Below are 72,089 nucleotides of genomic sequence, written 5' to 3'. Positions count from 1 at the left end.
AGCCTTTCGAACTAGAAGAACCCGATTTTAATTAATGATCTCAACCACGTGAACCATTTAAATTAGATCACTTAACCCCATGTTGTCACCCAACTGCACTCCCAATCGAACCACGCCGACTTGTTCTTCGATAAAATAATTTGACGTCAAATTAATTGTACCAATTGTGTATCGTTACCATACCACAAGAGATCTTTCATGAAATGACACTAAAAGTAATACAATGAGACGATCTTATCTAACTCTTGAACAGGAGAAAAAGTGAATACCCAAATGAAAATGGTTAAATATGGTTTCAAATCTTACAACTCAAACATCAAGATTTGATCAACTTTGGGCTAGAATATAGTTTAGTTAATCGTAATAATTAACTAAAGAAAAAGAAAATAAAAATAAAAATGATAAAACAAAAGGGATAGAAACAAAGAGTGGTGTAAAAGCCAAAAAAAGAAAAAGAAAAGCTATTATCTTACTCAATGGCAAAAGAATAGCTGAAAATCAATACTTAGGATTTTATTTCTACTCAAATTCTTAAAGATAAAATTAAATATTTATCTAAATAAAATATAAGGGATAAAACTTAATCTTAATTAAAATATTAATAAATATATTTACAAATAATATTAAAAATTAAAAATAAAATAATCGTAATTTCTAAAAAGCTTTGACGTCATATTATTACTCTGACACCTAAATCTTTCATATGACTTCATATTTCACTTGTTTTTTACATCTGTGAACTTCCATCGCATCTACATAAAAATAGACAATAAACACCAAAATTATTAGTATCGTACCTAAAAGTATATCAAAATAAAGCACATAAATATGCTCATTTGGCACAATATTAGAAGAGGAGGAAGTTGTGTGATTCTGGGTTCTAAGGTAGAGTGCTTAAGGGAGAATAAGATCCCTTGTTCTTCGTGTGTTAGGGTATATATAGGAGAAGGTCCCCTTGTTTGGTAGTGACATGTCATTGATAATGCGGATGGTGGTTGATTCATGTGGTCGGCTAGGTGGCATATTCATTATATGTTAGTCGTCATCAAGCATAGTAATATAGGTCTTGCTTTAACATTTTCTTTGCTGAAGTAGTATGAGGTTGTTATACCTCAACAGTCTTTCAGTGGTCCTTATGGACAATCTGTAGTGGGTGGCCAAAAATGGGTGGCCTTTCCTATGGTTTGAGTGAGGAAAGCATGTGGTTGGTCATAAATGACCCACCAGATTCATGACAAGCCGAACAACCACCACTGATGGAATAAAACAAATCTTTCACGGATTTCTTTTAAGTTGCCTCTTGTACTGCCATATGTCTTGTAACACCCAACTTAGGCAAGTCCTGAATTTGACAAGCAAACCGAAAGTAATCAGAGTGGCATAGTGTTATTCGCCCAATTGATACTTTTGGCGTATAGATCGGGCGTATAGTAGGAGTTAGAATATTAAAAGAATTGTTTTCAACATGTGTTGAGTCATTAAGAGGAGGAGATTGGTAAGAGTATTGAGGATTTATTGTGCGCCAAGTTTGTTTAGTTACAGTGCTAGTTACATTTTAACGAGGTGGTTAGGAATGAAGTGAAGGGATAAACTATAAATATAAAAATGTTGGATTTTCGTGTACGTTTCTCTATAGTTGTAAACTATTTATAAAGGCAGTGGTGAAAGTTGTGACACATGTCAAGCTCCAATAAGGGCTTAGATTAAATATATAGATATTAAGGCTAGAAAAATGGGAAGTTTTTCTTCTTCCATCTTCAATAAGTATTGTTATCTAAATCTTAAAAAGCCTAAACTATTTCTTTCTCCTTCAAGCTGGAGTTGTAGATCTGGATCTTTACTAGTGATTACTCCTTATCAAGGTAAAGTTTATGGCTTTACATGTAATGTTACGAAAGATTAGGTTTATGAGAATGCATAATAGTAAGAGGGCAAAGTAAGGCCTTATATGAGGGTTATCTGGGTTGTGATGTTGGTAAAGGTTATACGAATGAATTTTAATGGTTTATCTATGTTTTATAAGTAGTAGCTGCTACAGTTTCTTGTTAGATGTTGGATCTGGAGTTCAAGTTGTTACTCGTGAGTGTCAGGTGAGTCCTCACTCTAGCTCCTATTTGTGAACAATAGGTAAGATGTACTGAATAATAATAGAGCTAGAGTATTTTGTGGTTGAGTAAAACTTCAGGGAAATGATGTAAGAACAGGGATAGTGTATGTAGAATTTTCATGACTTAACGGTGGAATGATGAGTGTACATGTAGAAAGATACAAACTTTCCAAGCAAACCCTTAAGGCGAACATCTACGATTATCCTAGGTGAATGCATTCTGAGTTATGATTTGGTAATCTGATTGAAGTATTTAGATGATTGTTTGTAGGTTTGAAAAAAAAGGTTAAATGGGTCTGAATACATGGTAAAGTATATATGAGTAATTTTTATGCTGAATTTTATACACACAAGTGTGAAATGGATGGTATATGAGTATTGATGTCTGAGCAGGTTGTATCTAAGTGTTTGGAATGTTTGTGTGTGTCTTAGATGTATGCTTTGATGTATGTTCTACTAAGAGTCCGTGTTTGTCACCGTTACATTGTTTAAAGGGGTCCATCGATACTTTAAACACGAATTCTGAAAGGAAAAGTCCATGACCATGACACTTTTTAAAGAAACTTAAAGGAAGGTTATTACTCAAAAGGGTATTCTGCGTGTCCAATGTGATGATGGGCAAACCTCACATAAGTGAGTTTTGGCAAATTTGTAACACCCCAAAATAGGACCTAGGAGTTTTAGGGATAGTTTAGAAATTTTAGCCTTAGAGTGTTCGAAATTTTATGACATGGTATTATGGTTTTTCAAAAAAATCAAATCAATTTTTGAAAAAGTTTTTAGAAACCTATAATTTTAGGAAAAGGATTGATTTGTAACTAGATCAAAATTTAGAGCATTTATGTTGCAGATGGACCAATTTTTAAAATGCAACCTAAAAACCCACACCTATAGTTTATTTTTCATGATAGCTTTTCCTCAATACATTATTTTGACATCCTTTGTTCTCCCTTTCTCTCCCAATTTATTTTTTATTGAAAAACTATATTACTTTGTTTCCCATCCTTCCCAAAGCATTAATTCTTCATAAATCTTCAAGAAAACATCCTAAAAGTTCATAGATTTCATCATCTTCCCCACGTTGTAACGCTGGGGTTTGTGCAAGTGTACACAGTCGTTATCAAGTAATAAGTAAGTATTGAGTTATCATCTCCACAGGGATTGTATTTGTGCTAAGTCACTTAATTTGTAAAATTATATTAACAATTTGGTAAATAAAAAACACAATATAGTTGAAAAGTGGTGATTAAAATATATTAAACTAAATGCAATGATCCCTAATGCAAATTATCTTAAGTATGCAAACTATATGAATGAAATAGATTTTAGTAAAATTAAACACAATTTGCAACAATTATAACATAAATAAACTAGGTCAAGAAAACATCCTAAAAGTTCATAGATTTCACCATCTTCCCCACGTTGTAACGTTAGGGTTTGTGCAAGTGTACACAGTCGTTATCAAGTAATAAGTAAGTATTGAGTTATCATCTCTACAGGGATTGTATTTGTGCTAAGTCACTTAATTTGTAAAATTATATTAACAATTTGGTAAATAAAAAACACAATATAGTTGAGAAGTGGTGATTAAAATATATTAAACTAAATGCAATGATCCCTAATGCAAATTATCCTAAGTATGCAAACTATATGAATGAAATAGATTTTAGTAAAATTAAATACAATTTGCAACAATTATAACATAAATAAACTAGGACAATTACTTTAATTAAACTCAATTTATTATCAACAGGCTTAATAACATTCGAAAAAACATTCCATGGAAACTTGATCTTTCATGAGTTTGAAACCACATTAGGTCATTTCGGAATCCTTTACTTAGTAAATACGCATTTTACTGATCTTTATTTACTAAGGGTTTCTTAGCATTCGTGTAAGGTAACAGGGACGTGTTAGGTTTGAAACAATTTAATCACACAAATCTAAAAACTATGTAGATAACAGAGCTTGGTTAGAGTTGTTATGCAACCTACAATTTAATCATGTTAGGATCTAAATTGAGCATGCACATTTCAATTATGTGCCCATTAGCCATCATCTGGTTAGGATCACTCAGCTAATTTAGGTGCATTTCAATCACGTATGAACGAAATACAGACTTGATTTTAATTAAAAACATGATCGATTGAGGCACAAACATTATAAGCATGAATCAAATAAATATTATTTAATCAAAATAATCATCCTAGCTTAAATTTAAGCTATCATTGTTGTAAACAAGAACAAAGAACACATAGCAAACATCTTTAAATTAAATTTAAAGAAAAGAAAGATTAAACCCAATTCAGAGTGGTTGTCACCCAAGATTCTGACTGACAAGGCTCCTTCGCTTCTTTGTGTTGCTCTTTTGCTGATGGCTCTCCAAGGTGGCCGACCAAAGGTTCTTTAAGAGGCTTAATTGCTAGCTAAAAAATTTGGGAGAATGATGAATGAGTGAGAAATGATGAGATGAGGGATGATTAAAAAAATGAGAAATGAGCTCTTATTTATAGGTGAGGCAAGAGAGCTAGTTTGCTAAAAATAGGAGTGTCCATTCTTTGAAACTTCCTCCAAGAGTGGCCGGCCTTGAATTGAGGAAAGGTGGCTGATTTTTCCTTGATTCTTGGTTAATTTGAGTCCACAACAACTCAGACTAAGACTCGGACATCAGCAAATCTTCGGGAAAATCTCCGATTTCTTTAACTCTTCAAGGACTTTGTATAATTAAACCAAAAAATGGTTTATGACATCCATGTGTAGCCGAAAATTGGGTTGACTTGGTCCCCAATTTGGACGGTTTTGCAACTAGAATAAAACTCTCAGACCTATCCAAAAATAGTAGATAGTTTAGAGGACCAAATAATATAATTTAACCACTTTAAATAATCAATTTACTTATTTAATTAAAACCAAATTTATTAATGAAATATTAAAAATGAATTATGAAATATAATTTTATATTTTATTATTTAATTTAATCATGCATGACCCACTTTATAGCTTAAAAATATAATATGCTCAAATTAATATAAAATAAGCCATTTTATGCATGAAAACTATATAATAAAGTATAAAATCACATTTTAATAATTTCTATGTCCTAATTTTATAGTTTCGCATAATTCATTAATTTATTAAATAATTACTTGGTTTTAACAACAAATTTAAGTAAAAAAGGTAATGAATTATATAGGAAAAATCCCATATATTTTTCAGTTTACACACATATGGGTGTTCTCGGATTCGCGTCAAAAGTCTATTTTTCTTCCATTAAAGGTAACCATTCATCTATTCATTAGTTTTTAATGTTAATTAGTCTTTGAAATTGAATTTTTAGCCGTTAAATCGCATATTTTGATTAAAAGTCGAAAATTGGGTTGAATGGTGGATTTTGAGATTTTGGATAAAAATGTGGTTTTAAAGTGTTTTTCAATTATTTTTGATGAGATTAAAATGTTTCTAAACTTACTTTAAAGTTTTGTTAAGAATTTCTAAGGATTTAATGAATTTTCAGAAAATTGTCATAAACATGTCAAAAAAGTCGATCCATGAATTGAGTAGTTTAGCATAGATTGAATGTTGAGAATTAGTCGTAGATGAATAATTAGATGAATAGAACTCATTTTAGGCAAAAAGGTTAAGTGTAGATCGATATATTTGGATTTCAAGTTGGACATGTTAAAGGTTTCTGTTCTATGAGAACATAGCTTAGGCTTATGTTTTTTATTGCTTGTCGTGAGTCTTTAGCTGATTTTTGAATGTATTGTTGTGTGAATTGTTGTGTTGAAGTTTCATATTTTCTAGGACCATCTATGAGCTAGGAAAGGCTAGCTTGAGCTTTCAGCATTTCGGCGAAAGCGAATTGGTGAGTGTTTGGAATAATTGCTTGTGGGCATGATTCAATGCGCTAATTGGGAATTTAGAAGTAGCCTAAACCCCTACTCTAAATTACGAGTTTAAGCTTTCTCGTACTCTTAATTTAATATGTGTTTTTTATTGTAAAATGGTGAACTGAGATGAGATGTTATATTATGTGACATGTGCTCATGATTACCTTTGAGAAACTATAAATGTAAGCATGCTATACACGTTAGCTGACAGTGATAATGCTGTGATATAATGTGATATTTGCAGTGAATAAGTGCAGTGAACGATAAGTAAAAGTGTGTTTAATAACATATATTTTTGCCTTGTGAACCTTGAGCCCATTGGATATAGTTGGCATGCTACATTCAATGGGACATGTTTGGTGTGTTGGAGAGTGTTAGCTTTATGCTTCACTTTTGGGACATGTTTGACTCTATGAGTCTGTGTGGTGTGTTAGAGATCCGTGTATCCGATGAGTGGTGATAATGCCCACTTTTATGCTTTCATAGCTCAAGTGCCAAATTATATATAAATATGTTTGTATATTGAGATGTATGCATGAAAGTGTATGCGATGACTTGGTAAATAAACTGTTAAACATGTACAAGTAAGTGAAATATGATAATAAAGTTGAGACTATCCTAATTGTGCTATGTATGTGTTCCACTAATGCTTGATGACGTGTTTGCATGGTAGTTGTTCTAGGCATTCACTAAGTTTGTTAAGCTCACTCACTCTTTTTAAAACCATTGCAGGTTAGTTGTGTGTCGGTGTTGTTCTGAGAGGTGATCCAAGCAAGTCCATTTTTGCTTTTTCATAGGTGTTTATTATTTATTCACTTATGTTTCGGGAATAAGGCAATGTGGTAGACTTTATGCTAGAATCTGATATGATAATTGGGACGTTTCTATGGTTTAATTACTCTTAGGGTTTTGATTTTTGATTCGTATTATGTTGATTACTTCTTGGACTTAAATACGATGTTTGAAGCTATTATTATGGACGATTTGATGTTTAGTTGATATAGTAAAGCAGTATGTTGAATGAACTTGTGTTGGGATGGTTGGAAGGCTTATATGTGTTGTATTTTTTAGGTCTAAAGCAGAGGTATTGATATTCGGGTTGTAAAAACAATACCTCTGTGATTCAGAATCGTAATTTGATATCGATACCATACCACGAGTATCGATACACGGGGCAGAATTATCGATAATTTTTTAAATGTAACGATATTTTTTGGTTTTTTTAATTTTAGGTGAAAAATAGTATGCTGATTTGATACCGATTTTCCACACGTAACAATACCCATGTTCTAGTATTGATACCTACGTATTTGTTTTGGAAATTTTGCTAAATGATCCCAATGCATGTTTGGTTGTTACTTAAGGTACATTTGAAGTATGCTTAGCATGTTTTAAATGATTACTAACATATGGAAGACTTGGAATTCGAATAAATACTAAAATATAATATGGTTTCTTACCAATGTATCGACTCGTGATGTGTACAATGTGAGATGGTGGTATAACGTCCTGTTACTCGAGCTCGGCGACCGGGTTGCATATAGGGTGTTACAAAATCCATATCGCAAAAACACGATAGAAAATAATAGCCTTTGTGGCGAATCGTAAAAAGAATAACCTCTGTGGAGAATTGTAAAAAGAAAAGCCTTTATGGCGGATCATAAAAAGGAAAGCTTTTGCGGCATACACTGAATGGTCTACCTTAGTGGTGTACCATGATAAGGCCTTCATGACGTATTCTATTGAATTTCCCATGTGATAAGTTTTGTATTGCTCACAAACATTATTGGCGTAATGTAAGGACGAAATGTATCTATGGGCTATGTGGTAAGGCATTTCATGAGATTAAGACCCTGTCGAGAATAGTGAATTGAAGAGACATATAGAAGTAATGGGTTAGTATTGAAAATATATTCTAAATAAAGATATGAACTTTGTAAGTTCGGAGGAAGTATCCATCGTCTAAGCATGTGTGTCTTATTGAATCATGATGAGGTGATGGCTCAGAGCTTGAATGATGTAAATGATATATTGAAGACATTCTGTTAAATAAAGGGGAACAGTTTCAAAGTAAGGTATAAGTATTGGACAAGAATCAAGGAATAAAACTTAAGGAAGTACTCGCCAAAGACAAGGTTGAAGGTCAAGAACGACGAGATCGTCTATATAAATTATCAGTTGCAACATGCAAATTTTACTCAGGCAAATAACGTTTTCTTCATTAAGTTCTCATGAACTTATCTATGTATGTCAGGGGGGACAACGCTAGGATTACGCCGTTAAGTGGCTTATCTGGTTATTATGCATACAAAGCAAGTTTGGCAACGAGTTCAAAGACTAAAATGCTACTTGGAAATCCACACTTGGGGGTATCTGTAATAAATTAGGGTTTCAATTTGGATATTGTTGTAATCTAATTACCTCGTGTTGTAATTGTATTTACTCATGGTATTTACTTATGTGACAGCCCTAAAGTGACCCTAGTCGGAAAGCGGTCTCGGGACCGCTAGACCGAGTCACCAAATTATTTGAATGTGATAATTATTGCCTAAAATATGTGAATATAAATGTGTGAAAGTTTTAAGCTTCGATTTAGTTAATTGCATGTGAATTTAGTTGATAGGACTTATGTGAGAAAATTTAGAAATGTGCTAGGCAAATGCAAGTGGCCTAATAGTGCATGTAATCAAAGGGGTGGACTTGCATGTCAATTTCCCCCCATTTAAGTACTAGTGGCCGGCCATGACAAGGGATGATGGGCAAAACATGTCATGAAACATGTTGTGTTAATGGAAAAATAAAATAAGAAGCATGGGCAAAACATGTCATGAAACATGTTGTGTTAATGGAAGAATAAAATAAGAAGCATGGGCAATAAACTAATAAGAAATTGAAGGAAGAAAACAAAGAGAAAAAAAATGTGTTCATCATTCTCATGCATGACCAAAAAAAAAAGAAAAAAAAAAGAGAAAAGCTCTCATGTTGTTCTTGGCCGAATAGGAGAAAGAAAAAGAAGGAAAAAGAGCTTTGAGGAAATCGGCTATGGTGGTTTGATAGACTAAGGTATGTTTGATGATGTTCCATGAGATGCATGCATGTTTTAGTAGTTAGCATGAGTTCTAAATAGCCCATGGTTCAAATCTTTACTATGTCATGGAGATGATATTCGGCCAAGGTGAATTGGTGTTGATATCATTTACATGCTAAAAGTGAAGCTTTGTAATGGTGCATGTGATGGTGGATTGATGATTCTTGAATCTTCTTTTTAGCATTTTTGAGTGAGACATTAAGTTCTTTGTTTAACCATGACCAAAAATTGAAATGGTATGGTGTTGTGATGCAATCGGCCCCAACATAAACATGTATGTTCGGCCACATGAATAAGTACATAAGTTATGTGTATGTTCGGCCATAGGTAGCCTATTGATGGCTTTAGCTTGACTTAGAAAATTCGGCTAAGGGGAAATATTAGCTAGTATGTTGAATTCGATTCGTGATTTCGTACATATGTGACTCTAGTGTCTAATGTATATATGGGCTAAGTACCTTGAGCTTCTCTTTTGATGTTCGAATGAATTGTATTAAATTGCTTGATGTGATTAAAAATGCGTATGACCATTGTGTATTTGAGCTAAAAGGTGGCCATATGACCTATCAAACTCCTTGTCATATTCGGCCATAAGCTAGCAAAATGAGACTTTAATGAGTTAAATTTGTTTGAATTAAGCTCAAGAGCAAAGGGGAACTAAATCCGATAAAGGGAAGGAAAAAGTGGTCGAATAGCCGTCGAAACCGTTCGACAACATCCGAGGTAAGTTCTTGAGTAATAGAGCTTAAATTATGATTTGATTAGATCATGTTTTAAGCAAATCAAAATCATGCTCTTTGTGTGTGGCTATTGAGCCGAAATTGCAAGAGTGATAAGTGTCTTGTGTTTGAGTTTTGCTAATGAAAATGAAATACGAATGTGTCATGATTTATTGTTAAATGTGCATGGTTATTCGAATGATGTCCGGGATAAGTCCCGAAGGCTTTGTGCTAAGTGACCATATCCGGACTAAGATCCGAAGGCATTTGTGCGAGTTACTAATTCCGGGCTAAGCCCGAAGGCATTGGTGTGAGTTACTAAATCCGGTTAAGTCCCGAAGGCATTTGTGCGAGTTACTATAACCGGGCTATGTCCCGAAGGCATTTGAACGAGTAGCTATATCCGGTTAAATTCTGAAGGTACGTGATTTGGGAATGAATGATCTTGCTGTAAAAATTTCAGTTAATACGCTTGTAACATCCCAACATTGAGGTATGTTTCGTATGTGCTTTGAATTAGTTGAGCCCTTACAAATAAGTATTCGCTCAGTTGATAAATGAGCTACCGGCCTTTGGCTAAGTTGATCTTTGTGTATGAATAAAAGGGTTGGTAATGTGAAGTAAGTATGATATTGAAAATTTGTGCATATGAAATTATCCGTTTAGCTACATGAATCTATACTTTGGTTGTGTCTAAATTCTTTGCTCAAAACTTACTAAGCATTTAATGCTTACTCCGTTTCTTTGATTCTTTGTTTTATAGATTTTGGTTCTTCAGCTATCGGACTCGGGATTTTGAAGCCGAAGTCGCCCACACTATCAAAGCCCCCTTTTGGTACAATTTTGGTTGAACTTCGAAATGGCATGTATAGGACTACCCTTTTTGTTGTGGGTCATGGACCCTTTGGATTTGTATAATTTTGGATAGCCATGCGAAAATGGCTTATATATGTTTGAGCATAATCTTATACTCATTTGGTATGGATATGCTTAACAAGGATTGGCCATGGGAATGGTTAATCACTATCATAATTTGTGCTATTTATGCTAAAAGGGCTAGTTGAATCATGGAAACTATGAAATTGGTAAAGTCTACCTTAAAGGCAGATGCTGACAGCAGCAGTGATGTAGATTTGGAAAATCACTAAAAATAGTAGGAATGGAATTAAATAGTGAATAAATTATGAAAACGAACCTTGATGAATCTATTTTCATAGGAAAGTAACGAAATGTTCATATGAACAGTGTATTATGAGATGCTAAAGTTTTCGTGAGACAGGGCCAGAACGGTTTCTGGATTCCCTGTTCCGACTTTGGAAATTCATTATAAATTAACCAGAGATAATTAGGAGTCATTCCATATATGTATAGATTCCTCTCTGAGTCTAGTTTCTATAGAAACAAACGGCATCAGTATTGAAGCTCTGTGCAGGGAGATATCCAAATCGTAATGCATGAAGGTCAGTGTAGTCGCACCCTGTAACAGGGGAGAATTTAACTAATAAACTGTACTAATTGGCCCAACCAAAAATTCTAGAAAAAAATATGTAGATGGGCATATGAGTCTAGTTTTAGGGAAAAATTACGAAACTGATTTTCGAGTTGTGAAACTCAAGATATGATTTTTAAGGTGACAGTGACGCAGTTAGCCAACTGCCTGGAAATTTTTAAAATGGACTGCGATAGTAAGCGAATTTAGTCTGTGAACCCCTCGTGTCCGACTCCGGCAACGGTCTCGGGTACGTGGTGTTACAACTTATGTATTTTAGTTTGGAAATTCATAGTTAAGTAAGTTGTCATTATCTATAGATCGTAAAAGTAAATTAAACTTATGTCCATATTTGTGTGATAATACCTAAAATCCGAATTCGATTATTCTGATCGAATTGAGGGTGTTACATGTCTAAATTGGGTAAGAGTATTACAAAAACCAGTTGATTGTTGTTGATAATCAATAATGTGCCCTACGTTTCCTTCCATTTTGGAAAATATTTTGATTTTTTTATACAAGAAAATATTTTGATTTTAAAGTGTTATCAATTAAAAATATAATAAAAATTAATTTGTATCGTATGAGTTAATTACAATAAAATTGTAAAAAAATTATGGAGTAAACGAAATAAATGGCATTGGTGAATGTGTACAGAATTTTTTCTTCCAATTATTCTTCAACTACAACATCTTTTATGCATCTATCAAACAAACGTTACTAAGTCCACATTCTTATTGAAAGCTTTGGATTTTTTTTTTTTAGAGAAATGGATAACAAATAGTGTTTGGTACTTGAATTTGATATTTTATTTCTTTAATTTGATATTAATTTTTTTTGTTTAATTTGATACCTAAACTCGATACATTTTCTTAATTCGGTATCTAAACTTGACATTTTTTCTTAAGTTGGTATTTAATTTTTTGGGGGTCTAATTTGGTAGTTGAACTTGACTCTTTTTTCTAATTTGATACCTTTTTATTTTTTGTTTGATTTGATACTTGAACTTGCCAAACGTTTTATAAATTACTCTAATATATTAACAATTTGATTTTTTATGAGGTAGTAAAAATAATCAATGTATGACCAACATCTGACAGATGATATGATATTTCTTTTATATTTTATATGTCCAATTACTTTTAGTTTTATTTATTTAATTAATTATTTTATTAATTGAAAATAATTAATTTATTTTAAATTCAGTTTTTAAAACTCCTTTTTTCTTATTTAATGTTAGTTCGTTAAGTATAACTTAATACCTATTTTTTTAACATTAATTTCCTCTAATATTGACAATATTTTTGTAGCATAACAAAAAAAAATTTAACACCTTTCGTGTTTTGTGTAATTTGTACAATATTTAATAAATTTAGGTACTAAATTAGGAAAACATGTCAAGTTCAACTATCAAATTGGGCCCAAAAAAGTTTTAGTACCAAATTAAGAAAAAATGTCAAGTTCAAGTACTAAATTGAGCTAAAAAAATTTTAAATACCAAATTAAAAAAATGTTAAGATCAGTTACCAAATATTATATTAAGTCACAAATATATATCTGTAGAAAAGGTAAAAGTAAGAAAAAAAAAGACTTTTAACTTTATTAGTAGAATTCATGTATACCTTGACTTAATAGTAATGTTAAAGTTTTGAGAATTTCAAGATTTCGTATTTAAGTTTTATTTTATGTAAATTATGTATAATTTTTTTATATTTTATTTTGATTTAAGTCTTATTATGAGTAGATGCTATTTGGATATATTTTAATTTTACCAGTTTTATTTTCAAATCAATCATTCTTTATAATAATTAATTATGATTATAGTTATTTGACTGTGTATTATTTGTAAATATACTTGTAATAGGCCAATTTAGTCTGGGCTCACAAAAAAATAATAAACCCAAAATAATAAAATAAAGTCCAAGTCCAGTACAAAAGTATATCATCTGGCCCGATCGGAATGACCCATTTCTTGAAAAGGTTGGAAGTCTATCTACAAGCTTATGGAACCATAATTTTCAAGGATATGCAATCTTATATATGATATGCAATCTTAGAAGATATGATTTTGTAATCTTAGAGATTTAATTTGTAGATACCCTTTAATCTTAGTCGTTGATGTAATTGATCTGTACCGTTAGATTTGGGGAGGCTCAACTATAAATAGAGGTCTCTTCCTTCATTATAAAAGGACTTCAGTTTGGAGCAATAATAATTCTTAAGAGCATTCACTCAAATCTCTCTCTCTCTTGCGTTCTTACTTTCTGTGACTTGTTCTTATTTTGTTCTTCGTTCATCTTCGTTTCTTTTTCAGTTCCATTCATTTGAGTTGGATTTTGATGGAGGAATTTCGTTGAATCTTCATATTGTGAGAGTTAGACTGACTTAAGCATTTTTTTAACCTTTTTTATTTAGCCATTTAATTGTTTAATCATTAATTATTCTTTTACTTTTATTCGTTTATTTTAAAAAAGAAAACTTTTAAAAATAAGGTAATATTTGGTACTTTGGAGCTTTGAGAAAATCGTGCTCTAACTTACTGGGTTTCAATTTTTTTATCCAAATAACCAAATATCCTTTTAAAACTTTAATGCATGAGACAAGCTTAGTTTCGAGGTTTAAAATGTCGTATCCTAACTTACTGGATGTGACATCTTATTACTTCGGGACAAGGAGGTCTTAACATTAAATTCGATTTATTCAGGTTTTTAAAGAGGATCATATTTTAAAATCTTTTCAAATTTTTTACATTAGGTCGTTAATTAATCAATTAGGTACCAATTTTTGGGTGTTACAAGGGTGCTAATCCTTCCTCGTGCGTAACCGACTCCCGAGCCCGTTTTCTCAAATTTTGTAGACCAAAATCATTATTTTAATAAATCAAACTATTTTATTAAAATGATTAATCTCAAGGTGACCCGATCACACCTCGAAAAGGATTGGTGGCGACTCCATTTTCATTTTAAAAGTTGACTCCGTTTTTCAAAATAAAAATAGTTTCGACAGCTTGGCGACTCCACTGGGGAAATCAGAGAGTCAAGGCATAAAATTGATTGTTTTCTGTCTCGTTGTCGAAAATTGAAAATCTAATTTTAAAAATTACGTTCCTTTAATTGCATTTTTATGATCTGCATTACTTTGATATGTTTGCTTTATTGGTTCGAGTCTTTTTTTCTCTGCATATTGCATTACATAACCGTTTGGTTATACCCTTTTAAATGGGAGTGAGAAACTAGTCCTTCGTGAGGTTTTCACCTCCGTGCAGGATAATGGATCGCTTTCGGGATACATTTGTACCTATGTCTTCGTGAGATTTTTATCTCCGTGCAGCCATAGGGAAATGTATTCCCCTGAACCGAACTCGATCCGTATGAACCTATAATGGGTGAGGATCGAGGAATCTGCTGGTTCAGGTACCTTTGCCGTAGAAGCCAAACCACATATAGTGAACTTTAGGAACTTACCCTAGATAGAACTATGCCAAACCCCTAGAGGTCACCCAAGTAAGTACTCTATTTATTCTCTTGTTTGCTTTTAATTTGTACTAACTTGTTTATGTTTTGTTTTATTATTGCATTGCATTTGCATCTTAGAAAAGGGGTGTTGATTCAAGTTTGATTACTAAATTAGAGAGCTTGTCATGGAAAACGAATTTCTTGATAAAGTGGACAATAATACAGTTGCCCGAATATATTTCGAGAAACACAAGAAGGGTGATGGAAGAGTTCGTGACTTTACTTCGTGGTCTGAGGATTCAAGATGATTATCTAAGAGCCTTTGACCTTCCAACTTCCTTAAAGAAGCTGATAAGCATTACGAGGATAGACAGACAGTGGATCGCGACCAGGATCAAGCAAAAGGGGCTAGTAATGAATTCCATTGGAAATTTGCGAGATTTATCTCAAACATACGGATGAAGAAAAGGATCGATGTTATCTCTTCGAATATGTGGGTAAAGCTGTACATGCATTCGTTTTATGTAAAGAAGTTTGTTTTCTAGTGAAGTTTTCTAAATGTAATTGAATCAAAATCAATATCTCTTTAGGCATTCATTTCATGCATTACATGACATCATATGCATTAAAGAGTATTAAAAAGCCCTAATTGGTTAAAATTTTTCTTTAGCTAATTTGGAAAACCAATCAACCAAGCACCCTTACGGTACCCGTACAAAATCAAGAAACATGGATCAAAGATTAGAAAAACTTGAAAAATTCCAAAAGGAGATGCAAGACCGACTTTAGCTACAAGTACAAGAGAATTTGGATAAGATCCAACAAGACATGGTGGATAAAATGCTAGAATCCCAGAAAAGCATGATGACTCAACTGACTTAACTATTGGCTAGAGAAATGGATAAGGGAAAAGGCCCTATGGCTAGCGCTGAAGAAGGAGACAATGATGGACCTCTTTATCCTCCAGGCTTTACTCCTCCACATGTGCAAACCCAAGATGAAATGTACCCAAGAGGACCATCTGTCACAATTAGGCATCAACAATTTTAGGCCGGTGCTTCGATACTTATGAATTTTCAAGCCAAATCAGGCTCTAACCCTGGAGATAACCCTGTTAATCCCGGTGTCCTTGATTTTGACGAAATGGTTGAAAAAGAAGGGGCAAAGAGAAATTTCTAAAATAGCTAGAGGATAGATGCGAATGGCTTGAAGAAAAATTTAGAACGATGGAAAACGCTGAGAATTATTGTGGAATTGATGCCAAGGACTTGAGTTTGGTCCCAGACTTAGTGCTTCCATATAAGTTTAAGATGCCAAAATTTGATAAGTATAATAGAACCAGTTGCCCTAAAGCTCACATCACCATGTTTTGCAGAAGGATGAATGGCTACATTAGCAATGATCAACTGCTAATACACTGCTTCCAGGACAGTCTGGTAGGGGTAGCATCCAAATGGTACAATCATTTGAGCCGTACTAGGATTGGTACATGGAAGGACTTAGCTCAAGCCTTCATAAAGCAATATAGTCATATAACAGACATGACTCTTGATAGAATTACTATACAGAACACAGAGAAGAAACCGAGTGAGAGTTTCAGGCAATATGCACAGAGATGGAGGGAGGTTGCCGTCCAAGTTCAGCCACCGCTCTTGGAAAGGGAAATGACAATGCTCTTTATAAATACATTGAAAGCTCCGTCCATCACTCATATGTTAGGAAGTGCCACAAAAAGCTTTTCTGACATAATGATGAATGATGAAATGATTGAAAGTGTCATAAGGAGTGGAAAGATTGATGCTGGGGAAAATAATAGAAGGTTGGCCTTGAAGAAAAAAGAAAACGAGGTGAACAATATTAATACATACAATAAATCGATTACGGTGAATTAACCAAGAAAATTGGCTACTAGTCAACAAGGTTCATCAAGACAAGAATCATGTGTGAAGCAAGGTACTGAGAAACTCCAGTTCACGCCAATTCTAATGTCGTATAAGGAGTTGTATCAAAACTTATTATTTTAATGAAATATGGAGTTTACTTAGAGGTGTTCTAAACAATTGGAGGTGTTCTAAACAATTGGACTGCGGAAGAAATCCCTATAGTATTTAGAGTTTACTTAGAATAATATTCAGAACACACTCGTTGCTTTTAGCCTAGAAGCAATAAGAGCTTCTTTGTGAAATAGGCTCATGTCTGAACGTTATTATTTTAATGAAATATATCCTTGCGATAATTTTTGAGCCAATATTCTTTCATTCTTTTCGAATAATTATTATTATTTTTTATTCTTTCATTCTTTTGGATTTTCTTCCATATCATTCTTTCATTCATTCATAATCATATTGTATATTCTTTGTATATTCTTTGGTACCTACTATGGGTCCCCAAATATCAATGACATGAGTGACACTGCTACAGACTCAGAAGTTCCTTTTGAGCAAGACATGTGTTTAGAGGGATCTCATGACTTTGAAAATGACATTGATTGTATCCTATCTCCGGACTTGTTGAGGATGGTAGAGCAGGAAGGAAAATTTTACCTCATGAGGAGACAAGGTAGATTGTGACCTTGAAGGAGGGAAAAGTAGTAAAATCAGAACATGCATAGCCGAAGAAACGAAGCAAGACCTTGTTGAGTTACCTCAAGGGTTTAAAAATGTCTTTGTATATTCATAACAGGATATGTCTGGGTTAAGCGCTGACATTGGAATCTGCACAACAGCATGATGTCAGAAATTTAAAGTATGTTCAAGATTAACATCATGAACGATGCAGTGAAATTTCTTTGCCGAGGCAACGCCTTTTTTCTTTGACTTATCATAGCTTTGCCCATTGGAGTCGAGTTGCCATCTCTTCGCATTTTTGTTAGATTTTATCCTAAATTGAAGAGGAAGATCCAAAGGTTTTCAATCATAGTTAATTTTTTCCCCAAAAAGCTCTATGGAAGAAATTTGATCACAAAGATCTTACGCATACAAGATGAAAGTGGAGAATCTTATGTGGAAGACTTTATCTAGAAAAACATTGATTCTGATTGAAAGGGGTAACAAGGACTTGCCTAATCCTATGAGTTCAGATTAAAAAAATATCAAAATCAAAAAATAAAAATAAAAAGAAAAAGAAAATGAGAGGCCAAAGCGAAAACCCACAAAGGGCGTTTTGTGACCAAAGGTGGATTTGAGTTGAAAACCCGAAAAGGGCAACTCAAATTTTTGAGCAAAATGGGGCCTGGACGTCATCATTATCGAAGGCTTCTAATGGGCATTGCTTCATTTTTAAGATCATTAATTACTTCACTAAATGGGTAAAGGCTGCTTCATACACCAATGTCATCATATGCCGATATAGAATTCCAGAGAAGATGGTATTGGAAAATGCATTGAACTTGAATGATAGCACGATAGCTGAAGTCTGTAGTCAATTCGAAATCAGACATCGCTATTCATCACTGTATCGCCCAGAAATGAATATTAAGAATATTGCAAAAAATGACTGAGACTTACAAGGGTTGGCATGAGAAATTACCATTTGCCCTCCTTGCTTGTCGAACATCTATCAGGACTTCCACCGGGACAACACATTTCTCTTTAGTTTATGGGATGGAGGTAGTTTTACCCATTAAAGTAGAAATCTCTTCTCTCCAAGTATTGGTTGAGCTAAAGTTAGATGAAGCAGAATTGATCCAATCTAATCAGAAGGAAATAAGCTAAAAGCTATTCAGCGGAGTTAAATGTACCAAAGGTGAATGATGCGGGCTTACAACAAAAAGGTTCGTCTCAGAGAATTCCATGAGGGGGACCTAATGTTGAAAAAGATCATTCCTATACAAAAAGATTTTAGAGGAAAATGGATGCCAAAGGCCTTTTCCGTAGGAGCTTTGGTCTTGAGTAAGATGGATGGTAAAAACTTGTCAAATCTTGTAAACTCAGATTCGATCAAGAAATACTTCACCTGAAGAAGGAGAAGGGACCAAGGTGAAAACCTGCAAAGGGCGCTTTGAGTTTCAAAAAAAATACCAATGTGAAAACCCGGAAAGGGCACTTTGAGTCCAAAAAAAAAAGAAAATAGAGAGGCCAAGGTGAAAACCTGTAAATGGCGCCTTGAGACCAAAGGGGATTTGAGTTGAAAACCCGAAAAGGGTGGCTCAAATTTTGATCAGAATAGGGCATGGAGTGATCAGAGTTACTCAAATGTTGAGCAAAATGGGGCATGCGGTGATCTTGCTATGCCTGAGTCAGCAGGAAAGGGTACGCGACATCTTGGGGCATCGACAGAGTAATGTAGATCTCATAAACACATGGCAAACTCAGAATGGTCTTCAGGAAGTTTGTACAAAGAAGTTCAAGCTACGATATTTGGGGCACTTAGTCATTATACTATTTATATTTACTTATTCTTGGAATACTTCATTCTTTTTCAAGATACAAGTCAATTCCTCTTTTACTCTCAATATTCTTGATAATTTATTCATTGCAAGCTTTGCTCTCAAATCAATTCTATTTTATCCATCGTTTTGTTCTTTTTGCAAGCATGTTGCATTAGAATAACGATTAATGGACTAATAAAACTTTCACAAGGGAAGTTTTACATATTACTTAGAAGTTTCTAAATAATACAGGAACCTGAAACATGACTATTGTTTAGAACGCACCAAGTTTAAAGGTTAGAAATCTGAGAAAGAAGAGTCCAAATGAAGACTATCTCTTTGGATTTTGTTGTCAAAAACATTGATCGAACAAAATGACAAGATGTTAGGTGGGTGACAAAGCTTAAATCACCAAGCAATAAGAAGGGGTTTCCTTGGAGAAGAGAATCCTTCATTTGTGCTTAGGCATTTGGTATGACACCCTGGGAATGGTGTAAAGGACTAAAGAGTCTCACATTCTATATCCTTGAATTGCGATAGGAGAAGAGTAAGGAAAGGCCAGATTTTTCTACCCTTGGGTTACAGCGGGAGAAAGATGGTACAAATTTTGTGTCCCAGTGGATTAAACTTTGAAGGTTACAGTGGGGCAATCTGACTAAGTGTTTCTTTGGAAATGCTAACCAAGCAAGAGGGCGTTGTAGCACGTCAATGATAAAACTTTAATAAACTTTGAGTAATGATAACCTAAGCGATAAAGAAGGATCATTCTCGAAAAAATGACATTATGCATTCATTTTAATGTCATTCATACACGTCTAGTTAGGAGCATTTGATTCATTCTGATCATGTCATCCTAATCACTAGGCATAATTAGGTTCATAAAATGGATTATACAGGTCATGCTCCCCAGAGAACAGATCAGTAAAAATAGCAGATCTTGTCTTCCTGTATTGGCAGCGAAGTAGATCAAAAATAGCAGATCTTGTCTTTCTGTATTGGTAGCAAAGCAGATTGAAAACAGCATATCTTGTCTTCCTATATTGACAGCGAAGTAGATCGAAAACAACAGATCTTGTCTTCCTATATTGGTAGCGAAGTAGATCGAAGATAACAGATCTTGTCTTCCTGTATTGGCAGCCAAGTAAATCAAAGATAGCAGATCTTGTCTTCCTATATTGGTAGCGAAATAGATCGAAGATAACAGATCTTATCTTCCTATATTGGTAGCGAAGTAGATCGAAGATAACAGATTTTGTCTTCCTATATTGGTAGCGAAGTAGATCAAAGATAGCAGATCTTGTCTTCCTATATTGGTAGCGAAGTAGATCGAAGATAACAAATCTTGTCTTCCTGTATTGGCAGCGAAGTAGATCAAAGATAGCAGATCTTGTCTTCCTATATTGGTAGCAAAGTAGATCGAAGATAACAAATCTTGTCTTCCTGTATTGGCAGCGAAGTAGATCAAAGATAGCAGATCTTGTCTTCTTCTATTGGTAGCAAAGTAGATCGAAGATAACGGATCTTGTCTTCCTGTATTGGCAGCGAAGTAGATCAAAAACAGCAGATCTTATCTTCATGTATTGGCTGCGAAGTAGATCGAAGACAGAAGTAACCAATCCTATCTCCCTGAAGTTGCAGTGGAGCGGGTTAAAAACACAGATCTTATCTCTCTGAAGTTGTAGTAGAGCAGATCGCATCCAGTCTCATCTCCCCGAGGTTGCAGTGGGACAGATTGAATAAGTCAATCTTATCTCCCTGAGGTTGTAGTGGAACAGATTGAAGAAACCAATCCTATCTCCCTGAAGTTGCAGTGGAGTGGATCAGAATGATGGATCTCATATCTCTGAAGTTGTAGTAAAACAGATCGCATCAAACTTATTTTTAAAGTTGCAGCGGAACAAGTTGAAGCTACAAGTCTTATCTTCCTGAAGTTGCAGTGGAGCAGACTAAAGATAGCAAATTTTGTTCTTTTAAGAAGCTACAAGGTACAAATCCTATCTCCCTAACGTTGCAGTGGCGTGGATTGAAGCATCAATTCCTATACCTCTGAAAAGGCAGTGGACTGGAATAAGCTACTTGAAGAAGACGAGCACTCAAAGAAGTCAGAACCCAACAAGACCGAGCAAAATTGACCCTTTTATAGTCTTTGCTCCATTCTCGTCACACGACAATGAGCAAATAGGGGAAGCTGTAATAGGCCAATTTAGCCCGGGCTCACAAAAAAATAATAAACCCAAAATAATAAAATAAAGTCCAAGTCCAGTACAAAATTATATCATTTGGCCCGATCGGATGGCCAATTACTTGAAAAGGTTGAAGGTCCATCTACAAGCTTATAGAAACATAATCTTCAAGGATATGCAATCTTAGATATGATATGCAATCTTAGATATGATATATGCAATCTTAGATATGATATACAATCTTAGAAGATATGATTTTGTAATATTAGAGATTTAATTTGTAGATACCCTTTAATCTTAGTCGTTGATGTAATTGATCTGTACCGTTGGATTTGGGGAGGCTCAACTATAAATAAAGGCCTCTTCCTTCATTGTAAAGGACTTGAGTTTGGAGCAATAATAATTCTTAAGAGCATTCACTCAAATCTCTCCCTCTCCTGCGTTCTTACTTTCTGTGACTTGTTCTTATTTTGTTCTTCGTTCATCTTTGTTTCTTTTTAAGTTACTTTCATTTGAGTTGGATTTTGGTGGAGGAATTTCGTTGAATCTTCATATTGTGAGAGTTAGACTGACTTAAGCGTTTTTTTAACCTTTTTTATTTATCCATTTAATTGTTTAATCATTAATTATTCTTTTACTTTTATTCGTTTATTTTAAAAAAGAAAACTTTTAAAAATAAGGTAATATTTGGTACTTTGGAGCTTTGAGAAAATCGTGCCCTAACTTACTGAGTTTCGATTTTTTTTATCCAAATAACCAAATATCCTTTTTAAACTTTAATGCATGAGACAAGCTTAGTTTCGAGGTTTAAAATGTCGTATCCTAACTTACTGGATGTGACATCTTATTACTTCGGGACAAGGAGGTCCTAACATCAAATTCGATTTATTCAGGTTTTTAAAGAGGATCGTATTTTAAAATCTTTTCAAATTTTTGACATTAGGTCGTTAATTAATCAATTTGGTACCAATTTTTGGGCGTTACGAGGGTGCTAATCCTTCCTCGTGCGTAACCGACTCCTGAGCCCGTTTTCTCAAATTTTGTAGACCAAAATCATTATTTTAATAAATCAAAATATTTTATTAAAATGATTAATCTCAAGGTGACCCGATCACACCTCGAAAAGGATTGGTGGCGACTCCATTTTCGTTTTAAAAGTTGACTCCGTTTTTCAAAATAAAAATAGTTTCGACAATACTTTTTAAGTCTAAAAACAAAAATAGCATGAAATTAAATTATAAATAAAAATATTAAATTTATTTTAATGGTACCCAGTTAATTCAAAATTTGAGCCCCCGCTCCCATAACGCTCCACCTCTATGTTTATGATAAAAATATATGAATATTAATTAGTTTTATTTTGATCCAAATCCTAAACTAATTTTGTTAATATTAACCTAATTTCACGATGTAGTATGAGTGACACATCACACGCGGACCTCATATGTTTCTCAATTATTAGTTAAAAAATTGATACACTAATTATTAAAATTAATAAGATTGACTGTTGAAATAAAATAATTTTAAGATTAAATATAACTAAAAATAATAATATAGATGAGATTTACCTAAAACATCAGAAAATAACAAGTGATATATCTCCACCTATAAATTTATAGGTTAGTATTTAATATATTAATAGTATAGTTTTTTATCTCACAAATAGTTTAAAAAATTGTTATGTGTATTTTTAAATATTTTATTAAATCTTTATAAGATACTTATCAACCTCTTGATTTTACTTGTAAAATTTAAAAACTTGTTAATAATGTACCAAATATGCACTCAACCCCATGATGTGCCTCTACCCATGTGCTTGTTATTTTTCTACTATCACCTTGGAGTTCATCTCTAGCACCCAGTTTCTCCACTGTTTTTTTCTTTTTCATACATACATACAGAACAATTACATATAAGGTTTTATATGAATTTAAAATATCTTAAACACTATAATAACATAAAAAGTATATGAATACTAACACAAATATACAAATTATTGAGTTCTAATATACATGTATGTATATATTTTCTACAATCACGAACTCACCACAATCTTGGCCTTCTTCTCTAGCACCCGATTTTCTCCTATTTTTCTTTCATACATACATATGTACATACAGAACAATTACAAATGAAGTTTTAAATGAATTTAAAATATCTTAAATACGATAATAACATAAAATATATGAATACAACACAAATATACAAAATATTGGGTTCTAATATATACGTGTATATATATATAGATATAGATATTTGTTTGGATTTATTGCCCATTTGACATTTTGATATTGGCATTTTGTATGTAATTAATTATCATGTAAATGCGCATTCGTGAGTGCATAGTATTTATGATGTTAATAATTGTGAAGGGGATAGGGGTGGTGGTGGTGGCCCTTGTCATGTGTGATCCATAACATGAGACAATACATCATATGGATCAGTAATACAGTAGTTGCACCTTTCTCACCACACCACCACCCACATGAAGGAGAGAGACACACACTTTGCATAAATAACAACAAAATTCTTGAACAATAAAAATAATTATTTAATAAATTTACGAATAAAATCACTTAAAAATTAATAAAATATATGTAGGTGACACATGAGAATGGGACACAACCCACCATGCACCATCATCTGCCAGTGGCATGTAAATACAGTTTTAGGTTATTTACGATTTTGTATTCAAATCTGAGTAATCTCTTCAATTGTTTTTATTTATTAATAAGTTAAATATTTCTAGCATGGTATCAAAATTAAAATCCCATTAAATTTTCATCAGTCTATTATTCTATATTCGTCCCATAATTTTTTTTTAAAGAATGGCAAAATTATTTATACAGTATAAGTAAGGAGACAAGTCGGGCCACCTCTTTGAGATAGAAATGTCTATAATCAAACGTATAATTATTGTAATAATGAAGCTGAAAATATATACAGTGATGAAGCGAGTAAATAATTAACACAAGTTTTTTAATGTAGAAAAATCAAGATGATATGGACTGACTTTATTATATCTAAAACAGATTATTGTATTATATCATCCTAGTAAGTTGAGTGCCAAATTATATAATACATAAAATAGGAAATAATATGGTAAGCTTTAGAGGGGAAAAGGGGTTATCCAGGCAGCACCGCAGTTTCTATTATATTATTCCTTTAATTCTTTTTTACTGCTCTATATATTCTCAACCTTTTAAGCCAATTAAATTTATCATGATAAGTAACCTTATTTTTCTCTATTATAATTGTGAACCTGTTCTTTTAGATTTAATTATGCTTTTACTACCTACACACTTTGCATATTTAAAAATTAATCTTTTTAATCCAATTAATAATAATGTCAAAATAATTTAACAAAATTGGTGTATGTGACATTTTTAAAATTAAAAAAATTACTCATGTGGGTCAATATTGATGCGTAAAAGGTTAAGTAAACAAATAAAAATGCTAGAAAAGTAGAGTGAAAGTTGATTTTGAATTTTATATTGGCCATGTGAGTACTATTTTTGTTCTATTTTAAAAGTGTAAAATTAGTGTTATTAATCGTGACTTTCATTATTAAATATTAAAAGGTAAGGACAACAACCTAATGTCTGACAAAAAATAAGATTTAAAAGCCCTTTTTTGGGCTTTTAATCTGTGAAACGAAAATTAATTACAAAACAAGCCAAATTATTTGTGAAAATTTTTCTCAAGGGAAAAAAAGATATATAAGAATTATCCTAAGAAATAAACAGAAGAGCAAGACTCTAATATAACTCCCGCCTGCTCTTACTCTTCTTCATCGTTCCCTTAAACCTTGACTTCGCCATCAATGTCTGTGCCGTGTTTATAAAGTTCCCAACAGCCAGAATTACCAATATGATCCCACAAAATATTATCTGCCAAAACCCAACTTTCGTCATCTCATTTCTTTCTTTTTTCTTATTGCATGGATGAAAGGAAAGATAAAATGCCAGAAGCAGGGGAAAACGGGAAACCTACCTGCCATTCTGTAACAACGCGGGCAAATGCAGTCTTCAGCAGTAGTAGTCCGACATATGCCTCAAAACCCTACAATCATGTTCCTTGGAATCATGCAAGCACTTATGTCTAAGAAATGTTGAATAACAACATAACAAAGTTAAATCCTAAAGAAGCACTATGCACAACATTCAGGGATTTGATACATAATATCTAACAAACGGCAACGATAAGTCAGAATTTCATACCAAAAAAGAGACTTAAGTTATTTGAAGACCTGAAATGTAAGAAATCATGGAAATCATACAGATATTATCACGCTACAAAATTGGGAGATTGAACTAAGGTTTTAGACCCTTTTTATAATGAGTGGTAAAATAACAACATGAAATGAACATGGTCCCATTTACACATTCTCATCAATCAGTCACAAGATAGCTTGGTTTACCTGCATAACGAAAAGTATTGGACATAAGACCCACAACTGGCAATCTACACCGGTTGTTTCTCTCCGAGCAACATTCATGCTATTAGACTGAAAATAGTAACACACTAAAGATTAGAATTTAGAACCGATTCTCCATAACTGTGAAGACAAAGGGTGATATTTTCTAGAATGCAAAGGAACAAAAGAGGATTCAAAACCAAGGTTATATAGATTATATGCAAAAATAGTTAACGATGTACGCAGGAAACAATAGTTTTTTTTTTTTTTTTGATGCATAAACAGAAATAACACCTTTCCTAGGGAAATCCGAGTGTATAGTCTCCGGCGCTGATATCGATTTAGTAGAAGCAAGGCAGCTCCTTGCATCATAGCCCATTGAAGGAAAAGTTCTACACCTCGCTGAATAGGTTTTAACACACTATTAATCAGGTGACATGGAAAATATAATTAGTGAACAATAGTAGAACAATGACCTGCTTTTGACCACAATTAGGCTGTCCTTTGATCTCCCAAGTGAGACTAACAAGGGCAGTAGCCATAGCAAAATAGTGATGGTATATCCACCTGCAAAATGATCATTTAGTCATCAATGAATTCGAAAGGCTAATCAAGAAAGTGCAAACGCAAATTATAGACACACTGAGAATGAACGTTTGATGTTTAGATTTTGATATTAACTAACACCATCACAAAAAAAAAAAAAATTCTCCCAGGCTAATGCATAGTATATTCTAGACTAAATAAAGAGTTCAACAAAATCATCAAACATGCTAATCAGAATGAAGATTCCACAAGATTATAGAAGCTTCATGGCTACAAACGGCTTTACTAAGTGGATGGGAATAATTTTGAATAACAAGGAGAAAATGGTCATGGATAAGACCTTTGTTGTGGACGCTTAGTAGTTGTTAGGTATGACTCTTACGAGAGGTTGTTGGGTAGGATTCTTAGAATAAAATAACTTGTTTTAGGACTCTTAAATAGAAGTTGGATTTAGTAGGACTTTGTTTACTTTCTTTAATTATAATAATCTCTATTAAAAAGGATGATTAATAAAACAAAGGCAAGTCAAATTTTAGCGAAACCAGAAAAAGGGATTACAAATTTATGACGGTTTAGTCTCCCTTTGGTGAGTTGAACTATCAATTCCAAATTTATGATGGTAACAATTTGGCATTAGAGCCAATGATCCTCAACAATGGCAAAATGGTTGGCGAAGTGGTGAGTAAAAATACGCAAGAAGCTCAAGTATATGCAAACAAAGATAGAGCAAACGCTAGATCATATGCTGCAGCATGTTGATGAAATTATTGCTGAAACCAAAACCCAATTGTTTGATCAAATGCGTGAAGGAATGGATAAAATAATAGCCAATAAATAAGGTAGTAACTCTATGGTAAATATGAAGGTAGACCCTTCTATAGCAGCCTTTACCAATCTCTCTTCGCCATCGTATGCATCAAACCCTCCAATTTCCATCTTGACAAAAACCATGGTAGTCACAACCAACTTCATTTGTTCTATTCATTAACCCCTATTAAACTCATATCCAACAACCCATCCTTTTCTTTAAATCTGATCCAGAAAACCTTCAACTCTATATTTGATGCGGAAGCTCAAGATTGAATTTTAAAAACACGAATAATCAACTCAAAGTTTTTGACTTTTTCTTGCGACTCAAGTAACTTCTTGCAAGAGTAGCTTTTACACCCAAAGTTCTAGGACTCAAATATGAAATCTTCTAACAAGAAATAGATAATAAAACAATGGAAAACAAAGAATCAAAAAAAATGAACAAAAGATTATAGATAGATTGATGAAAAGAGAAAAGAAGATGAATGGTGTTGAAGACAAATCATTGGATGGATAGCCTAGTCTCCTTTGGTGAACTTGCTCTAACAAATAACTATATTGGCCTTTAATCAACCCTCTCAATTGACTTGAATTAAGCAAAATGAAATTATAATAAACCTCCTCCATAATCTTGATGAATGAAACAAAAGCTCTATAAAAAAGAAATATGAAACTAGTCTTCTAAGAAAATCTCCCTTGAAGTATTTTATCAACAAAAAAAATCAAACATAATCCATATTATGGTGGCTGGGCATGCTTAGCTATTTATAGGCATGTCTAAGTTCTACTTGAATACTAAATAATTACTAAACTAAGACTTAATCAACTATCTTGCAATATAAACCTCCTTAGGCCCAGTCAAACTTTTATTAATCTAAAATATTAAAACTTTGAAATAAATAAATCCAAAAAATATGACTTATGTAAAATAGTCTCACTTAGGGGTGAGCATTCGATCGAATCAAATCGAATCGAATCGAAAATTTTCGAGTTAATCGAGTTTTCGAATCTCATTTTATCATCCTAACTTTATTTGAAGTTTTCTAGAATCGAGTCGAGTGAGATGGAATTCGAATCGAATCGAATATATTTGTTCGAGTTAAATTTTAAAAAATAATTTTAGATCCTTGTAACCATTGTCACCCATCGTAATAAAATTTATCCACCTTAATCAAATTTTTTATTAACTTTCATCACTTCATAATTTATTTATTATTTTTTTATAATTTTTTATTAACTTTCATCACTTCATAATTTATTTATTAATTTTTTATATATTGGTTAGCTTCTTTGCTTGCTTAATTGTTTCAATTATCTTCAGATTCTTGTCACTATGTATTTTAGAATTAAAAAATATATTAAATGTAAAAAATATGATTTTTTAATAAAAGTTATTTTAAAAATAAAATGTGAAATTGATACCAATATAAAATTTTAACACGAATATTTTATGGCATAATTAATAATTTAATTTTAATATAAATATTCAATATGACTAAACAATTCAATAATATAAATAATATAAAATGTGAAATTTAATTTAATAATATAAATAGTCGATATAAATAAAATTATTACTATTTATATTTAGTGATTTTTTTGAATAATTTTGATTTTTTATTTGAGAGTAAAGGGTGAGAAGTAAAAGTTTAGGTGAAAAATAAAAAAGTTTTGGGAATAAAAGTTTGAGGGAAAGTAAATAGGGAGAGTAAAATTTTGGAGGGAAAATATTAAAAAAAAATTGGAGGGGGGAGGGTTTGAGATAGATGAGAGGTGAGATGGGAAGAGAATAAAAGTTTTAGGGGAAAAGTGGGAGGGAGTAAAAATTTTGGGGGAAAGTAAAAGGTTTTGAGGGTTTTGGGGAGTAAAATTTTGAGAAAAAATAAATGGGAGAGTAAAATTTTGGTGGGAAATGGATTTTGGGTAGATTGGGGGGTTGGGAGGGGAAGGGAGTAAAAGTTTTGGGGGGAAAGTGGGAAGAAGTAAAAGTTTTGAGGGAAAAGTAAAAAGGTTTGGGAGTTTGGGGTAAAAATGTAAAATATTATAATTTGATATTCGAATTATTCGAATTATTCGAGTTATTCGAATTCGAAAACTCAACTCGATTCAAACTCAAAATTCGAAAAAAAAATTCGAGTTGATTCGAATAACTCGATTAACTCGAATAACTCGATTCGTTTAACTCGAAATTCAAATTTTTTTCGATTTTTTCGAGGCGAATCGAGTTTTGCTCACCCCTAGTCTCACTAGACTTTCCCTTAATTAGATAGTTCGAATGGACTTCCCAACAACAAATAGTCCCCAACGGACTATCTCCTCATTAGATCGTATAAGGCGAACTTTTCATTTATAAGATAGTCCTTAATGGACTTCCCAACGCTAGATAGTCCTAACGAACATCCTCTTCATTCGTTAGTCCTTGGCGGACTTCCCAACCCTAGATAATCATAACGAACATCCTCTTCATTCGTTAGTCTCTAACGGACTTTATATAACAATTAGTCCTTGGTGGACATTACACATAAGATAGTCTTTGGCGGACTTCCCTTTTCTAGTGACCTCTTTGCCAAGAAACACTTAGAAAGAGAATCCGAAAAATTGTCTCGCTTTCTCAAAACCAATATTGGCTTATTCATTACCTCTGGCAGACTCTTAATGGTGGATACGTATTTGCAAATTTCCATGCACAAGACACTTTCCCCGATTCCTCTTGCCTTCGCTTTTTGGTGAAGCTTCTTATCCGCAAGTCTGCTAGCGCTCTAATACGCCATAAATGCGAGTCACATAGTGGTTTTCACATATATGCCCCGACGGGCTTCCATGTTTTACTATCCTGGTGGACTTCATTTTGCCGTAAGGATGAATCTATCCTCCACTGGATCATGTCATGACCAGCCATAGACTTTCGATTCCAAGGAGTCAATAGACCATTTTTATGGTGTCGCTCCATAAAGCTAGTAGATCATTTCCATAATGCCACTCCGTCGAGCCAATAGACCATTTATCCAACCAAACTTCCTCAAATCCTCCTTGTTAATTCGAGCACCTAAGTGTTCGCCTGTAAGGCCGGACCATTTCGTATTTCAATGACTCCAATCCTCATTCCATCCGGCCATTCCTCCATTATGTCAATTTTCCTATCTTCAACTAACCTGCCAAATACTTCCCTTCGTATTCCACATTTTATAAACATACATTTCATACACATTACGTTCACAATTATAACATGGAGTACGTCACATATTAGTTCATCATTACGCAACCATATCATACATTCAGATAACATACTTGCAAACATTCATATAATTGCACAGCTATATGCATGAATAGCCCTTCCAATCAGCCACGTATACAGCCAGACTCAGACCAAACTCAGTGCAGAGCATGCAAACGTCACAACAACCAACAAACATCCAAAGGTGGAGTACAGAAACTCACCTGCTGTCCTTCCTCCCTGTCAGATTAGTTTTTCCAAATACCAGAGTCTCCTCCATTCTGGTTAGCTAAGCATGATAACCAAATATATCAGTTAACTCGAAGGCATTCATGCTTTAAAATCCAGAATCCAGAAACTTACAGAAAACCTTTCAAATTTTACAAAAACCCCTAACTTCTCTTTTTCTCAAATCCACGATTACAGAAAGATTAAGAAACTTACCAATTCAGATTCTCATCTTTTTAAACTCAATCCTCATGTTCATCGCTCCATGCAGAGCTTTCCTTAAACTTTTTCTTCTTCGAAACAACTATATAAGAAGATGAAGAAGAGAAGAAAATGAAATAGAATTGAGAAGAATTTTCCTCCCGGAATAACACTTCTCAATTATATATAATCTTACATGCGCGGTCACCAAAAAACCCCATCAAAACCAATGGCCAACATCATCATGTTTCTCACTCAGGAACCAGTCAGTTTCAACATAACTAAACCAGAATTAAAACCCAACTAATTGTCATTTAGCCACTAAAATTTTTAGATTTTACAGTAGAGATCGCCAAACCTGCAGTTTCTTTCAATTAACACCTAACTCTTTTCTTAATTTTGGACCTCTAATGAAAATCGGGTATGACAACTCTCTTACCCATAAATGTTATTTGAAAACAACTAATTTTGACATGTTGTAATGGCAACCAATGTTTTTTAAATCAAACCGGTGGTTGAACCGGTCAAGCCACCAATTCACCAATCTGACCGATCCGACTAGTCCGATTAAAAAATTATTAAAAATTTAAAAAAAATAAAAAATTTAAAAATTCTGGTTCAATCCCCCTCTTCAATCAGTTTTTTTAGCCAATTCAATTGGTTCATATTGGTTCCTGATCTATCCGGTTCAAAGTCACTTTCCAAACCGATCTCCCGACTGGTTCCTAGTCCAACTAATCGGTTCAATTCAAACAACACTGGTTGCAACTAATGTACCGAACAAATTGGAAGGGGCTATACACCAAGCAAAATGCACGTACATAACAACCTCTACTCTTTCTCATACCAATTTGGTCTGTAGCCGAGACAAGTCAAGAAGTTTAAACTAAGTGCGATAAGAGACCATGCCAAGCTTTAAACTATGAGCAATAGGCCAATAACCATATCCTAATGGAAGATCTACACATTTGATCTCAAAAAGGAAGGGATAACAATGGATAAAACACCTAGAGTATATAAAAAATGGTTACAACCAAAACATAAAATCAATCCTAATGATGTAACCAAAGGATAAAATTAGCAAGATAATGGACACCATTGTCTTTTTGTGTCTTCACATCAACAATTGAGAGGGTGCTCCATGCTTCAACTTAATGAGAAACAATGTCATCATTACAATAAGATAGAAAACCATACTAACGACCTCCCTCTTCCTAAGTCCTTTCTTTCCAGTTTGACGATCTTATGATGTCCAACCCTACTCAAGTGTCTTACTCACTAACTTCCAATCTCCATACACCCACATAATCACACACAAGCAAGCACTCTGTACGGTGCATCCATCAAATCTAATAGTCCTAAACAATTGCACAAGTCCACCAACTTGAGGGTAGGAGAGAATCATTAACATGATATGGTTACTCCAAAAGGAAAATACAACATGGCAAGGATGATTAACATTAGTGCATAAACATACACCAGAACAAAGAAACTAGTTTCTGAATTCTTTCCAATGTGTACCTTTCTAGGCATTACATCACAAACCAAGAAAGCCTAATTTAAAAGCATGTAGTGACCCATACAAGAGTAACAAAAAGTAGAGAGGTGCTAGGAGTATGAACACATTTTCCAATATGATCTTTGCCACAAGTCACCATTTACATTGACATTAAAACATCTCTCGAGTTACTATAATCTGAAGATTACTGCACACTACAAATTCATTTTTCTTGATAAAGTTCCATTTATACAAAACAAAACTAGAAAGTAAACATGCTTGCTTTTGGAAAACATTTGAAAAGAAAAAAAAAGATGGCATGCAATTACCATGGACGAATGTCACTTCCATTTGCTCGCAATATGTTCTCTCGCAAAGCCAAACCAGTGTTAAGGAACAACAACCATGCCTAACAGAGCATATACTCAGCATTAAACCAATAACAAAGGAACTGACTCTCAAACAAAAACCCTAAGGAATAATTCATAAAATACCTCGTACAACTGAACTGGAAATGCAGGCAAGCATCCTTCCCATATCCACGATCGTAAAATAAGCAAAATTAATGGAAAAAGAATAAACATTAAGGCAGTCCTATCCTGTTGAAGGGACGTAGTATTTATTAAGAATATATAGTTAAATTTCAAATATCTCCTCTTTTTGCTTATAAAAAATTTATTCACGGATAGATCATGAATCAGAAAAACGTAAACTACAACTTTGAGATGTCTAAATATACAATAGTAAGGGGTAACTAAATGCAAAAATGAGGCTATATGTATGTGCATATTGAGCTGATGCAATAGTAAAATTGAAGAACATATTGGGATGCCAAAAACAAGACAATCAAAGAATCGAATTTTAGAAAAGAAGGGTTATAGTGAAGTAATGCTTACTCTGTAGCTGTTATATTCCTCCTTAGCTTTCAACTGGATCTCTTTGCGAGATGCACGAACACTGATTGGTCCCAGAAACATCCTTAGATACCAACCTGCCATTCCCCAATTACCATTTCATTATTAATCAATTCATAACTCTAATACCAGGAAAATTAAATTACTAAAATTTTAAAAGAAAAAAAAAGAAAGAAATTATTATACCCTGAGCATTGGCAGGAAGAAAACCAGCAGCGTCTCCATCGGTAATAATACATATCGCTGTCTGTAAATCCTCTTCCAGCTGTTTTCAGATCCAAATTTCAGGATTTGTTTCTTTTTCCAAATTTAAAAATGAAAAACGAAATAAGAAGATGCAAAGTGGGGAGTTTACCTTGTCTGCAAGTTTGGGATCCAAAAGCTTCTGAGAGAGAACGGTAGTAATGGAGGAACGGAGGTGGCGAATAGAGGAATCGAGAGAATTCGCCTTTAGGCGAAGAGATTGCTCGTCGTTGGATATCATGGATATGAGGCCAGCGCCTGCTTCTTGCAACTCTCTGGCTTGCTCCATCACCTTCCCTACTTCTTCTTCCATTTCATTCGTCGATTCCTCCACGTTCTCCATCTTCTACTCCTTGGGTTTTTCCTGATTATTCAAAAAAAAATTAAAATGAACGATGGTCGGATGCGTACTTGTTTTATACCATGAAAGGGAAAGCAAAGCAAAGGAAAAGGATTTCTGGTTCTTTTATTACGTGGACTGCGAGTAATTTGTCCCGCCTTCCCACGCGACACCATTCAAATTATTATTATTTTAATTTTATTCGTCATTTTGTCCATATATTTGAGAAAAAATCTAGGTTTAGCGTGAGTTTGGATGAGCGGTGCGTTTACCTGTATTAGTGTAAAAAAAGTTGTGGCGGTGAGATTAGATACTGTAGCGATACTGTAGCGTGAGACAAAAAGTAAGCTAAATGCACTGCACCCAACCGCCCATCCAAACCCACCCTTAGTTTAGATGGGCGGTGTGTTTACCTCCAGTGAGGTTAAAAACAGCGGTGGCGGTGAGATTAGTTACTGTAGCGGTGAGATTAGATACTGTAGCAGTGAGATTAGAAACAATGGTGGAGTATGTGTTTGGATTCAAACGTAGCTGTAGCGGTAAGGTGAGAATAAAAAATGACTATTAAGGACATCAGATTAGAATTGATATATAATAGAATTTTTTAAAATTATTTTACTTTTTTAAAATTATTAAAATATGTGAATTTATAAATTCATTTAATAAAATATTAAAATGTATCTTCTAATATTTTAATGAATTATATAATCAATTTAAATTATTTATTAGATAAAATGATAATTATTTTTAATTTTTATAGTTAAATATTTTTTTATAACAATGATCAATATTATTTTCACAAATAGTAACATTATACTTTGATCAAATTTTGAAGTATCTAAACGGATGATTTTTAATAAAAAAATATAGTAACATAAGACATAACAAGTTTCATTATTACTAGAAATTAGGTTATGATACAAAATGTTTTTATAAATATGGATTCATTAAACTAGTTGCAATGGTTTCCCTTAACATCGTGATTTCAAGGTCACTTTCTCTGTTAGAAGAACTCGATTCAACTATATCAAAATGGCCTGAAGAGACTGGCATGTCGGGTATATTCTCAAATTCTCGAAAATCCTCATCATTTGACCAAGCATGTCTTCGAATGTAATTATGCAAAACCATTGTTGCAATAACTATTAAAACTTGCTTGTTGAATGAATAACTTGGAATATCTCTTATATTGGCCATTTTTTTTCCACACTCCAAATGTTCGTTCAATTACAGTGCGTAACGAAGAATGGGCATGATTAAAGATTTCTTTTTTTTCCAGATACTTGATGATTACCTCGACGAAAATCAGGTAAATAATATCGTTCCCCCTATATGGACCTAGAAAACCTAACATTTGTGGATATCCTGAATCCACAATATAATATTTTCCTCCAAAAAAGTAAAACATAATATCAAGTTTAAAAATAAATTAAAAATTTTAATATTTTTTATGTAAAAATTAATTAAAAAATTAAAGTTCAACCTGGTGGAGGGTGTGGAAACTTTAACTCTTGTTTTCTAAGTGCTTACAAAAAAATTCTAATATCATGTGTTGTTCCTTCCCAACCAAGAAATGCAAAAATAAAGTACATGTCGAAGTCACAAACTGTCATAATATTTTGAGTTGGTTCACATTTTCGTCCGATATAAGGTATTTGACAAGAAGGCGAAATGCATGCTTTTATGTGTGTTCCATCTATGGCCCCAATACAATCCTTTAAAATAAATACAAGTAATGAGATAAAAGTTAGAAATAATTTATATTTTAAAAATATAAAGATTGTGTAAATTTTACCTTAAAGTGAGGCCAATATCTTGTATCATGTCGAATATGGTTCGGTACTTCCTCGAATTGACCTTCAGTGGGTTTAATCGTGTCTATTCCCATTCGAGCAAATATATGCAACATATTAGTAAAAATTTGACTAACAGTTTCCCCAGATCGTTGAAATCGCTCTGTTGCATTTGAATTTGATTCTCTATTTCCAAGAATGTACAATGATAATGATAACTTCTCCATCGCCGATACTTTCTCATTCTTTAAGCCATAATTTGTTTGCAAATCATGCAACAAGCTGTGAAATATATTTTTTGGCATCCTAAAACTATTCATGCAATGATCATCGTGCCCATTTAATACTTCGTCCACCCACATTTGACCTGTATAATTTGAATCCATACGCGGTGGCATAGTAAAATAAGTTTCATGGTGTACCAATACACTGCTTAACACATATTCTTCCTCTTCATGATAATTGTTGTGCTCAACTTAGGTAACAATTGTGGCTATTCTTCGTTGAGCTTCTTCACTTAATTCGGGGGTATCATAATTCATATCAAAACTATTATACATATTGTTAAATTCATCCATAACCTGAAAAAGTAATCAAATGAAAATAAATTAATATTTCGTGGCATTCTATACAACACAGAAACTTGATTAAAAGCATAGCATAAAAATACCAAACATAAAAAGTATCATACATTAGTTTTACATATAAAAAAGTAGTATAGTTATATTACAATAATAATTCTAAGGAGCTTATGGTGGAGGTGGTTGATGGTATGGTTGGAAGAGAAATGAGGATGTTGCTACCAAGGATGAAAATGATGCAATTGGATTTTGTTCAGCATACTCACGTCGAAGCCACCAAACCCTATCATCTGGATCTAAGTTCAAAAACACTTCTCGTTTCACCGGTATTTGGAACATTTTGGTGGCGAAATAGTACAGTTCATCTTTTTTTGGAATTTCATCTCCCAAAGCACGCAAAGCATCCATTGCATTTGAAATAGTATATTGAGAGTGAGAAAAAATAATTTCATTCACTGACTTCCTTGGACTAGCCATACTCTCACACAATTTCTCAATCTGAGTAGTTAATGTATTTCTTGATGATTTTCTACTTGAACTTGATTTTTTTTCCTTTACCATGTACAGCCTCAAGTGTTTGCTTTCTTCGATTAGGAATTTCATGAGAAGGGTTTGATGGTACCTCATCAGGAGGAATACCTTCATTCTCGTTACTATGTTCATCTGAATCACCAAATCCCTTATTAGGTGCATCATCTCTCATAGGAACCCTACTAGGAAGAACACCAGACGAAGGTGCCCAAGCATTCTCTCCAGTGGCTACAATGCCAGCAAACATTTGCCATATTAACTCATTCAATCGTGGTTCAATTCATTTCTTCTTAAATCCTTTAAAATCAGGATTTTGCTACATAACATGTTAAATGTTATACTAAGATTTTTATAATTGTAAATTATTAATTTCAATAAAATTTATGCATTAAAATAATGATAAAGTTAACACTAACCTGTATTTTTGCAGCCCACCATTCTTCGGTAGCATCGACTGTCTTTTTAGATGGACACCATCCAATTCCTGTAGATTCCTTAAGCAACTCCCTTCATAACCTCGATTCCTTTTTTAATGTATCCCACTTATTTTTCAATTGAGGTTTTCTATAATTTTTTTGTGTTTTTGCTTGAAAAAGAGCAATGACATTTTCCTATCCTTTTGAGTTTAGATGAGTTGTTGGTCTATTACCAGCATTGACTTCATTCACGCAAAGCTCACAAAATATCAACGTCAGCTCATCATCCCAAACAGCTTTTGTTGCTAAGGTACTATCTCCCTCCACAAAATTTCGTGTCTTTACCATCTATTATTATTTTGATTTTAAATGTCAACCGACATAAAACCATAAATATATAATTAGATATAATAATATAATTTCATAAAAAATAAGAATAATACATCACGAATGGATGAAAGGCATAAGATGAACACTAAAGAAAAAATTCTCAAAGATCTATGGTAAACAATAACGATGATATAGAAAGGATAATTTTTTATTTTTTACTTTTTTGGTTGTGTTTATTTTTTATTTTTTGCTTAAAAATAGAGTCTTTGATTCAACTGGTTCAAGTTCTCTGCACATTTGGGGTTGTTCTATATCTTCACAAGAAAGGTAATTCCCTAATTTGTTTCACAAATCCCATAATTTTTTATTATCATGATTTAAGTTCAAAATTAGTATCTTTCAAGAAAAATATTGCATCTTCATGCTTCAAATGATTCGAATAAACCGAATATAAACTATATTTTTTATTTTTAAAATACACTACATATATATTTTTTTATTTTTAAAATACACTACATATATTTTTTATTTTTAAAATACACTACATATAATTTTTTTATTTTTAAAATACACTACATATAATTTTTTTATTTTTAAAATACACTACATATATTTTTTTATTTTTAAAATACACTACATATATTTTTTTATTTTTAAAATACGCTACATATATTTTTTTATTTTTAAAATACGCTACATATAATTTTTATTTTATAAATACACTACATATATTTTTTTATTTTTAAAATACACTACATATATTTTTTTATTTTTAAAATACACTACATATATATTTTTTTATTTTTAAAATACACTACATATATATTTTTATTTTTAAAATACACTACATATATTTTTTATTTTTAAAATACACTACATATTTTTTTTTATTTTTAAAATACACTAATACAGTGCAATTTCCCCATTCCCATTTCCCCTCTTCCAACGATCAAAGTCCCAAACCTCGTGCCCTCCTCCCATTTCCCATTCCTATTTCCCCTCTTCCACCGATCAAAGTCCCAATCCACCTCCACCGATCAAAGTCCTGATCAGAGGTTAGAGGCAAAACGGTTACCTACAATATTCTAACAGGCAAAAGATTGTAAACAACAAAACCACGGCGGATATTGCCGGAAATGTTCTTTTGGTAACAATTGAAGGTCAAGATGCGCGGCTTGTTTCCATTGATGTTTTGCATCTGGTAAGGAAGATCTTTGGTCTTTCTTGCTTTCTTTTTTGGGTTAAGAATTTCTAAGTTTGATCTGAGTTTATGTAATTACTAGGATTTGTGTGGCTTTGTCATGCTCTATAGAAAGAAAAAGCTTTCTGTTGTTTTGACATGAATATGAATGAATTAGCAGGATCATGTCAAGGGAATTATCTCCAATGGCAGCTTAGTGCATCCGGAGAAAGAGCACATGTGTGTTTGTCTCCTTTCTCCTTTCCTTAACACTACCTCTCTTCCCTACTCTTCCTTACTTACCTCCAATTCCTACCTTTTAGTGTTGGGCATGGGTACTCCTGATTCCTGATTTAATAGCCATTCATTAATGTTATTAGCATTATTTTTTGTTTGCTGATGCCTGTTATTCAAGATTGAATGAGTGGCTAATCAATAATAGCCTGTGAAGATGAAAAACCCCTTTGTTCCTTCTGTGCTCATGCAGTTGTACTTATCTCTTTCCATTTTGGAATTAAACACTATTTGTAGTTGTTAATGTAGTTGTGAAATCATGTAGCAATGGTTTAAGGGACTAATTGTTACAATCTAAATGTTTTTCTCTAAGATCTAGACAACTATACCTGCTTTTCGGAAGTAAGCTAGTAATTTTCATTGATACTATTCTACTAGAGAACAGTACTTATTTTTCTTTGGGAACAATGTAATCTACAAAGTATAATCTTCATAGTTCTTGCATTTGTAGTTTACTTTGCTTCAATTTACTTGAAGCAGCTAAAGCTTTATGTTTTACCCTTAAAAGAATAGTGATTGTATCTGATTTTTACTGCATAGTTATTTATCACATAATATTTGATAAAATTGAAATTTGAGCAGCCTGAAGTGTAGCTTTTGTTTTTTTTTTTTTAAGATTTGAGGATTCTTAGCACATATAGGTCAATTTTTTTCATCATTTTTCTTTTTATGCTTTGCTTCATTCTAGTACTTCGACAAAATCATAGATTTTACATGTTCTATAATTTTTGTTAACATCATTAGAAAATCTAAAATGATGCAATTGTTAAGGTGTATTCTGTTAATATGTTCTATTATTTCTGTCTCGATGCTTAAGACCTGGTATGTTGAAGTTATCTCCATTCCTTATTTTCTGGCAGATTTGTTTGTGGAAATTATAGGTTGTAATGACTTTTTGGAGTCCTTTTACTTGATTTATTTTCCATTCATCTTTCTAAAGGAGTTAATAATGCAGATATTTTCAGCTTTTGGATTTGTGCGTAAGATTACTACCTTTGAGAAGACAGCTAGATTTCAGGTCAATGAATTAAATCTCCTTCTTCCTAGATTGATTGGTTTGCAATTTTTATCATTTATAGCTTGTTTGTAGTTTTTGATCTGTTTAATTACTTGACTTGTGTTCTTTGTTTATATATAGTCAGGGATATATATATTAAATGGGGACTGATGCTATTGAAGCAGGGGAGACTCCATTTGACTCCTATCTTAATTCCTTTGAGGTACTATTTTCGAGTTCCTTTCACTTTTTTTCTGTTCTAACTTTGAATCTACTATATAATTTGATCGTTATCGGGAATAATTACATGCATTTGTTTGTGTTTTTTTTTGCTTAAGCAAGTGTTAAAAGCATTGGAAATTCGGTTTGTACCCTAGAAGCTTTAAGTTAAAATGTTTTTGAGTTTAGATGTTTAGGTAATTTCATTGTGTATGACTTAAAATTATAGTTAGTAATAATATTACTAAATAGTGTGTAAAGCATGCTAAATGATAGGTCCAAAGATCAAAAGATAAAATGTTGTTGCCTATGGGATAAGGTCAGTATATCATTTAGAACCAGACAACAATAATAACAGTGAGTGACAGCAAACCATCTCACCCTGAAGGAAGAACAACACTTTTTAATCAACCATCCAATGTTGCAAACAATCTGCACAAAGCCATTGCCTCCAATTAGGTAAAAACATCCATCCTTTTACTTTTAAGAAAGAATTTAACTTCGAGGAAAAACTGTTTTAAAGAATAAATATACCTTGCATCACTATACAGATTACTATCTGAGAGTGCAGTAATTAATGTAGACTTCCCCTGTTAATTGAGAAAAAGGGTAAATGTTGAGCATGAGAAAATAGAGGGAAAAAACACAAGATATCTCTAACTTGTTAGTCTGATTGAAGAAATAGAATATCCTAAGCTCCCACAACCAAGAACAAAGCAAAAAAGAGGGGAGAAACCAGCAAAAACAAGGGGCAAACCAGCAAGAACAAGGGGAGAAACTGCTGTTTTGTTCCCAAATCTGAAAATAAATAAGATTGGGAAAGAAATTAGTTTAACATCTAAGGATAAAATGGTAAAATAATAAATTAAAGTATGGGTATTTTTGTCTTCTAAAAATACCTACTGCCCTAGCTAGAGCTGACTGAAGCTTTTAGCACCAGTGGAGATAAGGCTGTCCAGTGCAGCAGAAACGTCTCACTGTGCTGGAAGCCAAGACATCCAAACAGTCAAGCAATTCACTGTGGTGCAGTGAGATTGAAAATCAAGCTAAAAAATTTCAATGCACTGTATTGTGTTTGAATCCAAAGGAAGCCTTAGCCTAAGAGGGTCCAAGTTGAAAAACAAGCATCATTGGCAAGAACAACCTTGGCCCTTGTTGGCCTCAATGCCCACTACTAGCCAACAGTCTTTCGCTATTTATTGAGTGAGCTTCATAACCCCACACGGGGCCAGGCAGAGCCCCTAAAGCAAAGGATTTTCATTTCAATGCTTGGCTATCACGCTCAAGCAACTACCTATTACCTGTTGCATGGCCATTGGCATTAGTTGGTCAGTTTGATGTTTAAGATCAAGGGCTGGAATTCAACAAAGGCCAATTCCGATGAATGTAACTACAACTAAGGGGATTCCTTGGCCATACGGGCTATTACAAGCTTCTGTACAAAGAGTTGCTGAAGAAAAACCAATTTGAAAGAACTTCAGAAGATTTTGTTTAAGCTTTTCTTTCGAATGAACATTTTATTTTCTAAGATCACATTTCCAACAGTGCACCACAGTTCTTTTAATATGCGGTGGCTGCTGCTTTTGAAGAAGACAAACAGGTTTATCTTCTAATCCCTACCTTATCATCTCGCATTGCAATGTATATGATTGATCATTTAATTCAAAAACTGTAGGGGCAGGCTACAGAGAGCTTACTTTTCAATTACTGCAGACAGTGTACATATCTATTTAGCTAATCATACTATATCACCAAGAGTTAAGACAATGACAGTATCCGCTAGATTTGTAGTACAAACAGAATCTGCTTAGTATTACAGTGCATCAATGAAATTATACCATCAATAATTTTAATCAAACCCACCCTTTTACCCTTCAGTGATTTTGACTGTTCCCAGGATGAAAAATTGTGACAAATGAAGTGCAGAAAAGAGAGATGATTGAAATCCCAGTTAGAGCTGTTTTTGAGTTGCTTCACCAGTCCAGTATGTTTTGACAGCAACAAGAATTTTCTCTGGATTGAAAGGTCCGCTTTCATGGTCCATTATCTGACTCTTCCATCTCATTCCATCCGTTATACTCTGGATCTTCACAAGCAGCTCCACTGTGTCCCTAAATATAACGGTCCCTTCCGGCCTCAGAATCCGATCCATCTCCAGCAAGATGTAAGTGATGTCACACCTTCAATGAAAAATATATAACATCAGTTCAACCACAATTACGAATTACGCGCTCATGATTGAGAATACCACCTCTCAAACATTACCTGTTCTGGTATAAAGTAAACAAGCCACTAGCATGGATGAGATCATATGTTCTTGGATATGTTGAGAATGCCTCACACCAGTCCTGGTAGGTACCAATTAAGCCTCGTTCATAAATAACTCCCAAAGTGTCATGATTTGAATTTATAGGAACCACATTCATGACCCAAACTGGATAATTTAACATAGCTGCTGCAAATCCCCCAAGGTAAGCATTCATGTCCATAATATTCCGATATCGTCCAGTGGGAAGTGGACTAATGATTCGTTTGTAATGTGCTACTCTTTCCTTCCAAAGTTTATTATCCTCTACGAATCTCTCAGCTGTGATGCCTGGTGTTGAGCCACTCCTAATTCTAGGAGGAACAGCGTATGCTCGCTCTGGCCATTTTTCTATTGCCCCACCAGCAACATCATCTGAGCTGCTTACTTCAGGAAGTGGAGTTACACAAGCTTCCAAATTCCGGTACCTTTTTAGCACAAATGACAAAAGGAAAATGAGACCACAGTGGACAATATGAATATCAGAGTATGTATCAAGGAGGAAACAAGAACATGAAGGACACCACTGAGAGTACCAAGCTGTGTCTGGATCATCTGACTCGCACATGTGCGGTGCTTTCAAAACCTTCTTACTTCTGAAGCACTCAACGTGGTTAATGGGTTTTTGCCAAACCGATAGATCATTCTTTTCAATCACTTTCTTCCAGCATAAGCTTTTGGCAACATCTTCAATAGCATCTTGCTCTTGTTTTAAGTCCTCCCGTGTCCTTTCCCAGCCTCTCCAGAACTTCTTCCAGTGAATAGGGGGACCGGAAAGAACCCAATAACCACCAGGCCGTAGAATCCGGTCCACTTCAGCGAGGTACAAACCATCTATACCGATTAAATAAAACCATTAGCTTATACACAACTTTTCAACCTATAGAGCAAAGAGATAGAGGGTAGTAAAACGGTCATTGCACCTTCCTAACAGAGTTAATCTCATTTTTTAAAAAAGACATGCAGATGCCTTACCATATTTTTGCCAAGGGATCAAGCAGCGAGAACAATGAGCCAAGTCAAAAGCCCTAGCGGGGTATGGAAGCCTCTGTGACCCCATAATTCCAATCATTGCTGGAACTCCACGTTCCAGCGCAAACTGGACCTGTGCTTCGTGCGTATCTCTTGGAGCAAAAGACATTGTCAAGATATTCCTATTCAAGAGGTAAGCACCAAAACTTGCAACCTAACACCAGAGTAAAGAAGAAAATAATTACTAGCAATTGAAGTACCAGTTAATATCATAGACTGAAAGTGGATATGGACTTCGTAATAGAACAGGAGTCGAAAGCAATTCATGATTGTAAAAGGTTTATAGCCCAAAATAGACAGCAACAAATTACAAAGCATGGGAAAAGATGCAAGTAAATTGAAAAGGATATTCGTTACTTACCCCACAGCCAGTATCAATTGCTGTTCTAATAGTTCCATCAGTAAGAGGAATGAGCCGGCCAATATCATCGATATATGCATCAGCTCCCCGAGGGAACATGGTACCTCCCCCAGGGAATCTAAAACGATTACCCTCTAATTGAATCCAATTCTGAATAGCCTTCTCAATGCTGAGTTCTCTGTGGGGGATATTGCTGTACCAGGCATAATCTCGGCTCTGAGGCCACTTGAAAGGGGTCTTATATTGTGGAGGAGCAGGTATAAGACAACGGAGAAGTTCTTCCTTCGCGGGACAATGCCGCTCTCTGTATTTCAACATGTTACGATCGAATTTCCTTCCTCTCACTTTATCTTGACAGGGAGTGTACTCACTGAATGACATATCACATGATGGGAACTGACTGACTGTTTTAGAACTGTTTAGCACAACTTGATGATGGCTTGCAAAGTCCAAGTTGGTTGATGATGGATGACCAACTACAGCATTGCCATTGTCGGATGTAGTAACATGACTATCACAGCCACCTCTATTGTATGCACTAAATTGAGTAGTGTTGGGGTTAGAAGAACGCTGCCAAGCTCCCAACACATAAAACAATATGCAGAGGAAACTAACCCCTAGAATCCAAGTAAGGGGGTTCCTCTTCGCTTCGAGTCGATGATGATGCTTTGGTGATCCACTGTACTCTTTGGCCATCAGGATCAAAGGCGATTATCTCATCACAAGCTTATATACAACAAAGCAAATGTGAAGAGGAAAACATTAGAATTGAAACATTGCAGCAGAACTGAAAGCTAATCTTAACTTCTCTTGCACATAAAAGTTGAAAGACAACACAAGTAATTGCAAGGTGGGATTCTAAGAATGCATTGCAATATTCAATTATTTCTATATAAGAGAAAACAAGAACGTCAATTTGACAGAAAATATGGGCACATTTTGTCCAAAGAAATAAGGAAACAAGTGATTCATTCATAAGTAAACTACAGATATAATGGCAGCATTCTTGCAGGTAAAAGCAAAGATTCATAAACTAGATTGAATAGAACATAGTTAAGTAAAGATTCTAAAGCCAAGCTAATTAACAGGAATTTGGAGAAGAAACGGAAGAAACAAAGGAAAGAATAAGACTGAAGCTTCTTAAGAGAATACCAAGCCCCAATATTTTCATTTGTACCAAAAATAGAAGAACTTGAAAAAGAAATAAAGTTAAAAGCAAGCATCTCAAAGCCCTTAGAAAATGGTTAATCAGAACATATCTAATAGCCCCAAGTGCCCAACAAAACACAACATCAAACCCAAAGCAAGAAAAAAGAACAAAGGAAAAAAGAAAATCAAGGAGAAAAGGAGTCTTTTTAGAAACCAGCAAACTTGTTAAAAGAAAGAGAACTTAGCAGAACCTTGAATCTGTGGTTATCTCTTTCATTTTTCACACCTTTGGACTATTTTCAGCATGAACCACACATGGCAGCAGCAAAAAACTGTTTTGTTCCTTTTATTTTGAGGAAAAAAAAATGAAAACTTTCGTACCTAAAAAAGAAAAAGAAAAAAAAAGAAAGGACCTGAAGAAGGTAAACTTGTTCTTCCCTGAGACTTTCAGCAACTCAAAAATCCAAATATGTTGGTACCTGTAAAAGAAAGGGGTGCAGTGCACTGAACTTTGTTTAAATGGGGCTATACATATAAATACATAAATAAATATGAAAAAAAAAGGGGAAAGGAAAAAAAAAGTAACAAAAAGAAGACCAATGAAGTAGCTAAGAAAAAGCAGTCCACATTGGTGCATCAGAAAGAAGAATATAATAATAAGTTACCAACAAAAAGAAGATATAAAACCTCCCTCACTTACAGGACTTAGAATTCCATTGTTTTTTCTTTGGAAATAAAAAGAATATTACTGAAAAATAAGAAGTAGAAGACTGGATAACATGTCTTAATGTACTTCCCTAAACCTTGTGGTGGATGAGTTTTCTTTGTTCATAAAAAAAACAAAAAAAAGGACAGATATTTTAAACCAAAAATGAAGTTAAAGACAGAAAGGAAGAGAGAGATGAGAGATCTAACTTTTAAAAGGACAAAAAAGGGAAGTAGAAGATTGTTGAGCTAGCAGCAGCTCTCATTTCCATTTCTTGACATCTGCAGTTCACTTGCCATATTCATCTGTTCACAAATTTCAACATAAAATAAGAAAAATGAAGAAACCCTTTTCTTTGATTTTGGAAAAAATATATAGTGAAGTGGGGTAAGGGATTTGTTTTTGTTCTTCAACTTTACAAGAAAAAAAAAGACCCCACCAAACATACACAAACTGTAATCAAGCATGGAACTTTTTTGCTGGACCCTTTTGACAAATATTAAAAGAAAACATGTTGATTGATGATTACACTCGTCTACGTAAAGAACTAAAGATGATTTCGTCCATATACATAAATAAAATCAGACCTTTTCACAAAGAATTTTGGATATTCCATATCATTCGTATGATGAACTAATAAAAATCAGAAAGACCCCTTTGATAATTTATCTTTTGATCATATATCTATAAAATTTTCACATATTATTGTTTGAAGTTTTTTTAAAATGTGTCATAATCGTGGAAAAGAACAAAGGAGGTTGGTAGGCAGGGCGTAGTGGGCAGGTTGAGCCCTGATTATTTTGTTAAGGGAGATGGGGGAGGGTCAGTAGATACCGTACGTTGTTGTTTAGGCTCCTATATATATAACACTAATAAGTATAGTAGTAATGATTTGGTTCTTGTAAAAGGCACAAACCCTTTGCCATTTAGCATAATGGCATTGAGATTGCTGCTTACCTTATTTCTCTTTTAATTTACAGTATGCTTTCGTGATTTTTGTCTCTCAATGCACACACTCCCATGTACACAGGGAAACAAAAGGTATCCAATGACTTGCTTTTGTCTTAAAATTGAGATCATCTAAATAACCCTAATCCTAATTCAAATAACAAAGCATTGTAACCTGTTTGATATGGCCTTTTATCTCCATTGGACCCCATCAGCAATTTACTGGACTCATTGTTCCCTTCCCCATTCCTAGCCAACTACAACTCATTGTTCATTATTAACCTTGGTCATTTCCAGCAACAGTTGCACACTGAATTCAGGGCCTTAGATTATTAGGCTCTGATGCATGGATCAGAAATAAATTGCTCTGATCAGAGTCAGAGACCATTTGACTATTGGGTGCAGTTTATTCAATAAATTTATGTAATCCCATGGCATGATTTGTGGGAAGGGTGTTTCCAAATTCCATTGAAGGAATCCAAAATTTACCCAATGGTTGATTATGGAAGTTATAAGAAATACAATTGGCCGCTATCTTGGAATTGAGTGAAATTGCATTTTGTGTTTTTTATTGAAAAATGATAAATTAATGAATTGAGTGAAATTTTATTTTGTGTTTTTATTGAAAAATAATAAATTAATCTTATAAGTTAGAAAAAAATTATTTTTTTAAGTTAAAAATGTTATCTATTTTTATACGTTAGCATAAAATATATGTGACATGTGACATGTAACTGTTTGGTTATTTCATCAATTACATTAGTTTTTAATTGTAGAAATGGATAAAAATTTTATTAAAAGAACTAGATTACTATTTAATTTAATATACCGTAGTTAATTTATCCAATTATTTTTTAGTAGAAAAGTAAATTTCAGTCCAACTTTTAGTATAAAATTTTTCATAATACTTTTACTTCAAGGCCCTTGAATTTTCTGAGAAATTTATCAGCTCTTCCTTTTGGTCGCCACCACTTTGAATTTCAGGCTGAGTATTTGATTCCCACGGTGATGAGTATAAAAGCATCTTAAACCATTCCTCCACAAAGTATGCTTTCCAAGAGAATAAGCCATTTAAGAATAAAATGGGCAGTATTTGATTTTGAACAAGTCATATTCTTCTCAGTTAAATTTGCATATATATATATACACACACATATGTTGGCCACCCATGATAGTTGGTCCTGACAGGATTTCATAAATAATAATAAAAAATGCTCCCCTGTACTCATCCATAACATTTGTAAATGTCAAAGAAATGTTGGGTAAGGCTTACTTTAATTAGAAAAATCTATTTCCAGAAACTAGAAGAGGGGGAAAAAATTAACGATAGACATGGCTTTTTCTCTGAAAATGAGCCTTTTCTAAATCGTCATGAAACTTCAGTTTCACTGGAATTATTGGCTATGCAAATCGCTTATTTCACTTAATTTAACACCATTATCATCCATCGACATGGAGGAAAAAGTAATGTCTATATGCCGACACTCCAGATATAAGGTGGGGTTAATTGCTAACATCGAGACTATCAAGAATGTAGCGTTGGATACAACTCCCATTAAAACTTTAGAAAAGTTACATCGAGTACTTTGTTAGTAATGAGTATTTTGTTAGTAATATGTTAATAAATTCCAACTATTTTTTTTCAAATAAAACACAAATTTTATTATTTTTATATTTTAACCATATTTTTTATAAAAAAATATTTTTAGTGATGTTTATTAATATTAAAAAAGTTAGTTTATTATCAACAAATAGTATGTAATTTAACTTATCTTTCTAAGGCCCCGTTCTCCTCTGCTTTTTAAATGGGCTTTTGCAACAAAAAGTGCTTTTCTCTTAAAAGCAAAGAAGAACGGCCATCGTTTCAAAATTTTTTCCACCATCTGAGAAGTGCTTTTTGGCTGATGGAGAAGTTAAAAATTTCTCCATTTCTTCAGCCAAAAGTCCGTTTGGCTGATAATTTCCCATTTTAACCTGCTTTCTCCCCCAAAAAAGTTTCTTTTCTCTAGTTCTTTAGAGGAGCTCTATACCCATTTTTTCACATTTTCACTTTCAAAATTTTGGCTTACTGCTTTCGATTAGAATTTTCAGGGAAAATTCTAGATTACTGCTTTGCTTTACTCTACTCGGTGGCTGTGGTTTGGGGATTGAGAATCGAGATAAAAGAAATGGAGAAGGGAAACAGGCAAGTAGTTGTTTCAGCATTGCAATTTGCTTGCACCGACGATGTGCCCACCAATCTCGCCACTGCCGAAAGGTTTCTTTTTTTTTACTCCTCCTATTACTTCCCATTTGATTAGATTTTCTGGGTCTTTCATTAATTTCGAATTGTATTATCTGATCAAACCTATATTCTGGATTTGCTTTGCTACTCTTCCACTTTCATCTGTTAAAAAGTCTCTTCATATTGGTTTTGTGGTTTCTTTTAGTTAATTCTTCCTTTAGCCTCTATTTGATTGAGATTTGGAACTGTGGTGTAAATTGTTTGTTTGATTCTTATATGAGAGTGAGCCTATTTACTATGTGGTGAAGAACCGATAAAAGAAAAACAAAGGATGACTGTTCATGGTTATAAATTGTTTTCAAAATTAATTTGGTTTCATTGGAACTGTTCAAGTTCGAACTTTTGGGCATTTTCTGCAGTTGTTCATTGGAGACACTAAGTACATTGAAGTTTGCACAGCGGGCTAAATTTATTAAGAACAATTTATGAGATCTTTGCTTAGCTACTTTTAATTCAATGCATGGCTTACTCGTCATTCATGTGATTTCCTGAAATCCTCTGTTTCATTTTCTGTTCCCAACGGGAACTGATGCTAGCCTTTGAGCCTGTTTAGACTACATAATCTATACTTGTATACTAATAATAAGAGTTTTGTGTTGTGGAACCCATTTAGTTAAAAAGGTAGAGTGATACCAAGTTTTTTCATGTATATATATTTAAAATACAACTTTTTGTTAAAAAAAATTTATTTCTTTTAACCTCTTAATCAGTTAGTCAAATTCTAGTTAATGTATATAGTTTTTAAATTTTGGATGTCATATTTATTGAAAGATTTGAACTAATGTATTGTAGGCAGTGGTAAATGAAGATGCATCTGGAGATGTTGTTGCTATGAGACTGCAAATTCAACAGCTGAAGGTATAATATTGTTAAACTTACGATCATATTTGAAAGTACCTTTAAAGTTATTGTAATACTGTAATAGTAGGCGGTTTGCTCAGTTTCTATTTATCAATATGAGTTTCACTATACTTCTCCGCTGAATCTCCTTTCTATTGAGCAAGCAGTAATTGTATTATGTTTTGCTTTATCTTAACTGAAAAATAAAGGTAGAAATAATAAATGTTAATTTACAAAATTTCAAGCAGCAAGCAGAATCTTCTGTTTTTGTGAGCTGAAGCCATGCCAAAGTTTAAATGATTCATTTTATTTATTTCATTTGCATGGTTCTCATATTCTTTCAGGTTTCTAGTTATCCTTATTATCCAAAATTCTGTTTTTCAGAAAGAAGTATCTCGTCTACGAGCTTTTGTTAATGGCAAAAGTGAAAATCTGGATAATGAGATAGGAACTTGCTGCTGCACAGCATGAGTTGCAGATCTTGCATGCTCAGATAGGAGCTGTAACATCTGAAAGAGAACAACAAATGAGGAGCCTTACGGATAAAATAGCTAAGATGGAAGCAGAACTGCAAGCAGCTGAGCCTGTTAAGGTAGAGTTGCAGCAGGCACACTCTGATGCTCAGAATTTGGTGCTCTCTTTATGTTATAAGCTGGACATTGTTATAATAGAATGTTCTTTCAATTTTAAAACTGTATGAGCAAAATGAAATGGACTAGGATACTGCAAATGAGTAATCACTTTGATAATAAGTATTATTTAATGAAATCTTCTACATATTCATTAATGTTTTTGTCATTGAGTTTAATTGGATTATAGGTTCAATTGTATTTATTGTTCTAGAGGCTACACTAGGTATCAACTTTCGCACGATGACTTGTTTAATTATTGGTTATATTCTTATTTCTTTTAATGCTTGCATGCTCTTGATTACCAATGCTTGCATGCTTTTTTTTACACATTGTCCAACTTAGAACGGGTGTGGATCTTTATCAGAAATGAAAAAGCATCAGTGCAAGAAAAGCATCAGTATTCACACTGTGAAGCACTTGACTGTAGCAAAACAGACACTAATGGTTTAGCACCCTTTCTCTTTCAATTTTTTTTCAAATGGTAAATAATTGTGTAGCAACAGTGCATTGTTACAGCTAGTTTTGCTTTATGGTGATGTTTTCATTATAGTGACCATGAAAGCAGTACCATGTGGAATATTTTATCACAGTAAAGATAAACTGCAGCCAGAGTTTTATCAAGTCTTTCCAAAGCAGAGAGGTTTTCACACTTACAGTTTCCAAAGCAGAGATGTTGAAAACATGGATCCGATCTTTCCTTAAAAAGAAATATTAGATTTGAGAACTTGGAACACAACACAATTATATGCTAAAAATATATAATATGACGATCACCATAAAAGAAAGGGGTAGTATATTTAAATGATTGGAATTGAAGAATTCATCCTAACAATCTTCTTTCCATGAAATATTCTTTTTTGCGTCCTTCATCAGACAGTCTCGACTTTCATTTTCATATACTTATCAAATATAAGTATTGTATTAACCAAATTATTTATTGAATATAACCAAATTATTTTCATATGCTTATCAAATACAGCATCTAGTTTAATGAATTCACTTTAAATTGTAAATGCTATTGACAAATTTTTAGTATTTATATTTGGTATATAAATATTATCCCTTTTTAAAATTTTAATCCAAATATATGTAATATTTTAATTCGTTAGGTTTATGTTTTCTATGTTATGTTAGTATATAATATGAGTTATATATTCAAATACATTTTAAAATAAAATAATACAAATGTGTTAAAAGCATTAATTAAAAATAAAAAATAATTTTTATAATAATACAATCTTGTCAATATCTAATTACAAATATTTAATTTTTATATTTAAATATTTAAATATAGTTTATATATTCTAATTAAATTTTATAAATAATTATTATTAATTACTTAGAAATATTTAAAATTAATATTATATATTAAAAATATTAACAATAAGTTATAATAAATTATTTTTTTATATTTTTGCTAAAATATCATAATATTAACTAATTTGAACATTATTTAAATACATATTTGTTACTTTATAATCTCATGTCTAAAATGGACATTTTATTCTTCAAAAGTACTTTTTGACAGCAATGCCAAACACTCAAATTTCTCAAAAGCACTTCTCAAAAGTACTTCTCAAAAGCAATAAAGAACTGGCCCTAAATAATACTAATTCATATATTTTGAATAAAAAATAAAATATTTATCTCAAAATTTTTATATGATTAAATTTCAAAATAATTTTAAATATTTAATATGTAATTAATAGTACTTAAAATAAATTTAAATTCAAAATAATATTATGATTCAATTGTTAGAAAAACATTGTATAAAATAAAGAAATAAATAAATAAAAATTAGATAATTTTGTCTCAAAAGTAAATTTTTACTCCCTTTTGTACAATCCCAGAGCTTAGACAAATGTCAACACAATAAGTTATCAGAATCAACTTTTTCACCTCCTGCCACCAAGTCCTTCCTTTACCCAGCTCTCTTCCCATGAAAAGACTACTCGCTCTTCCTCAAAAATGGCATTGATCACTCGCTTCCACGATAAGGCCACTAGCTCAATGAGTTACATCATCAAACACTCGTTTTTTAAGTGCAAAGCACTTATCCAAGTGTGAACACGCCTCTAATGACGAGTGGGCTCTACCAAGGAATAATAATAACCTTGTACTATCTAAGACCATTACATTTGCACCTCATGTACACTATGCCAGTATGCCCACTGTCCATTGTAATGACCTACCACATCACACTATAAACAAGATGACCTCTCCTATAAATGCCCTCCCAGCAATGAGGAAACGATCAATTTTTGCTTCCATGACAAGGCCACCCACTCAATGACACTACAGCAGAACAGGTTTTTAGCGGCGTTTTTTTAGGTCTTTAGCGGCGCTTTTTAACGCCACTAACTCCATTTCCGGCGCTTATAGAAGCGCCACAAAAAATGCCGCTAATGACAACGTCACTAACTTTTGCGGCGCTTACATAAAAAAACGCCGCTAAATATCATGTTCTTTAGCGGCGCTTAGAAAAAAACGCCGCTAAAGATCATGCTCTTTAGCGGCGCTTAGAAAGAAACGCCCCTAAAGATCATGTTCTTTAGCGGCGCTTATAAAAAAACGCCGCTAAAGATCATGTTCTTTAGCGACACTTTGGAAGAAAGCGCCTCTAAAAGTAATGTTCTATAGCGGCGCTTATTAAAAAACGCCGCTAAAAGTAGTGTTCTTTAGCGGCGCTTATTTCACAAACGCCACTGTTTTGATATAACTTTTAGCGGCGCTTTTTTAAAAAGCGCCACTAATTTTGGGATTTTTTTAAAATAAATTTTTTTTATTTTTTTCAGCCCTCCTGCAACAGCAAATCAAAAGCAACCAAATCTAAACTAACAAAAAACAATAAATTTATATAATATTTCAAATTAAATGACTAAAATAATTTTAATTGATAAATAAAATTGAATTCATACTTTTCTTTACAAAAGCGTTAAAATTATTTATGCAACATACACTATGACGGTGGAAGTTGCGACTGCTTAAACATCGTCATCATAATCTGAAGCTGCTGTTGAAGTTCGTCGTACTTTTTGCTCTGCTCTGCTTCTCTCAATGCCGCATCTTTTTGAAGTCGTAGCTGTAGTTCTTCATATTTCTTTTGAACCTCTGCTTCTATTGCTGCTTCTCTCGCTGCTTCTCTCGCTGCGGCCTCTGCTTCTCTTGCTGCTTCTCTCGCTGCGGTCTCTGTTTCTCTCGCTGCTTCTCTCGCTGTGGCCTCTGCTTCTCTCGTTGTAGCCGCTGCTTCCCTCGCTGCCGCCTCTGCTTTAAGTTGCTGTTGAAGTTCTTCATATTTCCTTTGAACCTCAAATGTGGTCGCTTGCATCTGAGCCATTTGGTCTTTTAACCTCTGAACTTCAGCTTGAGATTGACTCCCCGAAGCCATGTATTGGTGCGAGCTGGATCCAAAATATTGGGTTGGGCTGATAAAAGATCCTTGAAATCGAACCCGACCATACTTTTCAGGACCCAAAACTTCAGTAATAATCCGGTTATCAATGTCTTCAAGATGAACCAAACTATCACTAGAAGCAATCGCTTCGTACTCCGTTTTTTTCCTTTAGTTTTTCCTAATAAATAAATCACATAGTTAGGAACGCAATATATAGTAAAAAAAACAAATGCAATATAACAATAGTCGCATTACATGCAATGAATTAAACCATTAGAAAATAAACACTATAAATAACTAAAACAAGTGAAATCATATTAAGTAAACGTACCATAATTTCACCAGCTTCAGGAGTCATAGCAGATCCATCTTTCTTCTTATGTGTAATTTCAAAAAGTTGTAGGCGTCCAACTTTTTGACCGGACGACCGTTCCTACAATATAGTAGTAAAAATATTATTTAATAGAAAGTTATACATATTTGAGAATATTAAAAAATTAAAAATACCTCAGCCTCAGCTACACATGCAAAACTTCTCAACCCGACTGTGTGAGTGAATTTTTGTTGCTGCTGGCTGCTTTTTCCAACTCGTTCACGATCCTACATTATAAAATTTTTAGTACGTAACTAGTAAATACTATAAACCAAAATAATTACAATAGTTTGGAAGTACGTCGTACCTCGCCTTTCTGAGAATGCCAAAATCTAACCGCATCTTCCCATTGGTACCTCAACATACCCGGCGGGACATTTTGCAATTTCTCATCGAGGGTGGTTTTTGTCTTATAATAATTTTTCTTCAAAGTACTTTTATTGTCTCTTCATCTTTTTCCCAATGCCTTCTTTACATAAGCATCGGAGACCTCTAAAGCAAACCTCGCCTACAAAAACACAAGTTAATAAAGTAAATATAAATGAAACTATTTTCCAAGCATTACAGATGACATTAACATTTTGTTACCTTAATATTATCGAGGGCTTGGTTTTTGTTGCTATCGGGCATTTGACGCCATGACTCGTAGTTGATAGGCAACATTTCAGATTTCATGCTAAAATGCCCATGTATCCTGCTAAAAGTCGAGCTTCTGATCCAACAGGCTGACCAAAACTGTTTTTGCATACCTTGACACGCTCGACTGAATCTAACTCGTATAACTCTCTAAGTATCATACGTCCTCGACCTCTACGCGTCCCACCATTTTCAGCTACAAATGGTATATTATAATATAAGAATTTGAAAAATAAATCAATTATAAGTCAACACGCATGGAATTAATGTAAGTTACTTTGAACTTCCGGAGGATCCTCGTGTGTAATCGGAACATTCGAAGATCCAATTGCTGTCTGTTGTTTAGTAGTATTTGTTTCTGTCGAGTTTGGATGATTTTGAACAATGCTTTCCCTTATAATTTTTCTTCTAGGCATTTTATCTGCAATACACATAAAATGTAATTAAACTTAATAACTAATTACAACAATAACAGCACATATAATATAGTTAAGTTATATAATAAGACCAAGATTTAATACTAATGTAAGTTACATATAATTAATCAATCGTAAAATCTTACTACATCATTATTCGTAAATATCTTCATCCGTATCCTGACGAACCCATTGAAATTGTGCACTAGTACTAGGGATATTATCGTTTAAGTTTTGTTCTGGAAATGGCAAAGTTTCTGATCTGTCGTCGATGTTATCTCTACTTCCACTGCCCATGTCAAACAGGTCTCTAGGGATGTTACGGAGTACAACATACCAACCTTCATCAGTTGGATCTTTTGAGTAAAAAACTTGTTTGACTTGACTTGAGAATACATACGGCTCATCTATTAGTTGTTGTCCTGTGTGAATAAATCGGTCAAAGTTCACCATTGTAAAACCAAATTGATCTTGCTTGATTCCACGAGCTGTATTAACATCGGCCCAATCAGCTCGAAATAAGACAACTTTCCATTTTCCGTAGTAATCCAACTCAATTATGTCAGTAATCTGTCTGAAATATTCCACATTTCCCTCGACAGGATTATTGTCCCTAACGCTAACATAACTTGTAATTGCAGAATTAACAACTATTCCACAATTTTGTGTTCTCCTCAACCTCTCGCGATATTTTGTATGAAATCTGAATCCGTTGATGAGGAACGCACTATATCTTTTAACCACTCGATTTGGACCTTGGGTGAGGCATCTAACTTCGTCGTTTACGCTCTTCCCATTCCAAACCTATTGAATGGAAAGTAAACTAAGTAATTAAAAATGTTATAAGAAACCATTATAATTTGTAAGCAAAAGCTCCAACCACATACCGTTTGGCTTAACCATTCATAAAAAGATTCTGTAAACAACTTATTGATATCTCGATGTTGTGTTCTTCGGGAGCGCGAACGAGATCTCAATATTTGTTTGTACTCACTATGTTAAAAAGAATGTGATCTTTGTTAGAAGATAAACAATTTTTAGTTTGATAAATATTTATGAAATTTGTAGAACTTACTTCCGTAAAGGTTCCAATGATTCGTGGTGAAACAGAACATATCGATGTGCTTGTACCCACGATAAATTATCTAATTCTGCAATTTCAACTTTGCCGATTGGTTGTCCAAAACTTTGGAACAAATAAGTATCGGCTAAGTCATAGTCCGTGAGTCCAGCATTCCTATTTGGTCTGTTCAACCTTGTTTCGACATCTTCCAAATATCTCGAGCAGAAGGTCATACATTCCTCTGCCAAGTAGCCTTCAGCAATCGATCCTTCTGGATATCGCTTGTTGCGGCAGTAAGACTTTAATTTGGATAGGAACCTAAACACAATATACAACATTATCAAAGTTGTAACTAAAGGCATAGAGGTGAATGAAGGAAAATTTTAAAAATAATTCTTTAAGACCTTTCTATGGGATACATCCATCGATAGGAAACGGGTCCGCCAAGAATTGCTTCGTACGGGAGATGAATTATCAAGTGAACCATAATGGTGAAGAAGGAAGGTGGGAAGATTTTTTCCATGTTGCATAAAGTCAAAGCGGCTCGATCCTGTACCTTCTGAAGTTCTTGAACATCCAAAACTTTGCCACAAATGGCTTTCATTATGTTGGATAGTTCAATGATACAAGACGTCACCTTCTTGGACATACAACATCGTAGAGCAATTGGCATTAAATCTTGCATCAAGATGTGATAGTCATGTGATTTTAGCGAATATAATCTTCGATCTTTAACACTAACACATCGAGAAATATTTGATGCATACGCATCCGGAACCTTTATATCCTTCAACACCATGCAAAACAGTTCTTTCTCCGTCTTGGACATTGAGAAAATAGAAGGCGGCAACCGATATTTCCTATTCGGAAGTGGATTGGGATGTAGATCAGGCCGAATTCCCATTTGGACTAAATCAAGTTGACTCTGAAGATTGTCTTTTGATTTTCCGTCAACGTTCAAAATTGTACCCACAATGTTCTCGCAGACATTTTTCTCAATGTGCATAACATCAAGATTGTGTCGTAAAAGCTGATGCTCCCAATAAGGCAACTCAAAAAAAATACTTCTTTTTTTCTACAAGTCTGCCTTATTAGAATCGTCCTCTTCGTCGGAGCTTTCATCGGCTTCATCATTTGATCTTCTGTTTCTGATGTGCGTGTTTGGTGGTTGGTTCATCTTCCCATAAATGAAATTCATATCTTCCAACATGAACACGATTCAGAGCCACTGGTCTGGGAAGGAGCTTCTCTGAACTCTTCACTGCCGTCAAATATAGAACTCTGAAATCTAAATCTATGATTTTCCGGTAACCACCGATGATGCCCCATGTAAGAGAACTTCTTCCCATTGTACAACCATTGCGAGCATGTTTGTGCAGCAAAATAAGGACACGCATAACGACCCTTAGTACTCCAACCGGATAAATTGGCATAAGTGGGAAAGTCATTAATGGTCCACATCAAAGCTGCACGTAAATTAAAGTTCTCCTTTCTCAGCACGTCGTATGTCTCGACTCCAGCCCATAATTGTTTTAACTCTTCAATAAGTGGCTGTAAATAAATGTCGATATCATTCCCGGGCCCTTTCTCTCCAGGGATAATCATAGATAAGATAAGGGAAGATTGCTTCATGCAAATCCACGGAGGCAGATTGTAAGGAACAAGCACTACTGGCCAAGTACTGTAGGCAGTGCTCATGATCTTGAAAGGATTAAATCCATCAGATGCTAGCCCAAGCCTCACACTCCTAGGATCGCTTGCAAAGCTTGGAAATTTATTGTCAAATGCATTCCAAGCTAAAGAATCTATCGGATGCCTTAGTAAGCCATCATCGGTTCGTCCATCATGGTGCCATGTCATTGACTCCGCTGTCTTCGACGACATGAAAAGCCTTTGAAGCCTTGGTATCAACGGAAAATACCATAAAATCTTAACTGGCTTCTTCCTCGACTGTGCATCATTTTCATCGTCGTTCCCGTCTTCTTTGTTTCTATTTATCCAACGGGATTGGCTGCATACATGACAGCAGTGTTGGTCTTTCCGATCGCCCCAATACAACATGCAGTCATTTGGGCAACTATGGATTTTGTTGTACCCAAGGCCTAAATCTTTTATCATTTTCTTCATATCCTTGCATGACTGAGGGATTTTTGCAAACGGAAACATCTCTCTCAAAAACTGTAATAGCATTGTGAACGAGTTTCCGGTCCACCCTCCCAAACATTTTAACTGAAAAAGACGAACACAGAAGGCCATTTTTGAAAATTTTGATCCCTCATACAGTTCTTCATTCATGTCATTAAGTAGAGCGTAGAACTTCGCCGCTTCTCCATTTGACTCTTCATGAGGTACACTACTTCCCGGTTCGGTAAAAGCAGTGCCACCAATATTACAATCATCAGATGCCATAAAATCCCCTGGGAACGATTGCACACCATGATTGTGCATATTAAATGCATCCCGCAACATACCTTCCATGTCATCTCCTCTATCAGATTGATGGTAAGCAGTACCAGGATAAGATACATCCATCGTTGAAGAGGAAGTACTTCTAGGGCATTCTCCATGAAAAAGCCATTGCTTATAACCCTTAACAAACCCATCAACAATTAGATGCTCGTATACAACCTCACGATAATGCCAGTTTATGTTGACACACTTCTTACATGGGCAAAGAATCATGTTCTCTTGGCTTGCATATTGAAATGCAAAATTTAGAAAACTCTGCACCCCATTTCGATAACCGTTGCTAACCCTTGACAAATTCATCCAAGACCGGTCCATTTCTTAATTCTTGAAGTCTGACGTTGACAATAATTTGCTCGGGTTAGTCAAAACGCCAGTTATAACTATAAATGAATTTTAGAAAGTTATTTAATTTACTTAATTTATGTAAGTTATGTAAGATATTTAATTTATGTAAGTTATGTAAGATATTTAATTTATGTAAGTTATGTAAGATATTTAATTTAAATGTCATAACAGGGTTTAAAAAAATTGTTCACTATTTTAATAATCACATACTGTAATGTGACATTTTTAATTACATGCAAACTATATATATGTCTTTTAATTATCTTATCAATCATTATTATTTTTCCCATATTATCTTTATTACTATCAATGCATCTTATCTACAATCTAAAATGTGGATATTAAATTTAAAAAATTAATAAAATTTAAGGTAAATAAATTATATAATTCAAGGTAAATAAAATTAATATTGGAATATTAATTCAAGGTAAATAAAATTTTATTAATTATATAAATTATATAAATTTAAAGTAAATAAAATTAATATCAGAATATTAATTCAAGGTAAATAAAATTAATAAAATTATATAAATTATATAAATTTAAGGTAAATAAAATTAATATCGGAATATAAATTCAAGGTAAATAAAATTAATAAAATTAATAAAATTATATAAATTATATAAATTTAAGGTAAAATTTAAGGTAAATAAAATTAATATCGGAATATTAATTCAAGGTAAATAAAATTAATAAAATTATATAAATTATATAAATTTAAGGTAAATAAAATTAATATCGAAATATTAATTCAAGGTAAATAAAATTAATAAAATTATATAAATTATATAAATTTAAGGTAAAATTTAAGGTAAATAAAATTAATATCGGAATATTAAGGTAAAAGTCATTAATTTGGATATTAAACAAAAATCATTCAAACTTTATTTATCATTCAAAATATACGAATACATGCGAAATTTTGAATACAATAATATTAGATTAGAGATATGTACCTTATAGTCGAGATTGAATTTTCATATACGGTTAAATTTGTTATCATTGTTAGAGATTAGAGATATGTATTAGTTCAATAAAAAAGTATCGTGTCAGCTTTTCATCTCTCATTTAACAACAATTAATCGCATTTCGTGCTAAAGTATTTAATTTCAAAAAGTTTAGTAATTTCAAAATAGAACAAAGTTTAGTAATATATTTGGATAATTTTTTTTTTCAAATTTGAGTACTTCTAAGTATTCAAAAGGATGAAAACCCAAATCTAAACATTTTGGACCAAAAGAAAAAATTTATTGTGGAATTCATTTTTCTAGTTAATAGAAAGTTACGAGCTCAGGGCATGGGCTGATTTGATTTAAAAACAGAAATAATTTTACCAAATTTTACACATTTTGGTAACAAAAATTTATTCACAAAACTCAACAAGAATGACAGCAATTTGATACAACATGCAGTCATTTGGATTCTCTTGAAATAAGCCATTACCTATAAGCTCAACTGTGTCATTACATAACAATGTTAAAAACACTCATACTTTACAATGAACCACTAGCAATGGCTACTGCTATCAACAAACAAGGCTAATATTTTTTTAACAGTAGGCCGTATTTTTTTAACAACCACTTGCCTAAAGCTTCATGTTTTTTTAAAAACCACATCCCCTCAATTTGCAACTTTTATCATAAAGCAAAGCAAAAATTTATCATAAAATGATGCTCAAATTATGCAAGTTATGAAAAACGATATTGCATAATGTAAGAACAAAAAGCAGAAAATTGATATTATACCTGATAACTTGTTATTAGAATCTAACCGCAGCTTCGAAAGTGGTCAAGTTTTCAATATTTGATGGGCTTTCACCTAGAAATATAAATAAATTGGTCAAAATAGCTCCATTCCATTGCTTTCTGTCCAACCTAATTCTAAGCTTATTCTGTCTAAATTTTAACAACACTAAATTCAAACGGAGGAAAAAGTGCAAACATGTGAAAAGGCAGACACCAAGTTTTCTTGCTAACTTGACTTCAAATCCTTTTATTTTCAACTGCGTAACACATGTCCTGATGCGGTACTTTTGATTTTTAAGAATTGCTGGTGTGCCCACATGAGCGGGAGCTCATTGGTGTGTTCAAATTTTAGACCAGAAAGAGTCTGTTATGATTTGATTAGAACAATGCATCATAATAATATACATAACACACATCTGGGGAGCAACATCCAGTTCATATCAAATTTTTTCTTTTCACTAAAATTAAAAATCCCATTGGCTTCCTGTAGGCTCTGCAGTGGCTGGCCAATTCGCCTTCAATCGTGCTCCCCACTTACAAGCTACCCCATTTCTTCCAGCATGCAAAATCTAAATGCAAAATCAGTTTTTACGGATGCAAAATCTAAATGCAAAATCAATTTTTACGGATTGAAAATCATTTTTTACGGATACATAGCTTATCTGTTACATAATGCACACTTTAAAAGTAATTAAATTAAATTACAACAATTTAAAATATCGTAATTGGGGCAGGAAGAACAAGAAGCAAGCACGGACGGTTATTTTGCAGTAGAAGAATCATGTTGAGAAAACTTACCGATTGTTGCGGCAGAGGAGACCGACGGAGGAGAACCACGGAGGGAGACGATGATATGGCAGAGGAAACGGCAACGTTGCAAGAGGTCGGCTTTGGGGAAATCTGGCTTAGGGGAAATTTAGGGATTTGGGGGAGAATGGGATTTTGGGGGATAAGTCACGATTGGGGCTCTAAGTTTCGGTAAAATGTATGGGAAAAAAACGATGACGTTTTTCTATGAAATTGAAATCATTTGCGGCGCTTAACAATAAGCGCCACTAATATCAGTACAAACGCAACCGTTTAACACACTTTAGAGTAAAACTTGTGGCGCTTAGAGTAAAAACGCCACTAATAACACAGACAAAACGGCATCGTCATAAGATAACATTAAACATTTTTGCGGCGCTTCACTAATAAAAATAGGAAACGGCGCCGTTTCCTCATCTATTAATAAATATTTGTGGCGTTTTTATAATGCGCCACTAAAAGAAAACAACAAAACGACACCGTCTTCGTTATAGTTAAAGGAAATTTGTGGCGTTTCTTCGTAAAACGCCGGTAATATATCACCTTTTGTGGCGATTTTCAAATGCGCCACTAATATCAAGGACAAAACGGCACCGTTATAAGATAACATTAAACATTTTTGTGGCGCTTTAGCTAAAGCGCCACTAATAAAAATAGGAAACGACGCCGTTTCCTCATCTCGTAAACAATATTTTTGGCGTTTTTAAAATGCGCCACTAAAAGAAAACAACAAAACAGCACCGTCTTCGTTACAGTTAAAGGAAATTTCTGGCGTTTCTTCGTAAAACGCCGGTAATATATCACCTTTTGCGGCGATTTTCAACTGCGCCACTAATAACAAGGACAAAACGGCACCGTTATAAGATAACATTAAGGGTGCGTTTGGTTCGCTGTATTGGATTAGAGGTGTATTGGATTAGAGGTGTATTGGGATTAGAGGTGTATTGGATTAGAGGTGTAATAGCTAATCCACTGTTTGGTTGAATGTAATGGAATAGAGGCGTAATAGTAATCTTGTGTTTGGTTGAATGGAATAGAGGTGTAATAGCATAATGGAAAAAACTAAAATGACTAGAATACCCTTAGCATAAAATTGTTTTTGTAAATGATTATTGTTATTGTTATTTAAATTTTAATAAGATTATTATTATCAGTAATAAATAATTTAATCATATTTAACATAATTATTATTAAATATATTTTAATTAAAATATATAATTTATAATAAATTCTTAATAATCAATATTCTTATATGAATTTACTCAAATCATAATATATGATACTATAAAATATAATTTAAAATAATTAATATTAAATATATTTTAATTAAAATATATGATTTAATAAAATTCTTAATATTAAATATTCTTATATGAATTTTCTAAAATCATAATATATAATACTATAAAATATAATTTAACATAATTATTATTAAATATAAGTTAATAAAAATATATAATTTATCATCATACTATAGATAAATATTGAAATTTGTCACTGTACTTTATTTTTATTTATATTTGCCGTTATTTTTTTAAAAAATGAGTAAATTTGTAACTTAATTTTTATGTTATTGAATTTTACCACTAAAATTTAAATTTTATTAATTTTTGCCACTAACTCTTATTTTTTAGTTAAACTCTTATTTTAAATTTATATTGAATTTTTATTTTTTTAAATTACAAATATCTTCATTTAACTTAACGAGTAAATATAATTCTTGACTTTCCTTTCTCATCATTTAAACAAAAGCACAATAAACAAATTGTCAAAAAGAAACCCAAATCCAATAGTTGGGAGATTCAAAAGCTTTCTCCAATAATGTGTTTCTTCTATAAGAAACAATGCTTATAAGCAGCTTGTCAAAGCTCAAAATCTATTTAGTCCTATGTCATACATCCAATGTCATTTGTATATATGCTCCCTCACATCAGCACAAAACACAAGACTCAATATGAAGCATACATGAGAAGAAAACAGTTGGATTGAGTTAATGAAGTACATGCATCTTATGTGTTTTTCTTTCTCAGGGAAAACCTTTCGAGAAAAAAGAAAGTAGAAAAGGAATTAAAAAAATGTTGGTGAAACATTTGAGGAACATGCAAACAAGGTATCCTACAGCTAGTAGTGGTGATGAAATACTCTGCAACAAAATCAGCGCATCTTATAGAATTGAACTCTCGAAACCACACAACGTCGTCCGCTCAATGAATATTTAACCATTATATCAACGTCTCGGGGATTCTTCTTGTTTGGTGCAACAGTCATGCTCCCAATTTTGTCTCCCCTTCACAGATGGTTAACACATCCTCTAGATATAGGACTGTTTGCTTCCAATGGGTAGCTCGCGATCTTGGTCCTGCATTTTGTATTTGCCATTAGCCAAGGCAAAGTTCTTCTAGGCTGGCTTGCTGATTTCTATTCGTAGATAAAATGGAAAGGACAAAGGATGGAGAATTTTGATGTAGATACAAACCTGTAGAGAAACCCATCAATTTGTGGCATTTGGTAAACGAAACATCAAAATATGCAACGAAAGCATGGATGTAATCATCACGCTCTGCAATAAGCTTGAAAGGTGCAGTGAAAGAAGCATCCCCAAGAACCATCTTAGAAATATCCATTGTCTGAAACCAGAAAACCAAAATAAATAATTCAGTTGTACTCCAAACACATTATTTTGTAAAATAATTTCCAATAAGTGTTCATATATATAGATACCCAATGATATATACATACATACAGGAATATGCTTGTGTATTTTCTCACCTTGAGAAGGTGGCAATTTGTTACAATTTGTTTCTGGTCAACTGTGTCAACAAGAGGTTCCATCATAGCTTGCTTTTTTATACAACTCATGTCAAAGCCATAAACATTATTCCAAACTGTAGCAAGATGATGCCATGTAGAAAAGATGGGGTATATATAAGAATACAAAAAGTTGAATTGCAATGAAACACAATAGAAAAACTCGTTGAAAGTTATACAAATACATATGAACATGAATACCTAGATTTATATCAATTTAGCAGTCTGTTATACTCACATTCGATCTTGTCGTCTTTGTACTCGGCATCTTCAATTGCTGTCAAGTAAAGAGAAGCTTCATCTGGTAGCACAACTCCATCATCAACCTGACACGGGTGAAGGAATAAGAACTTTGATTGTAAAGAATGTAGCTTATAAGAACCCAACAAAAGTTTTGCTTTGATGAGCAAGAGTAAAAATAAATTTAAAAGGCCCAGCCCGTTCACCACACGAAATAATAAGGAAGTAAACTGCTCAAGAGAGCTTGACATGATGATGGAGTTAAAATCTCAATCAATTAACAGTTATAGCAGGAATCTAAGCTACTTTCTGCAAATCATAGCATGCAACAGATAATTTAACTAACAAAGTAGCTAGCTGCCCCCAACCACACGAAGCAATACAAGAAGACACAACAATTTTAAAAACTTCACCATCAGGCAAGCCATTTGTTTCAACAATTTGTTTAGCCATGTCAGCCATATGGGAGCATTCAACCTAGGAAAGGGAAAAATATGAACAGCATTTGACAAATAAGAGATAGACGCCAGGAGTGTAAGAATTTGGTCAGACAGATTATTAACAACACATAAAACAGAAACAGAAGGAAGATGTAAACTGGAAGTCATACAGCATAAACATGTGCCGCCCCTGCTTTTGCACAAAACAGGGACAAAATTCCAGTCCCAGCTCCCACGTCAAGAACTACTTTGTTCTGGAATAGAAACTTATTCCGATAAATAACATTTTGATATGTCTTGGTTCGCACTACATCTTTAAGCATTTCCTGAAATACAAGGAATAGCAGGTTAACACAGAGGAAAAACATTTCACAAAAAGAAGAAATGAAAAAGTTACGCAACCGTATCAAGTTCTTCTACTGAAACCAAGAAAACAAACGCAGAAATCATTTCCAGAAATTTAAGTAAAAGATTAAGTTAAAAAAAGAAGACAGTTTTTGGATAGTAACTGTGATGCATTAATTCATGTATGAGCTTAAACAAACAGAAAAATTACAACCAACCCTCCAATCACAGATATTCGGCACCCAATAGATCACAAAATAATGGTGACTGAAGCAGAACCATTCCATAAATAAGTCGACAAAAACGAAACAAGATTCAAATGTCCAAGTTGTTGCACACTTACTTCATGAATACCTGCACATACACAAAAGATGGGACAAAGATTTAGAGGAAAGTGCTCACTGGAGATAAATACAAGAATGTATAACTTGAAACATCAGCGAACCCAATGCCCTACCTAATACCAACATGCTAGCCCCATAAACATGCAACCAGTGAACCACAAATTACTTAGATATAAATAAACTATTGAACTCAACAAGCTCTAACTTTTGCGAAGATAGAAACTTTCTTCTCACATTCGAACCTTCTTCACAAAAATGTGGAAGGCAACACTAAGAAATCCTCACATTCTCATTATTTTCTAATCAACAAGAAAAATCAGTAAAAAAACTTCAAAATTGAATCTTGGAAAAGAGGATGAGAAGCAGAAAATATACCGAAGTGAGAGTAAGAATCGAAGTAATAATCAGCACTGGTTTTATCATCTTCGCCGTCGCAACCGAAAAACGAAATGTCGGGCTCTCCCATAGAAACATATTCACTAGCTTTGCCAACGGCGACGATTGAGTCATCGAGATTGGAGCTGTGTTCGAAGAGTGTTAGCGAATGTTAGCTCCTTCGAAATTGTTCGAAGAGTTGGTCGAGGTTTGAGTTGTGTTGGGGATCTAGAAATGGAGAGAGATAATAAAATACCAGTGCCATGCCATGCCCACCACACGTGAAAAAACCTATATAAAAAAGAGAGGTAAAAAAGAGAAGGAGAAGAGGCGATGAGAGTGGAGAAGAAAGCTAGAAGGAAGAAACAAAAGACGTGGATTTTGGGTAAAACAGAAGCGGGAATGGGGAGGGTAAAACAGGGACCAAAACTGAAGCAGCGCCTAAACTGAGCTCAAGGAAGGGATTAGAAATCAGTGGTTTTCACCAATTAGAAAGGTAAAGGATTACACCCGTATTAGCAATACATCAAACCAAACGATGGAATACAGCCGCATTAGGTGGGGCCCACCGATTAGGGATGTATTGGCTATGCCAATACACCAAACCAAACATGGAAACATTGTTGCGGTGCTTTAGCTAAAGCGCCACTAATAAAAATAGGAAACGACGCCGTTTCCTCAGCTCGTGATTTGCGAATTTGTGGCGTTTTTATAATGCGCCACTAAAAGAAAACAACAAAACGGCACCGTCTTTGTCACAATTAAAGGCAATTTGTGGCGTTTCTTTGTAAAACACCGGTAATATATCACTTTTAGCGGCGTTTTTTAAATGCGCCACTAAAAGAAAACAACAAAACGGCACCGTCTTTGTCACAGTTAAAGGAAATTTGCGGCGTTTCTTCACAAAACGTCGGTAATATATGACCTTTAGCGGCGTTTTTCTGAAGCGCCGCTAATGCCTTCTCCAAGATTGAATTCAATTGATCCAAAATTAAAACAAAATTTATAAAATGAAATTATTAATTAATAAAAATTGGGAGAATAATGCATTTTTTTTAAAAAAATTTACATCAATATATTTTTATATTGAATAAATATAAATATTTATGTATGCAATATATAAATGAAAAATGATGTTAATTAATATATCAATATTAATTGTGTTAATATTTTACAATATTTAGATTAAACTAAAGTTCATGTATACAATTGAACATTAAACTGTTCTTCATGTACGCTTTTGGGATTTAACCCATTTTGATATATATATTTTTTGAATTAATATTTTATATTTATCTTATTTACATTTATATTCTAAAAATCTAACCCCTAAACCCAACAAACCAAACCCCAAAATCCGACCGTCAATATATATACCATAAACCTTAAATCTTAAATCCTAAACCCCAAACCTAAAACTCTAAACTTTAAACTGTAAACCCTAAACCATAAACCTAAACCATATTTTGGGAATTCGTGTGGCCAGTGTTAGTGTAGTACAAGACATATATTTTATATTATTATATTATATATATGGCTATAGCACAAAATCGCATGAATCCGAGTAAAAACCAAATGTTCTTCAATTTCGAAACTAAAACCCTAGCTAAAACCCTAAACTCAAACCTTAAACCCCAAACTCAATCTCTAACACATAAACACTTAACCCAAATTAATAAACAGTATATCATAAATCCTAACCTTAAACAGTAGATATTAAATCTTAAATTTTAAACCCTAAAACCTAAAATAAAACGATGGATTTTGCTCAACACTTATTTGATGCGTTGAAACCCTAACCGTAACCCCTAAATCCCCTAACCCCTAACCCCTGAAGCATGTCACCTAACCCCTAAACTTTAAATCCCAAACCCTAAATCCATACCCAAGACTACTCCTTAAACTCTAAACCGTATACTATAGAGATAATTAATTTAATATTTTAAAATTAATACTATGATCTTTTACGATTATATAAGAAATTATTTAATATATAATCTAAAAAATTCAATAATGTATCCAAAAAACTTTAAAATTATTTTAAATAATAGTATTTTAATTTTCCATTTTTTAACGAATTTTTTAAAATATTTTAAACCCCTGAGCATTAGCGGCGCTTCCCAAAAAAAATCGCTAAATCCCTAAAAAGCTCCAAAAACGTCACCGTTCGGCTTAGTTTTCTTGCGGCGCTTCTCCAAAAACGCGGCTAAAGGAAGCATTAGCGGCGCTTCATTTGAAAACGCCGCTAAAGCCACTGAAAGTTAAGAAAACGGTGCCGTTTGCAACCCCAACCATTAGCGGCGCTTCACTAAAAACGCCGCTAAGGCCTCAAAAGATATGAAAACGGTGCCGTTGGACATATGTTTTTTGCGGTGCTTCTCCAAAAACGCCGCTAAAGCCATGAACATTAGCGGCGCTATCGTAAAAGCGCCGCTAATTCCACGAAAGCTTGGAAAGCGACACCGTTTGGCTTAGGTTTTTTAGCGGCGCTTTTCCAAAAACGCCGCTAAATCCCAAAATCTACGGAAACGGCACCGTTTGTCTTAGGAAAATTAGTGGCGCTTGATTAAAAACGTCGTTAAATCCCCAAAAACTTAGAAACGGCGTCGTTTGTCTTTGGTTTTTGCGGCGCTTTCAGTAAAACGCCGCTAATGCTTATTTTCAGCGGCGTTTTTCGTTTTGCACCTCTAATGATCTAACTTTGGCGGTGTTTTTCATCTAAACGCCGCTAAAACCTCCGCTAAAAGCCTATATTGGTGTAGTGTGAGTTATGTTAACACACCACACCCGGCCTGATCGTCGAATCCAGGCATGGAGCATTACAAAATAAAACCATTGGACTGGCTGTAACTAATAGACTTCCAAATACCCTAACAATTTCATGTTATACCAAAACAAGAGATGGTTCACAAATAGGCCGCAAATTTGGATGATTCCTTACAATGATACGTCTAACCTAAGAGCTTGAAAATAAGAAGAAAGAAACTAAGTAAGCTCATAAGAACTTAATGAGTTCCAAGGAAATATAATCCTACAATAGGGTTCAACAAACACTATTACGCTAGGATTTAGACTGACAAATGGTACGCCACTTTTGGCGGATACAATTCTTTATGTTTTCAAAGTATCCGTCGGTGGATACTTTTGCAAATAGACATAGCCCCATGGCGAACGTTACCCGTTAATAGAGACATGCATTTAACGAGTACAAGACACAACTATTCTACTTGTATATCTCATTTGTGAACTACCCCTCTATGATCGTTTCTCGTACTTTTCACACTTCATGCAACATTCACACTATGTTTAACATGATATACACCCTTTTTTGTCCGTATACTCCCTTCCTTGTGCTAGCTTCTAATCCTAATTCTGAAGAACCATTAATCCTGCATCTTCGTTCCATCATTCCTCCTCGCAAGGCCAAGTACTCACCGGTCACGGTTTGCACCAAAGTGCCATATCAAAGGTAAAATATAATATCATGGATCTTTTTTTCATCATTATACGTAGCAACCCTCCGATACCTTATTACACCATTCTGGATACGGAGCTTGTACACTAAGGAAAGAGTATTTATACCCATGTACATGTAATTTTTCTATTTCTATTTTACAGACTGTAACCGTATATACATCAAATGTTTACCATGACCCTTTTAGCACATTACCAGGACCAAAGATTAAAGCTACTTAATTGGGTATACAGCAGGAAAGTTTAAACATAATAATATTGATAACGAACTCAAGGTAGAAAAGAACTCATCAAGAACCTTCACTTAGAGCTTTCCTACTCAACGTGTTCTTTCCTTTTAGCATTGGGACCTTCTCCCGTATCTTTGACTAAAACAATCAAATAACTTCTTTAAATATAAAAACAACCAAATCTTAATGAAATACCATGAGTCAATAAACATGCAACAATTCCCAGATGAAAGTTTTCTTCCTATCTAGTATACAAATGGTAATCCTACTGAACAACCCTTACAACAGCTCCTTTCTATTTGGTAAAACTTAAATAAGGATTTAAGAATTTACCAGCAAACAAATTTTAAGAAAGAAGCTCCTAAAAGCTTAACTAAAAATTCTACCTATAACACCTCTAACTTGTCTCCACCGCTGAATTAGGGTTACAAAATGTTATTGTACAAAACAGAACAAATAATTCAACTTACAAAATAATTTCTAATTAGTCAAATTAATCATGGTAGTAATACAAATTTGAGCCTTAAATCAAGCTACTAGGGCCCTAGAATCAATTTAAAAGTAATCAAGGATTGATTTGAATAAATCAGGCCCAGACCGTGTGACTCCAGATATGGTCGTATGGTTATCCACACACTTGTGTGTGCAGGCCGTGTAACTCTCCGTGACCGTGTGGCTCAGGGTCACACAACCGTGTCGCTAAGCCGTGTGACTTTTTGTGCCTGTGTGAACCAACTTGCACCCAAAATTTTTAAGACACACATGTGACAGCCTATGTCCCAGGTTGTGTGCTCCATAATTAGCCCATAAAATAAGCCATTTTAAAATCAAACCTTGCCCAACAATCTACTCCATTTGCACACACACAAAGGCCCTAAACAAACATCAAACATTCATAACATACCAATTCAATCAACTTAGCTCTTCTAACCATATGCCATTTAAAGACACTTCATTTCATGCCAAAACAAAATCCATTAAGAACAAAGCTATAATTCTACTTCTCAATCACAAAACTTAGGTAAATTAGTTACCTGATGTCAATCATCATCATCCCATATTACCATTCAAAATAAGCATACCAAAATGACTATTTACACATATATCTTTTAACATTTACAAGCCAACTATACCATATATGCATATAACCATTTACAAAAGTAACCAAAACATAACAAAAGTATTAATGACATTAAACCCTATGTATTAAGCCTTATACATACCATGTATAACCAAAACAAAAATATTCAAAAACTACCAAGGTGAATTTTAGATAGTATGATAAGACTCCGACAAGGTTCCAACTGATCGAGCTTCTGATAGACTACAAAATAGAAGAAATACAACTACGTAAGCATTTATTGCTTAGTAAGCTAGTATAAGGTTAACTTTAACTTACCGAACATGAATTGATAAACCATTCAACCAAGTTCATTTCAACATTTAAACATTATACCTTCCTATCCACCATAATCCACATGGTTAATAACCAACATATAAACATAACATCTATGTGATATAGCGTATACTAGGAAATGAATTTCCATAATTCATCTTTTCCACCACATGATAAAAACTCACCATTAGCATTTCATAAAGTCATGAACAACAATTAATTATAAACATGCCTTTCTTTAACTTTTGCTTACCCATTGAGCTTAATAGAATCACAACGGTTATCTGATTCACAACACTGGCACGAAGCCTACTACGCCCAAGGTCTGATTTCATACACCGGCACAAAGCCTGATAGGCTTAAGGCCTGATTCCATACACTGACACGAAGCTTGCTAGGCTGAAGGCCTGATTTCATACACTAGCTCGAAGCCTGCTAGATTCAAAACCCGATACATGTCTCCAATTTAACTCAATTTCCATCATAAAAAAAATGTAATCACAACCACCATGAAGAATTAAATAGAACAATTAGCTAAAAATTTAATATAACAAATTGTATAATACGAGCTTACCTCGTTAATTATGGTTGCAAAAATAGAGTCGAATCTTAGTCCAACGCTTTAACTTTTCCCCGGTTTAAGTTTGGTTGTTGCATATCTTGTTCTAAATAATATTTTCATTCACTTAAGTATTTCAATTAACTTCAAATATCCAATTAAACCTATAATACATATTAATATGAAATTACAAAATTATCCCTAATATTTTAACTTATAAACAATTAAATCCCCAAATCCTTAACTTATGAATTAACCATTTTCCATCACCAAACATACTAGCCAATTTTTAATAAGGTTCTAAACAATCCATATTTACTT

At 33.5% G+C, this 72,089-nt stretch overlaps 3 protein-coding genes and 1 pseudogene across 21 annotated transcripts; 1 reads left to right on the top strand and 3 right to left on the bottom strand.

Moving 5' to 3' along the window:
• Positions 1-24,839: 24,839 nt before the first annotated feature.
• Positions 24,840-33,886, bottom strand: LOC107950115 (transmembrane protein 120 homolog). Of its 2 annotated transcripts, XR_005911306.1 has the most exons (11): positions 33,484-33,808; positions 33,315-33,393; positions 33,111-33,205; positions 32,709-32,813; positions 32,544-32,623; positions 26,194-26,284; positions 26,012-26,119; positions 25,721-25,807; positions 25,521-25,549; positions 25,294-25,362; positions 25,151-25,190 (listed from the first exon to the last, which is right to left on the bottom strand). XR_005911306.1 is itself a non-coding variant. In XM_016884866.2 (10 exons), exons 1-10 carry the CDS (start codon positions 33,712-33,714, stop codon positions 25,059-25,061), a joined length of 1,077 nt encoding a protein of 358 aa, XP_016740355.1. In that variant the 5' UTR covers positions 33,715-33,886; the 3' UTR covers positions 24,840-25,058. The 2 variants fall into 2 exon arrangements, 1 of the variants encoding a protein (XP_016740355.1); XM_016884866.2 differs by lacking the exon at positions 25,521-25,549 and having other exon boundaries at positions 24,840-25,190; positions 33,484-33,886.
• A 4,543-nt stretch (positions 33,887-38,429) lies between these two features.
• On the top strand, positions 38,430-50,464 carry LOC107950118 (kinesin-like protein KIN-12G). The gene is made up of 7 exons (XM_041090043.1): positions 38,430-38,563; positions 38,721-38,782; positions 39,792-39,854; positions 39,979-40,056; positions 48,645-48,810; positions 49,630-49,695; positions 50,062-50,464. The coding sequence occupies exons 4-7, from the start codon at positions 40,004-40,006 to the stop codon at positions 50,146-50,148; spliced, it is 372 nt and encodes a 123-aa protein (XP_040945977.1). The 5' UTR covers positions 38,430-38,563; positions 38,721-38,782; positions 39,792-39,854; positions 39,979-40,003; the 3' UTR covers positions 50,149-50,464.
• On the bottom strand, positions 41,746-46,287 carry LOC107950116 (probable methyltransferase PMT18). Of its 18 annotated transcripts, XM_041090038.1 has the most exons (9): positions 46,054-46,072; positions 45,815-45,910; positions 45,313-45,378; positions 44,366-44,476; positions 43,751-44,288; positions 43,333-43,543; positions 42,894-43,191; positions 42,318-42,785; positions 41,746-42,232 (listed from the first exon to the last, which is right to left on the bottom strand). In XM_041090038.1, the coding sequence occupies exons 5-9, from the start codon at positions 44,129-44,131 to the stop codon at positions 42,004-42,006; spliced, it is 1,587 nt and encodes a 528-aa protein (XP_040945972.1). In that variant the 5' UTR covers positions 44,132-44,288; positions 44,366-44,476; positions 45,313-45,378; positions 45,815-45,910; positions 46,054-46,072; the 3' UTR covers positions 41,746-42,003. The 18 variants fall into 18 exon arrangements, with proteins under 18 accessions (XP_040945972.1, XP_016740357.1, XP_040945976.1 ...); XM_016884868.2 differs by lacking the exon at positions 46,054-46,072 and adding an exon at positions 46,193-46,287 and having other exon boundaries at positions 43,751-44,476; XM_041090042.1 differs by lacking the exon at positions 46,054-46,072 and having other exon boundaries at positions 45,313-45,403; positions 45,815-45,988.
• Positions 50,465-63,322: 12,858 nt separating the features above from the next.
• LOC107949928 (probable protein arginine N-methyltransferase 1.2) lies at positions 63,323-66,379 on the bottom strand (annotated as a pseudogene).
• Positions 66,380-72,089: the final 5,710 nt, after the last annotated feature.

The sequence above is a fragment of the Gossypium hirsutum genome, chromosome D03, assembly GCF_007990345.1.
Source record: "Gossypium hirsutum isolate 1008001.06 chromosome D03, Gossypium_hirsutum_v2.1, whole genome shotgun sequence".
NCBI lineage: Eukaryota > Viridiplantae > Streptophyta > Magnoliopsida > Malvales > Malvaceae > Gossypium > Gossypium hirsutum.
This window is presented reverse-complemented; position numbering and strand designations above follow the sequence as displayed.

What these genes read in the sequence shown, in the direction of transcription:
- LOC107950116 (XM_016884868.2), bottom strand. Translation starts at nt 44,446, where the DNA reads ATGGCCAAAGAGTACAGTGGATCACCAAAGCATCATCATCGACTCGAA. An exon ending in GATCCCTTGGCAAAAATATG is followed by an intron (nt 43,192 to 43,332) that starts GTAAGGCATCTG and finishes TAATCGGTATAG; the next exon opens with ATGGTTTGTACCTCGCTGAA. An exon ending in TTTACTTTATACCAGAACAG is followed by an intron (nt 42,233 to 42,317) that starts GTAATGTTTGAG and finishes TTTTCATTGAAG; the next exon opens with GTGTGACATCACTTACATCT.
- LOC107950115 (XM_016884866.2), bottom strand. Translation starts at nt 33,714, where the DNA reads ATGGAGAACGTGGAGGAATCGACGAATGAAATGGAAGAAGAAGTAGGG. An exon ending in GGAAGTGACATTCGTCCATG is followed by an intron (nt 26,285 to 32,543) that starts GTAATTGCATGC and finishes ATCATTTTGCAG; the next exon opens with GTGGATATACCATCACTATT. An exon ending in CTCGGATTTCCCTAGGAAAG is followed by an intron (nt 25,808 to 26,011) that starts GTGTTATTTCTG and finishes TACTATTTTCAG; the next exon opens with TCTAATAGCATGAATGTTGC.
- LOC107950118 (XM_041090043.1), top strand. Translation starts at nt 40,004, where the DNA reads ATGCTATTGAAGCAGGGGAGACTCCATTTGACTCCTATCTTAATTCCT. An exon ending in CCTATCTTAATTCCTTTGAG is followed by an intron (nt 40,057 to 48,644) that starts GTACTATTTTCG and finishes TAGAATTTTCAG; the next exon opens with GGAAAATTCTAGATTACTGC. An exon ending in TGCAAATTCAACAGCTGAAG is followed by an intron (nt 49,696 to 50,061) that starts GTATAATATTGT and finishes TCTGTTTTTCAG; the next exon opens with AAAGAAGTATCTCGTCTACG.